General features: G+C 43.3%; 1 protein-coding gene across 1 annotated transcript; it reads left to right on the top strand.

Moving 5' to 3' along the window:
* The first annotated feature begins 16,399 nt into the window (after window positions 1-16,399).
* L (zinc finger protein Lobe) lies at window positions 16,400-66,452 on the top strand. Its single transcript, XM_071588822.1, has 6 exons — window positions 16,400-16,498; window positions 57,017-57,159; window positions 58,622-58,940; window positions 60,776-61,007; window positions 61,249-62,603; window positions 62,935-66,452. Exons 1-6 carry the CDS (start codon window positions 16,400-16,402, stop codon window positions 65,266-65,268), a joined length of 4,482 nt encoding a protein of 1,493 aa, XP_071444923.1. The 3' UTR covers window positions 65,269-66,452.
* Window positions 66,453-72,089: the final 5,637 nt, after the last annotated feature.

Raw genomic sequence — 72,089 nt, 5'->3', positions numbered from 1 at the left:
TTAGTTTCTACTCCTTGAAAGTATAATTTTTCTGATAATAAACTACCTTTCGGCTGCCCAATCGTTAATACGTTTGAAACCAAAGCTCTTTCCGTCAGCTGTCCACCCATTTACGCCACCAAACATTCGTACTCTCTCAATGTCTCTTTATGTAGAACCACTTCATTTCCTTCGCCCCTGGATTTCCAAATCAACCCTCAGCGACAATCGACCCCATTTCAGCCCGACACCCAGCCGCCGCCCCTGGCATCTCGGCGACGCACTCGTCAAGCAATTGCAGCAGCCGGGTGGTGGTAGTGATCCCGCAAACGAGGCGTGGGCGAATGCCGCTGCGTCGCCATTACCACCGCAGGCGCGATCCTCTTCCTCAACCGTCCCCTTCACCCTCTCCTCCGAACTGCTAATCATTCGGCTCCCCTTCTCCCTCGCTCTCCCTACCCCCAACGCTTTAGAGTGTATCCCCGCTCCTGCTCGAACACGGTGACAACATTTAGCAGTTTCTCTCTCCTCCTCCCCTCTGCCTACATCTCCCGTTTCCCTCTCTCCCAGCGGGCGAAGTAATGATGCTTCATTTTTATCGCCGACATTACTTATCACCTCATTACACGGATGCCGCGTCTAGCGTCGTCCTATTAACTCGATTTGCGCTTCCTGCGCCGAGGTTGTCTTGTTATAGCCATGGAATCTTAATGCCCTAACATGTGCTGCACCCTGCAGAGAATAATGAGTACCTCCGACATTAGTGCTCTCCGGCGGTTGTTCGAGTGAAGTACGTAGTCATAACATTAGCCTTAAATCTCTGTCTCTATTAATTTTCATCTTCCTCCCGGAAGGTACTCAAGAGTAGGAGACTGAAGTTACTGCTTATAACAGCTTGTGGATGAATGCATCGGTTCAGAGCTGCTGCTTTTCGAGTAATGAACCGGTGATCTTCAAAAGAAATGTTCAAACTTGATAATCCTCAATTTAAACCTGATGAGTAAAGTTTGCTATTTAATTTGAAATGAAGAAATATTTCCTAGGTGGGTAAAATATTAGTAGTTGAGTTTGGGTAAATTTAGTACTATGAACATAGTAGTTAGCAAGTAAGTTCCTATAAATCCGAATAGCAAGAGGGTAAGCTCTCAACCGCTCGTTTATTGCGTCATCCGTAAGAGAATTTTTGTTATAAGGTCATGAAGATGTGCCTTTATTAACGAGCATTAAAGTTAGTGCGGATGAAAAATTCTGGAAAACAACGTCGCTCGCGTAAGTTACAAATTCAACCCGAAGAAAGCCATTAAAAAAATAGCAAAATTTTGGCATACGAATTCGGTAATAACCGGTAAGAAGATGAGATGTGGATCATCGAATATTGTTATTGAATAGAATATTTCGTTGGTGAAGTTAGCCTGATGAAATGAATAAATGAAAGGGTATAAAAATGAGGACAAATGATGCTGCCAAAACACTTCTCAAGACTTTATGCTCTAGACGAGTGAATGTATATCGCTGAGGTGACACTCGATTAAGTGAGTGGGGAAGGGAGACATATTAGGGGATAAGTTTGTTGCTGTCCGCAGTGAAAACCTTATTTCGACACGAATAGCACTAGCACGTTTGCATCATTATTTTTAACGTTGGGGAAAGGATGACTCTTGTACCTAAATCTGTATTAAGACAGAGAGCGTGAGGAGAGAGAGCCATGAGAGGATAATAGATTACTCGGGTTATCAAATTATCTTGCAACGTGTATTGACTGAAATGTCTTCCTTGTAGTCGAATATCACCATAAGTACTCATCCTATTTGCGAAACAAAGGGTGCCCCTGAGGTGCGAAATTTGACAACATTGTACGTCTTTTCACTTTAAGCTCATAGGTCGAAAAGTTCCTTAATATTCGCACAGGTGGTTTATGGAATGGGGAGGTGAGGAATTTCGCCTTCCGATAACGGAGAGCGGGGTGGGGCAGAGGAGTTGTGTGTGAGTGTGTGTGTGCGCGCGCGTGTGTGGGTGTAAGGGGAGCTCGCCTGGCGCTTCCGGACAAAATACCTCCCCGTTGGGGCAGTCAAAAGGATTGTCGAGGTTTTTTATTTTTTAAAACTGAAGTGCGATAGAGTAGTATGAAGAAACGGCATTGTAAAATGCTCCCTGAAAAGAAAAGACGGACGTTGATCGGATTGGGGGATTCGCCGTTGGTCGTGAGGGGAATGAAAGTGTGCGAGATGGGCGGATTTCGGGGAGAGGAGGGTGTTGGAGGACGGGACATCGGCGTGAATGGAGTCGCGGGGGCGTCGGAACACGCGCAGGTGGCGGCGGCGGCCACCGCAGGGTGGGCGTGCGAGCGTCGTGGGCGTGTGAACCCCACTACGGATTCCGTAGGCGTAGGCCCGAATCGGCGGTCGTTTCCCCGAAACAGACTCTCCCCACTCACTCCACCTTGCTTGCTTTACTCCTCACCATTCCATTTATTTCCTTCCTCCCCTCCGCCCCGGCTATTACCGTAGCTACTACTTCGACGGCCCGTCCACGGCGGGCCGTCACGAACTGGCCCGTCGTATTTACGGCGACGACCGCTCTGCCGGCCACACCCCGGTGTCATCTCCCCCCTTCCTCCTCCCCTTCTTCCAACCGCCCTTAGTTCCACGGAGCCAACTTGTAGTCCCGCGAAATGTGACCCAGTCCAACTTGTCCACGCCTCGGCTTTTCACCCTGGACCGGGTCCATGTGGTGAGCTGTGCGGCGTGAAAGATATTTTCAGTCGATTCTTGACGCACTCGCGAGTTTTACTTGGTAGATGACGCTCATTATTACCGAAATTAATCAAATAGGTTAATGGTATACTAAAGTAAAGCAGTATAAATTAAATAAATTAATTAACTCTCGAAATGTTCATATTTATTGATATCAGTCTTGTAGGTTAATTTTTGTAAATAGCCTACATTTATAAGATTGACAGATATAACCGATTAATGACGTGCCGATTATGTTCATACATTGGCACATCGGCCAGTTACCTTCATGTTGGACACGCTGGACACCATTCCCGCTGTGAAAAACGACGTTAAATTTCCACTGAAGCATCTCTTAGAGTACAAGATGTGAGTAATGTTACTGATTTTAATTTATCGTCCCATATTCTAGGATATTTCGACAAATGGTAATTGATTTCGGGTAAGACGACCGGGTCACCCCTGTAGTGTTTTCCCTTCAGCCACTGCGGGACTCTTCTTTCGTCGTCTGGCTGGTAATTGCTCGGTAAGATTTTGAATATTGCCAATTTCCACTGGAAGAAACCTTGTGAGAAAATTTTTATGTTTATGGGTAATTTTGCCGCAACGATGAAAGTTAAACGTATACGGTGGTGATGATCCTTCAGCTAGTTGCTGGCTTCATGAGTGAAACTCGGGGGCGCGAGTCCAGTGGAGTGGCCATTTGGTTGCTGACAGGATTGTCTGAATTCCACATCGAGTGAAGTCACTTGGCACTCCGGAGCAAAAAAGTAAAGATGTTTTGATCTACTGGGTTCGCACGCCACTAGTTTCAAGGGAAGCCTCAGGCGGTTGACAAGAGAAAGAATGGACTGGCCTCAGGCCGACCCTGACTGAATGTATGTATGACTTTCGCAGGCCGTAAATTGAGGTGTAACGTGAGATAGAACACCAGTCTCTCAAAGGGTTTGCAATTGTGGTGGTATAAATAAAATTGTATTTTAAATCCTGATCGAAAATTGAGATAAATATACATTAAAGTTCATTCCGGAAGCTACTTAAATTCTTATAACTTATACATTTTATATTAATTATAACCTAAACGTTTTCTCGTCATATTGTATTTCCTGCTTGTGACTAAGTATTTAGGAACCCTGAAAATAAAAGTAACCCTCCCCCTTTGGCGGAGTGTTTCCTCCTCGCTTGTTCTTTCTCTCAGTATTCGGCTTCCAGCGTCGTTTGCTCCACCTCATTGAGTAAGAGAATTGGCTTTTGAGGCCAAATGAGAAATGTTGGCTTCGGTTCAACTCTGCAGAGATAACAGAATGATCGTTTCAGTGGATTCGAATTCGTCCAGGAGGAGGCTTTGAAGTTTTCATGCAATTTCTACAACTAAGGACCCTTTCGCGTGCCAAATAACCTCCGTATGAAATTAATTGCAAAATAACAGTTGAGCAGCCGACAGGAAAAATCCTAATTCTTGGTCTTCATTTTCCTTTTATTAATGATGAGTATGAGCTCTCGAATAGGTAATATCTTGCGACCGCCAGAGGAGTGCAAGCTGGCGAGGTTCTCACAAGTCATGGGTTGAATTAAATACTTGCTGAAATATGCTCAATTAGACGAACGAAAACGAATTGCCACAGTGGGAGTTGACTTTCAACTGACCAGAGGCTGACATTTCCAGAAGCATTGTACTGCGGCACAATAATAGAGAATTTAGTTAATATCATAATTGCAAAATTTGATATTAATAAATTTCCAAAAAATAGTATTGCTTTTGTGGCATTTTTTGTGAGTAATTTATTAAACAACTCCTTTACTTTGCAGTACATTTTGCGATTTTGAATTTGCTTTATATTTAAAATTCTGTCCTCAATACCAAGTCAGGTTAGACATTCAAATGGCAGTACTTTACGAAAACCTCCTTGCATGGGATGCTATTGAAAAAATGATATTTTAGATAAAAATATCTACTGAAGAAAAAAGAATATGGTGAAATTCCTTAAAATAATAATTATATTTAAGGTATGATAAAAGCGAATTGACCTTGCTTAAGTACTACTTGGTCAAGTTGCAATCTTTGATTCAGACCAATGAGGAGTGTTAAGGGACTGGGGACATCATTTGACATTGCGTTGTACGCGCTTCAACGATATTCGGAGGGCCAGCCTTCTCCACTCTCCCCCTGGCCGCTCGTATCCTCCCCCTCGCTTCCTCCTCCTCGAATTAACAATCCGAGTCGCTTGAATTCCTCATGCTCTCATAAGAGACTCAAATCCAGTTCCCAGAATCCTGCGGGTAGGGTCTTCCCTCTCATCATCCCGCAAATCTTTCTTGAGCTCGGAGTTATTCCCGGCCCCCGTCCTCCTTGTAGGAAATATCCATCCATCCGGTTTAGCCATCGATGGATCCGTCGCATAATTTAAACATCACCATCGCTCGCACCTCCCTACCCTTTAGCGCGAGCATCGACGGCGGGCGGGATCCCTGCCGCGTGCCCGTCCCCCCGCCTATCTTTTCTCTCTCCCTCGCCCATATCCGCCGGAGGCCCTTTGAATCCTTCCCTCGAACAACCCCTCCCCCAACGCCTCGGTGTCCACCCTCTCTCAAATACCTCCCCTTACCTGAATCCACAATTCCTCTCTCACGGCACGACATTTTGCTCCGAAATCATGATCCGTTTTCAATACCATTCTATCCGTTTAAAATATTTAATACTAAGTATTGCATATTCTTCCCATTGATTCAAAACCTGCAATAGTGTCCCCAAGGTTCCCAAAATCAACTGCAAATACAAAACCTTTGTAGCCTCTCGGTACAATCTCAAACGATGCCGCCCCCAGGTGGTGTTGAAGTTAATGTACACGGCCAACGTGACGCCGAACCCTGCTGATCGAGTCTATCATCTATTAGTGCACGATTTATGATTAATTGCAGTGCAGAACAATCGAGATTCACCAATTTTCTGCTTCGCACAATTTTATATCAAAGCAAAATTGTGAAATAAGTTTTTTTGGGTCAAAATTAGTCTGGTGTGTATTCATCCCCTGCTATATATCCTAGCGGTGGCTTACAGGGTGCTAAAATATCAAATAGTTGGACGACACTAAATAGTTTTTATGAAACTCTTGTTATATATTGCAAAGTGCTGACCGAGTCATTGTATTTACGATATCATCTTTCAAATAACATCCATTAGATTTGTAATGGTTGTAGTAAGGCGACATTATTTCCTCCCTTGTAATTATCCGAAGAAATTTTCCGTGAAATTATTTTATTCTGTGGAATCTTCATATATAAGGACAACGTCTTGAATAAAGTTGAATAGCTCGAGTGTTACAAAGATAGGAATGGAGCGGAGAGGCCGCTAAAAAGCTCCGATTGACGCATCCGTAGATGAATTACCACAGAATACGGAGCCACCGAATCATTCTCCGAATTCCATCTAATACCCTTAACACGGCGACGAGGCGCGGCGACCGCCTTGTGGTCCAGATGAGGCAACGGCGCGTGACGTCCGGACTCTCCACTCCACTCCCCCGTCCCCGGATCCTCGCTTGCCTCATCCGGGGAGAGAGGGCGATTTAAATCCGCCCGAACGACATTAGTGTGGGCAGGACATCCCTCTCCACTTTCCCGTTGCATCTGAACCTCGGTCCGCGCCTTCTTATTTTCGATGTAAGTGCACATGCATGTGTGTGAGCATGCTTACTTACTTAAATGGGACGATGTTTTTCCCTCTTCGACCGTCCCATAACGCCGTTCGTCTAGTAGGGACGTCGACAGACCCTCGGGCCGACTCGTCGTCGTGGCTTCGTCCCCCTTCCCCATTCGGCAGAAGACTTCATGGGGAGGGTGGTAGGGGTTGGGCGTGTGGGTCAAACTCGCGGTCGGGACCCCCTCTCCGCCCGCGGACCTTTCGGTTGCGTCGTGGTGGCAATCGACTCGTGAGAGGAGGGGAGCGAACGGGTGGGGCGGCTTATCCTTGGTTCTGCGAGGGGTTCACCCTTGTCCCTCCCCCGTGGGATGCCTTCCACCAGCTCCCGACCCACCCACATCCCCCTCTCTCCCCTCTCCTCTAGCCCTGGAGCCCTCGCCGATGTGCGCCGAGTGTCAAACCATTGTTTCTCTCCGACCTGGCGACCCCTTCCGTCGGACGTCACCCGTCCAATTTCTCGTCGTGAGGAGGGGGGGGGTGGTTTCGGGTGGAGAGGGGCAGCCCCTCCGAAGAAGAGCCTCGCCTCTCCCGTCTCCCACTCCTCCCCGATACCTCGACCCACCCACTCAAACACCGCCCCTCCACTCCCATCCCTCTCCCTATCCATCTTACACCCTTAACGCGGGGGAGGAGGAGTTGGTAAAGAAGCGGCGACTGGATGACCCTAATTGCTCGTGACGTAGCTACCGACGCGAGCGACCCCGGAGAGGATCCTTTTTAATGCGCGGTGGCAAATACCGCATTCGTCCCTCTCCACGCCCCCGGGAGAACCTTCCTCTCCTCCGCCTCTCTCCATCCACGGATTATTTCACGTACTCTGCTCCTTGGGGTCTGTTTTTACTGATTGAGGGGTGTAATCGTGTTGCGGAAACCCCGTAGAAGTCTACCGCCTCTCTATTGCGGAGATGGCCTAATACGTGGTGGATATGCGCAACAGGTTACGTTTCATCGAGCTACTCAGTCAATCCAGCACTCGTGTACCCGCCAAGGCACGTAAAAAATAACGTAGTCTCGCCTGAAGCGGATAGTTTATTAATAATCCTAAAATAGCACGTCTTGTTGTGATCTTATAATAGTTACATAATTTATCTTGGTACTCATTTTACATCATTTTGTGTAAATCGTTAATTAGATCTTCACCTATCCATAAATTATTGTGTGCAATAAAATGATAGTCAAAATATTTTTGCGAGAAACTGAGAAAGACACTTGGGAGTGGTAATAAATGCGAAATCAGCGTTAGACAGTAAATATCCTGGTAGCCTCTCTTACAATATGTACAATCACTCAATAAAATGAAATAAAACTGTTCGCCACAAGTTTTTTTAAATTTCATGTTCTTTGACTGTGTCTAAATTTTTCCAAATTATTTCCTATGCCACTCAATTTGATTACTTTATTCGGGAAAAAATTATGTATCACAAAGCTTCGAAAAGAGTATTCGTGTTCAAACGTTTTTAATTTTCCAACAAATCGCCCCAAAGGACATGGCTAATTGGGCTCTTGCTTAATCAGAACGCAGCGAGAACCACGGATCGGTAAGAGTGCCCATTCCCGCATTGTGTTAAGGATTGCTTTTGATTGTCTCTAATGCATTCCAATACGAGGGCATTGAGACACGGCTCCCTTAATCAATTCCAATGCATCCGCAAACATCGCTTCACACTAGATATTCCAATTGACAGTCCAATTGCATTCCATTTGGGTCCCCATTCCCGTCTCCCCTCCTTGCACCCTCTCCTCTCCCCGACCCCCGCGCCTCATCCCCGTCCCCTCTCACCCTTTTAACCCCGAATCGTTCCTTCCCGAACCCGCCCCTTTAAACAATGTCATCGTGGCACCGCGCGTGTGACGTCACAATTCCCCAGAGGTCCCAACCGACTGCGACCCGCTACTCATTCGTTTCAATAATATTTGTTTCTCCGCCTCGACCCCAGTCTTGAACTCCGCATTCTGAGTTAACTCGGTCCGTGCCTCTCGCTCCCCCGCCCGGGAACTCCTCCTCCTCGTCCTCTCGGCCCCCCTCCGCCAAGCCTCTACCACGTCTCCCCCTGCCCCCTCGACGCCGCCTCCATGACTCCTCCGCTGCCCACCCCTCCCCCGCTCCCTCTGCCACACTCTGCGCCCCCATCCCCAACTAATCCTTCCAACATCAGCCTTAACGACCTACCCCCCTCTCTTCCACCCCGCCTCAGCCCCGCCCCTCCGAAACTACTCTTTCCTTGCGGCATCGCGGGAAGATTCCGGCTGGTTGTTTTAGTGGTGTTTTAAAAGTGTGCGTGCGTGTGTCGCCGTGGAATTCTTAAGAGGCCACCCCGCGGCCGTGTAACACGGGCTCTTCTAATAAATGCCTGCTCCTTATTCCCGACCCCTCTGTTACTTCTTCCCCTCACCCGCGTCTCATCCCCCCCCATCCCTCCCTCTCCCCCACCGGCACTCGCACACGAAGTTTTAGTCGCTGTAAATCTGTTGGAAATGACGTCGAGGGAACGGAGCTGGCGGGCGCAGAAGGGAGGGGAGGGTCTTCACAGGAGAGAGAGAGAGCGGGAGCGCTCACATCCTTGTAATCGCTTGCCTCCCTACACACAGCGTCTTACTGTAATTTCTATCCAGCATGTGAGTGGAGAACTTGATCTCCTGAGTTGAGCCAAAACGAGTGTTGCCTTCGCCTGTTTTTGTACGACTCGCTTTACTTTTTGGGAATTTTTTTGTAATACTTTGTTCTAGGGCCTTAAAACGTGTTGTAACGAATTTGTTTTCTTGAATTTGTTTCATTTGTTGGTGATAATTATGTCGAATGGCATAGGCGTGCTTAGACAAATCATGTTTGGATTTGCGTTTAATAATATCCTCCCGGCCATGTTCCATAAGTAAGTATCGTGCAAGTTCTAGTAGATGCACTCATCGTGAGTTGAAGAATTCTCTCTTCTCAAGGGTTTAAATTATTCATTCGACTTTTAAGAGGCGAGTAACCTTGATATTTCACATCCATGATGATTGCATCAGTGTCTGACAGACATTAGTCAGTAAAACCTACCGATATTCGCTGAAAATTTCCAAATGCTTTCTTTCATTATATTCCACGTATTCTCTTGAATCAATAACCCTGTCCCCATGTGCTTATTTGTAGTTACGCCAACATCGATATCCCTACTATAACTTACAAAAGTATCAATTCTTGATCTTGGAATCCTAAGACTATAATTTTTATTAGATAAAAAGTGTCAATTCCAAAAAAAATATTCATTTTTGTCTTCGGAAAATGCAGTTCATTTTTATGCGAGTATTTTCATCGAATCTAGAAGTAGATGGGTACTTGGCAAGTTAAATAAAAGGAATAAATACATATTATTTCAATTTTTTCGTAAATTATTTCCATTTTCAGGAACAAAAATGAGGAATTTTGACTTAATTAATTTTACTGACTAAACTTTGAAGGTTACTTATTAGCATAATGAAGTCAACATGTTCAAATGGAAGGTGGAATATTTAATTGGGTCAAAATCAGAGACTAATGGTTGTAATTTTTCCCGTGAGGAGATTTTTGTGCTATTGATAAGTGTTTTCTTGAGATGAAAAGCTACAGTTTGATGTGACTATGCCCTGTAACAATCATTTGAAGCACCACTTAGGTATCTCTTGAGCTTTTTTTCTGAAGTCCTCAATTTTCTCCTTGCATTCCCATTGCGTTTTCTCTTATATCAATCGTTGGCCCAGGCCACGCCCAGCTAGTAATCTTTATTTACTCAGATAGAAAACATATACACGAGACAGAGGGAGATTAACAGGATTTTCTTTTCCACTTCCTATTCTGCCTTTTCGTGCGGGTGTGCTCGTGGGAAGGGAGTGGCGTGCTGCCGCCAGCCCAACCGCGCGTGTCGGATTCGAACCCGGCTCCTCTTACGGGAGGTGTCACCGCGCCCAACGTTCGCGTGCGGCCATCGGTAACCCATACACTTAATATCTCCCGTCGTTCGAGCCATTCCGCGTCTGATACTTCCAACATGACCGCCAGACGTCAACCCCGCGGCCCGCCGCCGTCGCGTTGGCGGGCGGCGGTGTCACTCCGCGCTCTCAGATACTCTTCCCTCCCCCCCCCCCCGCACCCGACACCGCAAACGCACTCCCACGCCCACTTCCATGAATGTGCTACCAAGGGCGGAGACCCCCCAGTGAGACACGTACCTATCTCGTATCTGAGGATGTATGCTCTCTTTGACTGAGGCCCTTTCGTGTACTCTTGGTGTTCGCATTCAATGATTATCATTCAATCCGAGGTTTCATGGAAATGTAGACCGGTATTCCTCCTCAAACTCTCGCTATGCCCTATGGGTACGCATTATGAAGAATGCTGCTAGCATATCCATGTCATGGTAGTATTCTTCATTTTTCCACAATTTTTTTCTCTCCTCCTCCCTTGGCCATCCACCCTCTTCTCCTCGTCTTTCCTCGTTTTCTTTCCCACTCATCCTCAGGAATTCATATTCCGTCATCATGCGACAGATATATCAAGTCATTCTTTTTACTTTTGACGTTTCTTTTCAACTGCTAGGACTTCAAGTTTGTTGGCTAGATTTATGCGTAAATTCCCCAGGGCGTGCAAAGTTATTAAATCAGATCACCCTTGTTGCTCAATACGGAAACAAACCATATCCTTAATGTAAAATTGTGGCGGATGTGCCCGAGTTAAATCTTCCTAGGAACATGTTAAAACACGGTTGATACTGTTCGGAGTAAACCCTTCACTGTCTTTATATGGTATCATCGACACCCCATGTATATGTATATCCTGAAGATGCCAGGTTAGTGGAAACCGGTTTCGAATGAGTGATTCAAGGTCCAGTTTTTCATCATCTAGTACCTATATTCATACAGTTTCTGGCTTCTCTTCCATAAAAAGAGAGCTTCCTGCGCCCATCAACGCACTAAGGAGTTCCAACCGTCGGAAGTCAATGTTTTGTATTATTATTATCATTTTGATCCAGGTTTTAAGAAACATAATTTTCTACTTCTGTTGAACATGAACTGAATTATTGCGGTGCGTGATATTTGTTTGCTGCTGTAGAATCAACGTTTACTCGTATATTAAGATTTATCCGAAGGATTTGTTGGTAACACAATTAAAATGTAAAAATGTCCACCTAGGTCGGAGTTGAAAGGATTAAGATGAACTGTTCGATTGAATTATGAAAGAGGTAGGTGGTGGACTTGAACGGAAATTAGCGTAAATTAGGTACATTCAAATGACTCAATTTTCGCGGTTGGTATTTCACCAGAGGCCAATGGAGGAAGAGTAGGGTTGAGAGAGAAAGAGAGGAGGAAGGAATGATGGGAGGGAGAGATGGACGGTATAGAGCGATTGATTACTGGAAGAACAATGTTTTGAGGATAAGGGGAGGATTAAGCATTTCGTCCATATCTCTGCACTTTGATCAAAATGGAGGTCCGGTTTATCTAAACATCCGTTAATGCTTACTCGATAATGAGCTATTTATTAAAGTGAAGCCTGGTTGTTCCGGTTGATCACGTGCCTCCATCCTTGTATTAGTAACTCGAAGATCAGTTCGGAATGACTTTGGTGACTTAGTGCTCACCAAATTTTCACGCTGCCTCCAGGCTCGTCGTCGCGGAACTTATTTCTCCCTTCCCGCCTTCAACCCCGTTTCTTGTTTACGCTCTGCTTTTCTTTCTTCGATTGGAAGCCCTTTTGGACACGGAGAATTAAGTTTCCCGTCCGTGAAAGCCTTCGAATCACTTCATCATCGAAAAGGAGACGACGACAGTCGGCGTTCGTGTGTGCGGCCACGTGACCTCCTGACCTCCTCCTTTCCCCCTCCTCGCCACCCCCTCCTCTCCCAACTTCAGTCGCCCCCCCTTCTCACAGAAGACACTTCGTGGTCCCATTCACGCCTGTTTTCAGCGCCAAACACGTTTCCCATCTTACTAGTGTACGAGATCGATGATGTTTGGACTCATTACGGAAAGAGAACTCGCGACTCTCGGCATTGTGTATTGCAATTTAAGACTCGATCCTGAGTTGGTGTTTGCACTTTCACATCCACAAATTATAGGGATCAGGATTTTCAGGAGCCACTCGATTGAATGTCTTCTTCGTAGGAAATTATTTTTCATGAGCGCAGGAAAATTAAACTGTTTGATTTGACCTGGGTCGCGCGCCGGGACAACGCTGAAATTTAAATGACACGCAACTTACAGCTGAAATGCATCTCAATTGATATTTCAGGCGCGTTCAAGTTTTTCTGATAGAGTTGCTAGAATTTTCATCAATTTTGATCTATCAGCAACAAGGTTAGTAGTGCGAGTGCTTTCTTGCTTTGATGCAACAACAGTTTTCGTCCTTGTTAGTTCATGATCAAGAGGAGAAGAGAGTTTAATCGATAGACTTAAAGGCTAAAGCGTACGTTAAGGCTAATAAATACGTTAAATTAAAACAATTTTAATAACTTTACGTCTTTATTCAAAATTTACCTTCATTGGTATGGCTTATTGGGATTCGTATAAAGCACTAATCCCTGATTTTTTGTTTTTTTAGAAGAGATGGTCAAATGCCCAATTATTAAAGCCTGCCTAATATATTACTTATTTTTATTGGTGATTTGTAAGAATAGCTGCTGAATTTGCTTGTTTAAGAACTGAATCCACGTACAATTTTTCATTTAATTTTTATTTAGTAAATTGTTCACATGCAGTATGCATAATTTTCTTGTACGTTTTATTTCTACGTACTTCACTTCGTTCTTGTGTAAAACGCATATCCGTCCCCTGGTGGTTTAGGCGCACTCAATCCGGCTAGAAGAAGCCATAATGGACCCCCTCCCCCTCACGCCCTTCTGTCAACTCACTCGGCTCATCCACCACGATATGGCTCATGCATGCGCGTGGAATACGCCTCCAACCCCCGTCAGAATGCTCGTGTGTCCCCGGCAACAGGCCAGAGTGGGCGTTAACAGTCCCCAACCCTCCATCTCCCCCCTTCCCCTCCGCCCTCTCACGCGAAATACTCATTCCACGGCTTTAATTGGGGACTAAAATAGCCCCAAGGGTCAAGAAGTGGAAGGGCGGCACTGCAGCGAAAGTTGACCTTTCTTACCAAGAGCGAGCTTTTTTTGCGAAACTGAAAAAAAGCTGCCGTTTTCCGAGTTTAAGTTTAGATCTCGTTTGATTAAATCCACGGTCCACCCTCATCCCTCAACTCCCCCCCCTATCTCTCTCGTCTCCTTGGAAAAGTTTTCCCTCTCTCCCTGCTTAATTGCCAAGGGCGACTTGCTTCAACCGCGTCAAGAATACCTTCAGTTGTTATGGGCCTTTTCTGGAATGTGTTCCACCAGCCGAGAGAGGCAGATATTAAATGCGTTCCACACGAGACGTAGAATGCAGCGGGCCCGGACGATTTCAACGACGCCTTGAACTTCGGCATGGTTAATGGGGGTAGAGAAAAAAAGTGATCGTCTTACTTGGGAAAAATTTACGCTTCTTAGTATATAGGGACGGATTTCCCGTGACTGTGCCTGTTAGTATCCGCGCCGAAAACGGAATTTGGGAGTCAGATGGCTAAAGGTTAGTGGGGAGCAGGTCGGTATGAAACAAAACGGACGGGGGATGCCCTCGTGTTCTAGCCGTGAGTCGAGTAGTGCAGCCCCGAAGCCGTCAGCCGCGGCGCACCCTCGGGCTGAAGGGAAAGGACCTTCGTGGATGAATTATTGTGGTTTTGCTCCTATGCGTAATCGCCCTACTCTCTAGACATATTCTTGAATTCAGATAGACGTGATTCTAAGGTGTAAAAGTGATGACCGATATATCTTCAGATTATGAAATGAGGTCTTTCGGTTGATCGTCGTACATTAACAAAAGACATCCTTCATCTTTATTTTTAATTTAACAATTTATTTATAGTTTGTTCTACGTATTAGTGCAGGTCTAATAATAGTTATGATTAAATAGATAGCTCTATTCATTAATCGTGTGAAGGATCTTAATATCATGCATGTTAAAAATTCCCTAGCTGAAGAAAACGAGAAGTCAGAAGGTAAAAATGATCTTGTTCGTGTTATTTCTTGCGAAAGCATGCAAAATATATCGTAATTTGATCAATTATTTTGATATATTATCTTTTCCAAGTACCATTTTGAGTGTTGACTACGTTTCTGTTTGAAATAACAACTTTAAGTAGTACACGGATGAATTTTTACTGCAGAAATCGAATCGAGGCGCCCAGTGATCCATATTGCGTTTGATCGCCACACCGATAATCCGGCGACCGGCTCCAACTACCTCCCCAGATTTCCGAAATCAGGTTGTCCACATCGTTGCCAAGCAGCCCCCCAAAGTCGCACGTATTCCGTGCAGTCGAGTCAAGAAGAATCGTGGGCCCACGTCCCGCCGACACAATCCGGCGATGGCATTATCCGGTCCATCAGATGCGGCTTCCATTATTGATTCGTAATCAGAGTATTAGCTCTGGTCAGAGGGGGTGTGCCAAGTCCAGAGAAACCAAGCGTGATTGGGAATGCAGCGACTCCGAAGAGAAAGGTCCTAGCCCCTTTCCCCCCCTCCTGAACGGAAGCCCCAAAATTGCCGTCGAGGCCCTCTTCCTCCTCTGCCTCTCGGATGCTCAGCACTCCCGCCACCCCCGCAAAGGCCGAAGCGCTCGGCCCCTTCGGCACTCTTCTTAAGGCGTATGCGAGGTTGCCGGGGGTGATGGGAACGAGGGTTATGCGGAAATTTGCGATTTCGCGATGCGAAGGTCGGTGAGTTTCCCCCTTCAATAGTTAATTGCAAGCGCCTTTCCCCTTCCGAAAGCATCGCGTTACGCCTCTTGGGGATTTGGAAAATTCGGTCGCTCGCGGACCCCCTTCCACTTCCCTCCCCCAGCCACTCGCCCCGCTGAATTCCCTCCTACTAGCGAAACTAATGCTAGCTTCCGTGTCGAGTGCCCAGAGGTTGCATCACAATCGCGGAGAATTACTCTTAGACAGACGGCAATGCAGATTACAAAATGCTCTAACCACGATGTTCGACCGTAACTTTTAATAAAAGATAAACTACAAACTGTAATGTGGAAATATTTTGGGCAAAATAATGCAGTAGTTACAATCAAGTGCATGTATCACAGTAGATGAATATTTGTTGTACTTAATGCTCTCAAGCATTTGTAAACTTTCCAATTCAGTCAGTTGTTCCATCAAGTTAATCTAACTATTCTGGGTAGGTTTTGAACAGTGCTGAACAACGATTTTGTAATACGTGCCTTAGATAATTGTGCGATAATTTGTAATAATTTGTTCGTGAAACAGTCTATTGCTGGAGTTGTATAAGATGGTCATCGTATCTCGATGAAACCTGTTGAGAGACCTAAAGTATCGAATTGATCCAATGTGTATGTACCTCCTTGTGCAATTTGGGTTGGTTTATCTACTCTCCTTGCGCGATTGCATTTCAACGGCTGAATGTTTCTTCTTTCCTCCGTCTCTGCACAGACGCCCTCGGCACGGAACCTCCGTCCTCTTGGCGGTCGGAGACGCCCGAGGAAGAGGAGGAGGAGGAACTGGAGGAGGAGGAATTGGAGGAGCTAGAGGAGGACGACTTGGAGGAGGACTTGGAGGAGGACGAGGAGGAGGAGGAGGGGGGGAGGAGCAGTAGCCACAGGAAGGGACGGTCGGGGGGCGGCGGGGAGGAGGGAGGCAACGGGGCGGGAGGGGAGGGGGTCGGAACCCGGAGGGGCGAAGTGGAGGGCGCGGTGGTGGGCAGGAGGGGGCGGAGGCGGGGCAGGAGGCCCCGCGGGGGGAGGGGTTCGGGGCCCGTCGGGGGCGGCGGCGGCGGGGATGAAGGGACCCTGGGGGAGGATGGCGGCGCCGCCTCCCCCTCCGCCCTCAGCTCCTCGTCCTGCCCCACGCCCAACTCGAGCAGCGCGACGGACGCGGAGGGGGCCGGCGGCGGCGGGGGCCGAGGGGTGCGCTCCGCTCCCGGGATGCTCTTCACCCTCGGGCCCACGGACGCGACGCCCTACGCCTGCTCCTTCTGCGAAAAGGCCTTCCCGCGCCTCTCCTACCTCAAGAAGCACGAGCAGGTGAGTGCACCACCGTTTCTATCCCTAGCGCCCCTCTCTTCGTGCCATTTCCTTCGCTCTCCTGTGCCGTGCCATGGGATAAGCCCCTCTGCCTCTCTCCCCAGGCGTGATCCCTGGTGTGGTCCATGACATTCGATGCTCGACTCTCTCCCTGGAGGATTGAGTTTGCTTCTTCCAGCGATAAGAGGAGTTTTGTTTATGCTTGCAATCTCAGAGAATTCGCACACCCCCTTCGTGCCTGATAAACGCGCTAGCATTAAGTAAAGGGAATTTTTACTTTAATTCGTAAAGGGATAGTGAAAGTCGAAGAAAAGACGAAACTTCTCAATGAGTTAGTCAACGGAGAATATTTGGTTATGGTAAAACATTATTCAGCATGAAATGAAAATCTGTTACTCGTCGATTGCCTAAAACAAAATGTTCAGCAGGCAGTCCACTCGATGTTTCATTGATGTTCTGTTACATCAACTTAGACGAAATATGGCAATATCTTTGCTGCACAGAGGTTTGTATGTGTAGGAGATTAAGGGTGGTTGCTAAGATTAATTATTTTGTATCACGAATTGCACTGAATTCCAATTTTTCAATAAGTTTTTTTGAAATATGTTAATATGTGTTTTAAGGAAAAATATAAATATATTTTACGTGTTTTGGTGCAAAAATAGGTGAATCTATTGCTATGAGTACCATACCAATGTTTTATCTGTAGCAGCTCTCCCAGCATCTTGCTGTCCGCCAATATCTTCAAAAATTGAATTGAACAAAAGATAAAAATTTAAGAATGAATATAACTGTTCACCCAATTACTTAGGAAAACGATTGCCTATTTTTGTGACTTCAAATGAATCGAGATTAGAGGAATTCAGGCGAAAAAATGTATCAAATCAACTTATTTTAATCGTTTAAATTTTACGGATGTTTTTCTGAACGATTTACTTTTTAATTATCATTTCAGGCACTGGAATTTCATTATTATTCTTCAAGGTATCGTTGGCTTCACCCATCATAATCGTAAGATTCCTGTTGTGCTGTTTTAAGTCAACATTGTCGGACGTTAGGTACTTCACCTTATTTAGGATGTCAACCCCTCTCGCGATCGAGGACTCGGGCACAGGAATAACGAAGTGAACTCCTTAAGCGCTGTCTTGCAATCTTTCCCGAGTAACAGCATCGGAATCACAATCGGCAGTGTCCTTAGCGGCAGGCGCGGGACGTGCTAGGAATTAATTCCACGTATATGCACATGGACCTTTGGCGCGCACGCACCCTCACGCACTGATGAGGAGGTCTCTTCTGTCGACCCCTTTTTTTTTCCTCCTCCCTCGTGAACTGTAGACCATCCCATCCCACTTTCCCTGTTGCAACCCTTCCTCCTAGAAACCACCACACCCACCCTACATCACCATTTCGGCCGCCCACCACCAACTCCTGCCCCCCTTTCCATTCCCCACTCCCACTTGCCCCCCCTCCACAACAGCCGACGCATCTGCCCATTGCTCCAGGGTCGATGTCTCTCTTCCTCTTCTCTCTCTCTCTCTCTGGGAGACCACCTTCAATTCTGGCGCCAACTCCAAATCTCTCATCAACCTCCTTGAATCCAAGAAGCCATCATGTCCTCTAGTCTTTGCTTCTTACTTATTGTTTTTCTCACGAACATCTCCTCGTTCCAGGTATTCCATACCAAATCGAAAATATTCCGTTGATCCACGTGAGCGCTAACCAATGTTTTCACGATGTCACAACACGTTTTGGTGCTCATGGAGGAGAACCTGAGGGGGATATAGGCAAACTTTTAGAAGGTGTTAAAACATATTCCAACCTGAGAAAAAGCTGGGGAAAGATTATTTTGCGGAATTAGAGTGGAATGTAGCGTATATAGTATATATATGATCGGGCTATCAAAAATCGCGAAGGGAAGGCATGGGTTTATTCATAAAGAACCTGTAAATACATTATGAATAGAAATACCTTGAGGCTACTACGTTTCAATTAACATGAAATTAAGAAAAACATTTTTGATTGTATACTCTTCTCTAATGTTTTAATTCACCTTATTCAGTTGGGGTTTTCATTCACCAGAGTCATAGGAAGCTGAAACTATGAACGTGACGCAAGAGGGTTGGAATATAATTTCCATTGACTCGTATCGTCATGTCTTAAACAGTCACGCCAGTTTTATTAAAAAATATCATATCCAATTTGTGTAAATACAACTGAACCCAGATCTCCAGGTCGTAAAATAAAAACCTGTAAATAACAGTACTTCATGTTTTGATGAGCATTAAGGTAAAATTAAATTTTTGGTAGGTTTTTTGACAATGCATATTTTTGTAATTCGTTATCAATAACTACTAGCTAATGACTTCATAGTTATTGGTAGCCATATAGAAATGGAATGTTTTAAAAATAGCTAGAGATTACGATTTCAAGGAGAGGTGTGAGGCCGTTACCTCGAGGGGTGGTAACCCTGATCCCATCTCACCTTCAACTCCCCCCATTTTTTCCCCACGTCTCATTCCCACCCCGTTCCCACCGTCTGCCCCACCCAAACCTACCAACGTACGCGCACTCACTCCCAGCCACAAACTCTTGGAATCCGTGGAACGGTTCGGGCCCCCGACACACACCCACACACCGAACACTCACCCTCCTTCCCGCCGCGATCACCGGCTCGCAATCAGTCTGGGTTTTTTAGCGGTTCCCCCCACCTCCCTTAGTGCGGGGGATGGTGGCCAGGCGAGAGTCGAATGAAAGGGACGAATTATTATTTTTTTTATCGGCCCCCGAACGACGTCGGTCACCACGATGCGACTGACCACGCGAAGGATTCTATCGAGATAGGCCACCGGAAAGGAGGGAAGAGGGAGAGAATTCGATTCCCCTTTCTTTCGCCCTCCCCACTCCTCAGAACTTCTGCGTATTCCGGCCCCCCTCGACTCCCTCCCTCCCCTGCGCTTCCTCCTCCTCCACCGCCACCACCCGAGAGCCGCTCACCCAAACTCGAAGGCCTTTAACGTTACACTCGCACACGGGCGCACCTTTTGAATACGTGCGCTCGTCGCACTCTTTTGTTTTCCGCGCGCATCTCTTCCCGATGCGCCGTTTGATCGTCGCCGCCCGACGACGCATGGAGGCCAGGTCGTTATTCCTCCTTCTCCTCGAGGTCCTGGTTTCGATGGTGTTTCTTTTCACCCTTTTCTCCTTCCCTCAGTCTTTCTTTCTTTTTGTTTTTGTCTTTTTCTTTCTCGTCGTCCTCCGCATTTGCTTTTCGGCAACCACCCGGACGCATTGGGGGAGTTGGGGAAATCGAATAAACATTAATTTTATTTTATTTTTTGGAAGCTTGCATTTAACGCCGGTGATCGCTCGTCGGGTGCGCGGTTCCAAGGATTCTCCGCTGCATGGATTGTTCCCGTTTCTTTTTTATTTCTTTGCTTCTCCTTCTATCCCCCTCACCCGCTTGTCCGGCGCATTTTTGAGATTCATTTCGTCTTTTTGGCGACCTTCGTGCTCCGTGGTCCACCATGTTGTAGCGGGATAAACACGATTCCGCGTTGAAAGACTGGTTTTCTTTCGGTTGTATCAATGGGTTGAACATTTTGGGAATCAACAGTTGGTGCAGTTAAGGATGGATGAAGTATTTCTGGAGGGATTCGAGTTTCGCCAATGCGCAGTTTTTTTCAATATAATGTTTCCATTAACCATTACGTAGATAATTTACCTGTCTCTTTGTTTTCCATTCAAATTTCTGTTACTTCTGCTGGTATAGCCAACGGAACTGCATTATTTATTATGTAATTCGTGTTTTTGGTCGGCAATTACAATTTCACTTTTCCAGGGTGAATGAGCAGTTTAATTTATTGGGCATATTGTTTGTTTTTTGCACTTGAGAGCGGTTAATATCGCTCTAGGTGTTTCGTCCGTGGGGGATAATCACATCTTAATACTATTGGGGCGAATTCCCTTTTCTGTCCGCCGGCTCTTTCCTAAGTGATAAATAAGCATCTGTTATGCTAATTTTTCCCAATAGTATTAATTAGTTGTGTCGAACGGTTTATGCATTTGATGTACACGTATTAGTGTTCATCTCGAGATTTTTCAAGGTATACCAGACTCTAATTCACAGTATTTCTTGTAAGAAATATCTACAGTTTAGAGTTCTGATATCGTTGGGAGCCGATTTCCATGTCCCATTTAGACGCGATTGAAGTCCTCTACTCTTAACGTAAGAATCACCTTGGTTTCCAAACTTATATACAAGTATCCTCGTATTAAGTGTTTCAGAGTACTAGTGGGTCTGAGCTCTCTGCGAGAGTACGCAAGAATGGACGACAGTGATGTGAAATAATTCGCGGTATTAATATATCCACAGTCCTCTCGCATAATCTGTGTCTTAATGTTTAGAGCGATTGAATTTTGGAATTGATCACAAGTTGACGCGAAGGAAAATCACGCGCTGTTTCCCGGAATGGATGAACTCGAATTTTTCGCTAATTCAAACAAACCCGAGTCGAAAAAATAATCATATTCATCAAATAACACGCCCTCGATGAAACGGTGGAATGAATTCCTGTCGTTCATCTCTTCACTCACTCGGTCACATTTCATCTGATGTCATCGGCTTGTCCCCCCCCCAGTGTCTCTCTGAATCGCCCCTACACCACCCTCCCCTGTCCCCTTCCTAGATTCTCATCCTTTCTGCCGCAAGGTATCGTTCGTCGCGGCGGTGGCCGCACGCTCTCCGAGCAGCCACAGGACACACATATCCGAGTCGGTGTCATTTATGCACGCGTCGGCGGGGAGGGGAGTGAGTGGGGGAGGGGGGATGATCAGGGGGCGGGTAGCAAGAGGGATGGGAGAGGGCGCGGGGGGTTGGCGGCGCGGCGTCGCCGGTGTGTGCAGCACGGACGGCTTACCGATTCGCCTTTATCATTTATCGCTCATCAGAATCAAGTTCATCTTCCTGTCTAAAGATGCCATAACGTGGATGTTAAAAGATTCACTAAATCAATCAAATCTATCAACCTCCCCCTCTGAGTTCCCCCCCCCCCCCCCGACTTCCTGCTCTCCGTCAGGTCCCACTTCCCTCTCCTTCCAAATCCCCTGCAACCCACCCTTTCCCACCCTTTACACCCACCTCCTCCGTCCCCTTCCCTGCATTCCTCCCGTCTCTCTCTCCTCCGACCTCCCCAAATGTTTCCTGAAATCTCCTCTGCCTCCTCTCCCTAACACGGAGTTGCATCCGCAGCATACATATGCCTCGCCCTTTCCCCCGCTTCACCATTCATTCCCACGCGGTCCCTCCCCAAAACCCCTCGGTACCCCTCCCTGCGCCTGACCGCCGAACCTTCTCCTCTTCCCTCTCGGCCCCTCCCTGCGCTCGTTCCCCACCCTCTCGCCTTCCGCTAATGTGCATCTCTTCCTGCGCAAGCCGTTTTCGTCGTTTGTTTGAAAACTCTCAAATAGCCGACTCTCAGGGAGGGATCATTCTCAGTTACCCCTTCTTTACTTTTCCACCAAGTTGCAATCTCCGAGATCACCAAACGTTCCTATTCTTGTGCGTCGTCGCTTTTACAAAGGTTCCAGACGCGTCATCACATTGCAAGCCATGTTGCAACCGCTGTAGACCTTGGAGTGATTCACTTGCTTGGGCCAGGCGACGAAGCAGTCTATTTTGTTGCGTAAATAAAACGATCAAATGGTTTTCTAAGAAGTTTTGTCGTGGGCCACTGATGAGAACGAGAAAGAATGACATAAAAATGTGGTATCGCGTCGATTTTAATCGGCCTCTATTTTCAGAGAGGACGACTGAAAAAAAACCCGCATTCAACCATGCCCTTGATATCATACCATTTTCGGAGTAGGCACGGTCAAAACATCATGAAATGAGGCAATGAAAGGGAAATTATAATCTTCTTCTAAAATATTCAACGTTGTGCCCTATTCTTGAATACTTCTTTCATCTTTGTCTGATTCATTCATTGTTTCATACATGTATTTCTGTGTTTGAGATGAATATTCTTTTCCTTGGGTTTCAATTTCGAAGGCAATATATTTGCAATGCCATGGCACACTAAATGTGAATCCCACATATACAACACTTTCCAGAGTGAGACAAAGACAGTTGCGAAATTGGAAGTATGTACTTCGTATGAAAAAGTAATGTGTTAAATATATTTGCCTTCAATCCAACCAGTTGAGTTATTATGAGTTAACGTCAAGTAAACAAGCAATTTCTTTGCCAAATCTGGGAAGGGGAAGAATTTTCACATAATAATGAGGTAAATGCCATAGCTATGTCGATAAATGTATTTTCTACGAAAATGTATCTGACTCTTGTTCCTTTGTGCTATTTAATATGAATTGTTGTGGAAGCCAGCCTCTGTGAATCACACGACGGATTCGTAGAAGTCTAACTGATGCTGTGGCAAAAGAAAATCTGGATGTTTAATTGACTATCTTCAGGAAACTCATATATAGTAAAACATAAGTACTGATCACTTGCTAGTTAAATGGTGATATTCTGGTATTTTATTTACGGTTCTAATAGTGAATTTTTGAGGCTTTGTAAGTAAGATGATAACATTTACACCAAATTTTATCGCCATTGAAGAAAATAAAGTTCATAAGGGTCATTTAAAAAGAGGCGACGAATCAGCATGCAATGAGTAAATGTTTTTTCAATGGTCTCTTCTTATACACTCTCATATGAATTTGGCCAAATCTTATGTTTTCACTTAAATCTATCTTAAAACTCGACTTAAAGTTCCTCTTTTACCTTTATGCTTAGTTATTTACCTCATCGTTTAAGTTTATGGCGTCAAAAACCATATTTCATTCATCAATACGTGTATATTGCTATATTATATTCCATAAAGGCCTCCTTTTATTTATTATTAGTTATCCATATCTGAACAATGATTTTTGTTCAAACACTTTTATATTCCATATAATCTTAAATTCTTAGTATTATCATTGGCCATATTCATTTATTTAACACTTTAAAAAATTTGAAGCCTTATTTTATTTTAGGCTAATTAAATATAATTAAGTCTCTAATAACTTACTCCGCTGTCATTGGTTTCGCTTTTGGGAATACAAAAAGTGGCCAGGTGGCCTCAATTCCACCCTGATTAGGCATCGAATTCGTTGAGTGGCCGGACATATTTACCCTTATCCACTTTGGCCGCACCCAACCCTCTCGGGCCCGTCCCGTGGGCTTCCCGCCACCCGCGCCTCTCTCTTTAGCCCCTCCAGCCCTCCCCTCCCCCCTCAGACTTCTGCGCCGCACAATGCTCACCGATACACACGCGCGTTCAAGGTGGATAATGTTGCGTTGACATCGTGACCAGAATCGTGTTGATGCAAACCCCCTCACCTCCGCGCTTCCCTCATATTCCCCCATCCCACCACTTCTCCCCCTCCTTCCACCTCTTTTATTTCACCTCGCCTGCAGCCCCCGCCCCATCAGAACGTCGAATCTTCCCTTCGGCAGAATCTTCATTTGGCCGAAGACAACTTTTCATTCGCGGGCTGATATGTCCTCCCCCCCGTCGACTTTCACGCCTGTGTCTGATTTCCCCTCTTCCTCTTGGCCAATCTTTCTTACCAATACCCGTTTCCAGTTAAGTGTTGTGCAAATTGCTATCAAAGTATCGCTAGGATTGAAAAGAGCAACTAAATGTAAAAATGAATACACGAGCAGTTCAAATATGATATAAATTGCCATTTGTAAAATGGCTAGCTCATTTTATCAATTTCTTTGGTCAACAGAAAAATATTATTAGTCAGCTTTGAATTTATTTTGAAATACGCATTACCACATGAAGTCATTGTTATTGGTTCCTTCGCATTACATCTATTTAAGTTCGTGTGACGTAATCAAGCACTGGATAGAATTGATTGAGTTAAAAGATGGATTTAAGATGGAAAGTGCAGGCTGTATTTTTAGAAGCTACCTGATGTAAAGCAGCTGCATGCGAACTTTCCAACCTGATTTCTTTCCCACAGGCTGAAGTACTACGTACAATTTTGCCTGAATTCACCCATACTGATGTTCTATATACAGTTTGATTGCCCGCAAAATGTTTCTAAAAACTTTTATGGAATGATTCTGATTATAACTAATTTGTTGTAACAATGGGTTTTCTTAGATTTTGTGACCCCAAGCACATAACTTAGCATTATGTCCCGCATGCATTGCTAAGCGTTAATCTGCTAACCTGAGTAACGATAACTTGGAAATGTATTGAATTGCAAATAGTAGGATATCTTATTAACATTCATCTACAAATAGTAGGAAGTTGAACAGAGTTGCGGCACGGCACTATTTTAGTAACGGTGGAAACGTTTATAATTCATTTAAACAACTTACCTTAGAAATTGATCAAATATTACACTTTCACACAAGAAAAAGACGGGTTTATTGACCGATTACACGAGTTAGTTTCGAATTACATCAAGCGAAGCGTTCATTTTGAGTTATAGCACAAATAATTATTAAATTTGGAGGAAAGGTGCCTATTAGAGGATTATGTAACGAAAGTGGTAAAAAATCGAAACCGGCGATCGATAACTTATTATCATCTCTTTTTGTTTTGGTTTCGTCCTTAATTCTCGTAAAGGGGAGCACTTCCCTGCCTTATTCTCTCCCTTACGATATACCTCTTTGGTGCACTTTATTCCATTCCCTGCCCGCACCCTCATCCCTCCCCAACTCTCACCCTTCGGCTTCCCTGTCCCCCTTCTCAACCCCGGGCTCTTTCCTCCTGAACCCCCGTCTACCCTCCCTTCCTCCCACCCGCCATTTTATCGTCTTCGTTCAGCTAAAGCTCCTTCATTTGTTTTATCTCTCCTTTTTTGGTTCGCCTCTCGCCATATTCGACCTCGTTCCCGTTACTTTTCCCTTTTCATATTCTTCCTTCTTTTTGAAATCTTTCTCCCCCTCCTGCCCCTCGTGTTACCGCTTTTCCCCTTCCTCATTTAACCCCCTCTTCTCATGTTCCTCCGTTTCGAACTGTGTGTCGTACTCTTGTCCTTCTTCTCCCTCATCCCTCCTCCGTCCGTCCCCCACTCTTCAGCGCTTGTTTCTCCAATCCTTTTCCTTCGTCGCCGTCAAAAATCCCGATCGATTTCGCTTTGATTCCAACCGAGACTTGCGCTGCTGGACGGAACGGCCGCAAACAGGTGTACGTCAAAAACACTTTTGCTTTTTGTATAGTTTATCGGAGTGTTTTAAATGATACCGAAATAGGTGCCGAAAACTCCATTTGGAACGAAATTTTAATTTGTAACGGAGGATATTAATTTTGCTTATATTTCCTGTTATCGGTGCGTAATTACCACCGAAATAAATGTAAATTTTTATCTAGATTATTACTTCACAAACGCTCCTCCTACCAGCTTATTTTCATTTTCCTCTGATTGATTGTCTCCATTAACGAAAGGAAAGCATCAGATTTATTTTGGTTTTCCTTACGGTTTTCGTCCAATTCCAGCATTTCAAAAAGATACTTTTGTAAGTCTTCTTATTTAAACTTTTGTTTTCAGAAATTAGATACGTTTCGTTCAAAAATATTATTTATTGAGGAATGTATTCACTCATACTCCGTTCCATTGTTTTTTGTTCAATTAATGTGCCAATGTCCATTAAGTGTTGTACAGGTATGACTGAAAATACAAGAGTTTCAATAGTTTTGCCGTCCAAGTGACACTTAATTTGACATTTGCCCTGACTGCGACTGAATCATGATCTCAATTAATTTCCTCCTTACAGTCTAATTTGTCACTTAAAGATTTTACAACTGATCGTGATGCTTGTGATTCCAAAGGTTGAGTCAATTAAATAGGAATTGTTTGATTCTGTTAATGATGCATTGAATTTATTAGCAATATATTTTCATTGATAATTCTCTATGAAACAATTGTCAGGAGAGCATGATGATATTCGTGATGACAACATAGTGACAACGTGATTAATTGTACATGTGAATAATAATTGAAAACTTTTTGATGCCTTCAGCTGCTTATACAGCTTAAGCAGTGAGCCTAAGTGAGATCAGTTTAAATTGAGAAGCAATGCCTAAAAAGGACAAAGCATTTTCACTCTTTGGTACTCAAAGTAGTTGGTACTAACCTTAAAGTAGAAATCAATCGGATAATTCTGATGATGGTTGAATATTTACGTAAATGTTTTTCTCGATACTTTTTGCATACTTACACTCTACTTAATTGATTGTATCCTCATCTTTGGTGTATTATCTGGGGTATACAGATCCACCTAGAAGCTCTCCGATGTCAGTTCCACGACCTTACGACTAAAGCATGTGAGCCACCTACTTAACAGATCATTCAATAATCTCGCTCACGGTGTTGATACTGTAGACACTAAGTTCCCAACGAATGGACTCTTCCCATTGGGAGCACGGCATTGCTAGGGAATGGGCGTCCGGGGGATGAGGACGATGTTGAAAAAACGAGGGGGGAGGCCTCCTCCTTAGCCACCGCTGCCAGCGCGCAGCGGCCACCAACATTGACACCATCACCACGGACTCCGGCCGACACCCGCGCTCTCAACTGTCCTCGCATGCATGTTACACGTGGCGTGCGTCCGAAGCGGGTGTTCGATTGGTGATTGCGGTGCGTATCGGTTGAACCGGCGCCGTCCCCCGCTCGCGCGCCTCCGCTCCCCGGCCGTCCTTCGAGACCGTTAAAACGTTTCTCGTGTTCCTCCGTGGCCGGACTGCCCCCCCCCCCTCGCCGCACTCACACCCCCCCAGAACAGAACACCCGACCACACCCACCCTCTCCCTATGTCTCCATTGGCCTTCTCCACGCCACCGTCGTTTACTTGCATATACATATGCGTATATATATATATATATATATATATATATATATATATATATATATACTTTACACGAATAGTAATTGCAATGCAACCATTGCCAAACTGTTCAGAGCTTGTCCATAGGAGACAGTTATTTGTGACTGAATAAAAGAAAAAGAGAAAATAATTTCACGTCGAATTTTGTTTACGGCGGTTGAGGCCAGATTTACTAGATGTAGTATTATCAACTATCATAATATACACCTCTGGAATGAAGAGAATCCTCGAGTAATGTGTAGCATCTGACATCAGCAAAATGTACATAAATATGTCTCTGAAATATTAGTGATAATTAAATAGAGCTATATGAACTCCCAGTGTTAAATGGAAGTGCCTATAACATCCATTTTGACTCGAAATTACACCATCACTATTGGAGGATTGCCTTTTACCCTTGTAGGCATTGACTGTGGTTCATGAGAGGCCATTTTACGTGTTCAATATTTTACCAAATGGACCTCCCTAAAGCTTGCAATCTACCCTTATTATCTTGCCTCAGCGGCAAAGGTTTAAAGTCATTTAACTTAACACCCCATTTTTAAAGTTTTCAATAATATTTTCTTTAAATCTTTAGTGAAATCCCTTGTCATCTAATGCCTCCTTTTTTGTCTAGATCTACCAGTCCGTAAACCTAAAAAAAAGTAATCTTCCATCGACTGTTATTCGAAAAAGATTCTTGGAAATTCAAATGAAGAATTAAGTCACTTCCACCCGAAAGAGGGGGCGAAACAAAATGCTTTGCTTAGGTGGCGAAAGCATATCTCTTTGGGGCCATCTGCGTTCCTTGAGCTCACCGCGGATGGACTTTATTTCGAAGAAGAGGAAAAAATACGTCACCCCTGAAGTATTCAGCCACAACGTGTTGCGCCTTATGGGTGCACAAAAATGAGCGAAACAAAACGCGCTTTTTCGGTAGGCTCACGCGGGTGCTCGGAACACCATCAACCTACCTCTGGAGCACAACCCTTAAATTAGACCCTCACCTTTAGAAAAAGGACCCGGCCACTGCAAATTCACCAGCACAGGTTCGCATCCCCAGTCGGCCACACCCACCCACCCTCTCCCCTTCTCCGCGTCCGCCCCCATTGCGGACTCCACCGGCCCACTTCTCCCTGGCACCACGAACATAAGTTGCGACGTCACCCCTTCCCCGAGATGAAGCCAGAGCCCCCCCCTCCTCCGCACCACCCTCTTCCCTCCCTTTGTCTTGGGACGCCGGCCGCCCACCCTCACCCTCCTGCCACACGCGTGCGTGGTTGCGCGCAGAGGCGTGCATCCCGATCCCCATCCCCTCACGCGTTTTGCATGCATACGCGAGCGTGTTTGTGTGTGTATGAGAGAGAGAGAGGGAGAATAAAAGTGAGGGAGGGAGGAAAGAGGGTCGAGGGATCGAAAAATGAATGGGAAACGTCGTCGAGGCAGCCCGAAGGAGGAATGGAGGGAGAGCTGGAGGTTATATTGGGGGAGTAAGTGGGCGTGGCACGAGACGTGCCGTAATGTTAACACTTCTCCTTCCTTCCGTCAAAAAGAAAGTATTCCTTCAATATCCGATTCCAAGATTATTTTTGGCTCGAGAGATTTTTGGCTTGGGGCATCTCTGTCGTTCGGAATAAGCTAAGATGGTAACCCAGCCATCCCATTACTCATCCTAATGCGGTAGATGACCACACAATTCTTTTCTCGTAGTTCTTGCTACAACTGCCTGGCCCTCGTGTCTCAGTGAGCATCACACCCTTCTTCCGACTAGTAGTGCTCAATGTTGATTCGCTTGTTATGCTTGTGAACTTACCATGTTAACTTATCGTAGAAGTCGTTCGTATTACACAAACGCCAAAAGTTATATAATTGAAGATTACTTATTGTTTATAATGATAGTATGATAATATTAATAGGTATTTTTCATAAGCTGTTCAGTTAATTTAGTATTGAAGAATAATTATGATACCCTGCAATTTTAGCAACCAGATTACTTTCAGAGTCAAAGACCCTTTTATCTTATAAATATCGAAGTTTTCGTTCATGACTAGGTAATGCCAAATAGGTCAATTAAGGGAGGAATAATTTATGAATAATGACCGTGTATTCAGGTTTTAGGAATCTTAAAAGTCCCACCATCGCGGCTTGCACCAAAACAGTCGGCTTATATGATATTCTGTATGGGTATCGTCGGGTGGACGTGACCGGAAACTAATCACTGCTTGGGGTGAAGAGGAAGTTCTCTCGCCGAGGGAACCATCGCGACGGGAGGTTTCCCCAGAATCGACGCATTTCTGCAGGTCTCCGACCACGTTAGTTAGTGCCTCGTTTGTGCGATGCGGGCAACGGCGGTTGCGTTTGATCGATGGGCTGAAGATTGAATGCCTCCTCCAGGGCTGTCTACAAATAAAGATTAACGTACTATCACATAAACCCACTCCCTACTTCCTTGTTAGATGTTGGTAGAGATTTCCAAAACGGTCGACGCCGCGCTGATTTTTCCCCATTGCTCCTTCAATATTAGATATGGTGACTTAATCCGTTTGTACCGTTTAACATGCACCAACAAACTCGATCAACCCTCGCGCCATCTCATTGTCTGCCGGCTCAAATCCAGCAAAGACCGAGGAAACAACTCCCTTGTCTTTTCAGTGTAAACGACTGAACTCTCGTTAAAAATTTCCGTGTTAACTTACACTCATACTGCGAATTTTGTCGCGGGTTTTACGTTAAACTCGATGTCATTAGTCATCATAAATTACTAAAAATTATTTATTTCCTTTCGGCAAAAGTATCTCAACAGACAAAAGAATTTTAATTAGTCGATCTAAAATAATTATTATCGTCTCTATTCACACATCTTCGTCAGTGAGAAAACTTTTGGATATGTTCTCATTCTTCTTGAAAGATATAGTCCTGTTTCCTTTGAGAAGACCTATTACAAAAGTAAAGTGAAAAAATTTTCCTTTTGGCCTAAAGAATTTGGACATGTTTCGAGTTCAGGGCCAGTGACAATCTGGAAGCTAAGCTGATTCGTTCCTTGGCACCGCACGTAACTCATTCACAATGCAGAAGAGATCATGAGATCCCCGCCACGAGTTTTGCTCCTTGAGGGTGCGAAGCAGGTATTTTAGGCAAAAAATCGAAGCCTGGCGGTATTATATATGTGTACATCTAGGGAGTGGGACGGCGCTGGCATTTATCTTTGGGGATTCCTTTCTCCCCGGCCGTGCCAAGGGGTTTGGGGCGGGGGGAGGCGGCGTATCTTCTCTCCCCCGTCGTGAGGAGGCCACAACACAGAGGCACCGCCGATAATCTGCCTTGCTTATCTCCCCCTAGCCCCCCCTCCTTCCATTATTTCCCCGCATAGCCCACCAATCGGATACCCGCCGAGAGATCCGCATTGGGGCTCAGGTGACCGGCTGCGGGATAGAGATAAGAAAAAATTGAGAATCGGATGGAATTCTTCTCCTTCGTTTGCTTCCCTCTGTTTCCGAGGCGGGAGATTTCAACGAGTGGGAAGAGATGTGGACCGCATTCCGAGGAGAGGTGAGAGGGAGGGTGTGTGAGCGGTGGGTGGGGTGGGAGGGGTATTTCTTGCTTTCCGAGCCGAAGGTTAAGAGGAGGGTGCTGAATTGGAGCGGCGAGGAGCCTATGGGACGATATGCTGAGGAGTGGTCGAGTTTAAAAGGGCCTAGAGTTTGCGGGGAAGCAATTTTATTTTAATCCGTGATTAGTCGACATTAGATCCAAACTTCGGTGTTCGACAGAAAGTTCGAATGCTCTACCTTCGACTTTGTCATAGCACGCGTGGGGAAATTAGATATTCATTCGATGGTGAGTAATTATTGCTAACTGATAGACTTTTTGAAATTAATTAATGGATTGTGACAATTTAATATGAAAATATTTTAAATGATAAAATTTAATAAGCAATTTAAAATAAAGGCAATGAAAGGAAGAAAAAAATGAAAGAAATAAAAATAATAAAGAAAGCTGCGTATTTTTAGTAGTATTATTTAGGGGAGGCGACCGACTGTTGAGGTCATTTGCGCCATAAGGGATGGACAGGAAAGGATGAAGGGTGGAGAGAAACCCGGCGTCGGCATTAGCCTACTCTTTACAAAAGGCGCCAAGGGGTCCGCAATTTAACGTCCCTCCCGACGGACGGTGTACTCACTCGAAGTGATCGAGATACCTCTGAAAAATATTCAACACCACTGAACCCGGATTTGAACCCGGGCCCTCTGCGTGGGAAGCCAGTACGTTAGCCCTCGCACCATCTCTAATATTATTTTGACGAAGTCCATTTCTTGAAAAATTCTCGGTCCCATGGGCATTAAGGTATCGAGAGACTTTCGGATAAATAGTAGCGCTACTTCAGTTAAATTATAATTATTCATATATAGGTACAAAATAATTACTTTTTTGTGGGGTGAGACTTTATTCGTCAATTCCAACTTGCCATTACGCCGCTTAGGAATACCTTACTCTCATGTTTCCTCTCTCCCCATTCTGTGAGAGCTCTACAATTATTCAAGGAATGCATGTTTAATGTCAACGAAAATTCCGCTAAACCTAAAGGCAAACACTTTAGGCGGAATTATCTTGTGGCCAAACCAAACATATGCTTGGCCTCAGCCCATTATCCGCAATTATGCCCTTCCTAAGGGTAAGTGACATTCTCGAGGGAAGTAGTCGACACGGTCGATGGCGTTTCGACTTCTCAAACGCCCTCGTTTGCCCACATCCCCCACGAGCCACTAGCGGTCGTGATCGAGAGCGCACATCACAGTCGCGCTGGATTTTCTTCCCCCCCGCCACCCCCGGCTCGCAAATCCACGGCTTTCTCCTTCCCTCTCTCTCCTCTGATTTCCCCTCCAGTGATCCCCCCCTATATAATCCCTCTCCCCACCCTAAGCCTCCTCATCCAAGATGGCAGTTGCCCTTCGCGCTTCGAGGACGCGTCGTCGTCTTAGATCCGCCGGCATTGCCCCACCGGCGGCCACTCCGCGAGATGCCGCTCATATCTTCCCGGAGACGTGCCTACACCAAGCCCCAACCCCCACCCCACTCTTACTCCTGCCACCTCAAACCCCCGACCGCCGCCCCCCTTTGGACTTCCCTCTCCGCGGGAAGGAAACCGCAGGGGGTAGAGGGAGGAGGTTGGTGAGATGGCTTGGCGATATCGAGAAGGAAAACGCAGGAATGCGAGTCATTCGCGAAATTTCTCGCGCAGCCATTTCTCTGACATTACGTCGATCGACTGTCAAGCGCTTGCGACGACATTGTATTTAATGGAAGGATGAAGTTTTTTCGTCATGCTTGTCTTTATAAAACATTTGCAATTTACTCAATTTTCTTTTTGCGGATCGAATCAATTGATAATTGAGAAACTGTGCATAGCTGTACCCACACACTTACACTTTTGCTCTACGTAATTACGCCTAGCTTTGGAGGCATTATAAAATTATTAATTAACGAAAGCAAAGGTCAATTTGTGGAAATATCCACATCCTTTGAGTTTTCGAAAACCTTTTCTTTCTATGACGTACAGAGATTTTCATCACTCATTACTTGAATAACACACATTTGACATTGGTAAATTGGCGATTGAAAATCATCAAGCATTTCCACGAAATATATCGAAAAAAATATTTTATGTATGTACTTCTAGAGAGACGGTCTAATAGCTTATGTATTGATATTTGCGAAAAATGACGAGCCTATCTCCATCTTTATCAATTACAATTGTGTTTGCTCTGAAAAAATTAAAGGACATTTTTTCTCTACCTAGTTATACAGTGTGGGCTTGTGAGTTAGTTTTCTTTAAACCTTTTCTATGCCCCTCAAACCTTATCAAGTTTACATAATCAAGCAATTAAACTATGAAAAAACTGTTAAACTATAAAAAGTTCCTAAAACCCTTTTGTCTGAATTCTAGGAATTGATTACCTATACTGCACCAATGCAATACAGTTCCCTTGGAGAGGATAAACTTGGGATCTATATGTAAACACATTAATAAGCTTCTTGTCGCTGATTTCTGTGGGAAAAATACATGGTAAAATATAATAAATTTGATAAATAATAGGAGAGAATACCTATTCTAGGTGAAATTAAATGAATACAACCGACGTATTACCAATTTGTTAAATAATGTTTTATCACTTTAAAATACAGAATATAAGTACATTTTGTAGGTGTGATGCCCACATTTTTTTAGGCTGACGCAGTTTAATCCATGAAACATGAAAATGCGTTACGACTTTCGCTAAACGCAACTCCATAGTCTTAATGTAGTGGGTTCTCAGGATAATAAGTCCATAAATGCAATCACTTTAGCTAGAGAAGAGGAGTATGCTTGAGTCAGCGTTTTGTTGAACTCCCAACCTCTATAGGGGCGGTAGCTTTCTCTCCATTCGTTGCAATCACGCCTTCATGCGCCTTGAGAATGCAAAGTTAAGCATGCATGCTTAAGAAAATCGAATAGAAAATCTAAGCCTAATCCGAAGGTTTATTTTTTTCCCTAGATCTCTCTCCCTTGGTTTATTTTTATCTTCCGATGCAAATCTCAACCCCCGTCCATATTCATCCCCCCCTCTCCCTTCTTGCTCGCATATATTATCTATTCTCCAGTGTGAGCGAACGCACTACTGTCGTGCATGAGCCGCCCACACCCTCCCTTTCCCTCCACTCCCGCCCTTTTCACCCCTCTCCTCTTCCTCACCGCCCTTCCCTTCGCAATATATCAAGGACAGAAATGAGCCCCGACATGGAGCGACACTTCGGCATTCACTTCTCCCCATATTAGCTTGTTGAGCTTCTCCATCGACAGTATCGCACCGATAATACCTTACCTCTTCCTCGTGTTTCCTTACTCTCCTCTATCTCTCTCTCTACTCCGCTCTTGCTCATTCCTCTCTTCCTTCGAATCCCCCACTCCGACCTGCCTCCTTTGGCTTCTCATATTCCTTCCCCGAACATGCTTTACTACCTCCCTTTCCCTCATCCCCTCCGATCCTACCCACTTCCATTATCATCTCTTTTCTCCCTCCCTCGCCTACTTTGGCACTGTCCAACCTAAACGATGATTTGTGCATGCAAGGATGGTCTCTTATGTCGCGAGCGAGTCCAAATCACAGCAAAAATATTTTGCAATCACTCATTAGTCCCTAGTATCTCTTCCTCATATGTGGGTAAATGTTTGAATAAAAAATGTTTCTGTTACCACCATCAAAATCCTTTTAAAATGCTGATTGGTGATTTTTATGGCAATTTTTTTAAGGCAATATTCATCAAGGTCAATAACCATAGCACTATTGTTTAAATCACTCCCTTTAGTACTGAGGAAGACATTTCGGTCGTAGGTCCCGATTGAGATTAACTTTTTCCTCATTAATCCCTTAACTTGGTGCAGTTAAGCTAGCTAAAGTGGCTTTTATGTGTATTACACACTATATATTTTCTTTTTTCGAATTGAAAAAGCAAAATGGACCACAATGGACACCGTAAAACTGTTTAATTACCTATGGATGAGCCGTGACGCCTTCTCTGCTGTTAGTGTAGATTCATTGATGTAATATGTGCAGTTATAATAAACGTTATCCCTGATTAACATAGTTGTGGTGGAGAATTAAAGTGGGTTGGCCTTGATAGTTTGAATATACGACTGAAACGAAAACTTGATATTCGGACGCAAACTTTGAATAGAGTTCGTGGTAATTACTGAATGGAGTCGGTTCATTTTCCCTTGACTTGCATGTTCTGTTAATGAGCAAAGGCCTCAAAATCAATCCAATTTAAGACATAATCGAATGTATGTGGTAATAATTCATTACATAAATGGTCGTTATTCCAATTTGTCGACTTGCTGCTCGAATGATCATCCGATTTTATACTTAACACGGAACAAATAATTCATTTTCCCCCGACACGATGGCTAACATATTCACACCACTTAGTGCATTACCTTCAAACGCGACTAATTTGTTACCTACGGTCCGGTATTGTAAGTTGGTCTCCATTTTACCCATTCTCCTCAGAATAAACGATGTAGGCAACCATCGCGATTGTTTGGTTGTGCGGATAGCCTATACCTCAGCCATTTGCCCCATTCACCGGAGGGCTTAGAAGCTAGATCTAGGGCATTTCTCGCACAAGAGAAAAACCCTTTGTAGCGCTAACTCGTAAGAATTTCTCATATATGGCTGACATAATCCGTTAGTGAATACTGTTAAAGATTGCTTTGTCCTTTTTTTATTTATTGCAAAGAAGTTAGAAGTGTTTGGATTACATTTTTCTTTATTTTCTTTTCTTTTTATCATCACTCTATTCTAACCTACTACCTGTTTTCGAAGACTGGCGAATTTTTTTCCCTGTGCGTAGCATAGTGCTTTTTTAAATGCTAAGGAAACGAGAGTTTTTTTTAAGAATTGAAAGGTTTTTCTTTGTTTTCATTTGTTCCCTTCTAGTGGTGCTGGTCTCTTCTCCACGAATTTGACAGCTTAAAGTTTCAAAGAATTTTATACTAGAATATTTTAGTAACTGCCGATATTTCTTTAACTGTTCGTGACCAGTATTCTTCGCGTACTGTTCATGTATTTTGCAGTGCTTGACGGAATCCCTGCCACACACCTTTCCAGTAGCTTGCAGGGTATCATTCAGATATAAATTCGACTCAAAGCATAACTGTTAAATCATAAGCTTATCTTTTTCTATTATATTTTTTGTAAGTTTTTATTATTCCCAGAAAAATCTGCGTGCTCGTCTTCTTGAAAGTTTGTGCTCTACATGTATTTTAACGTGTTAAAATTTATGAAACGCGCCCTAGTATCGGACTGTAATCGATGAGCTCAGGTCAGCTCACCTCACTTGGGAATACCATTGAGCTTGAATTATTCCTGAAATTATTTATACATTTTTGAAACACACCAAACCTGCTGGTAGAATTAGTGACAAATAATTGCCATTTGAGTAATAATTAACTGATTATACATCATATAAATAATTATCTAACTAACTATCTAATACTTTCCCATTATATTTTCGCGGGAATGTGGTTATCAACAACTTTCGGATCGAATACCATGGTTGGAATACATCGTGAAAAAATATTTTTCGCTGTGAATGATATATATAACTCAAGTTTGAATTTAGAGATAACAACGAAATTTGAGTGCTCTCAATTAAATCGTGAGATCAAACGGAAACATCTCAATCCTTCTGTTTGTGGTGTACTCTGGGAAAAAGGGGAAATGATACGATTGGTGCGCTTGGTTGTTTCAGGCAATGGCTTAGCGCGCTCGGGGGTAAATTTTACTCGCGGTAGGGTAAAATTTCATTCGAAGAAATTTGGCTGTCATGTCTACTGGACTGCTATATGGGAGAGCACTTACTGCATATTAATTACTCTCGTCCTCGACGAGACGTCCTGCAACGCTAAAACTATGAGTAACTTGGCTCCTTGTCATCTATATAGTTGGTAATAGCTTTATTCCTACCTCCTCAAAATGTATACTACCTCAAATTATCAAACTATTGCAAAATAGTGTTGTAAATGATATCGGTAGTCAATCCGCTTTGGCAGCTGACGACGAAAGTATCCCCGGAGGAAGGCAAAGACGGCCAAGAGAGAAGGAGTGAAGGGAAAAGAAGGTTGGAGAGTAGCGTCCACAAGAAAGGACAAGGAGGCAAGAAGATAGGGAAGGGAAGGAGGAGGATGTGGTAGCAGCGACGCGGAGAGAGAGAGAGGGACGACCCCCGGAGGGGAGGGATGGAGGAGTACTAGAAGTTAAGGAGGAGGCGACAATTTAAATCGAACCGGTCGTTTTGCTCCGCTTCAACTGTTTCTCTAAACGTCGAGTCAATTCTCGTTCTATCTTCCTCTTCCCTCCCTCTTCTACCCCCACCATGAGTGACCCCCCCCCCATAACCATGCTGCCCACTCTTGTCCACTGTCCCCGGCCCCTTCCTGTGAATAGCCACCCTCATCGGTGAACGCCTTTCCCCCTTTCCTCCATCCTCCCCCACTCTCTCTTTTTCTCTCTCGCACGCTCATCCTTTCTCCTTCCTATTCCTCGACCCCTCCCCCCTTCTTTACTCGAGAGGACATACACACGTTTCCTTCCACCCCTCCCTCCCTCCATCCATCCCACATCGGCCTTCCCTCACCCCCCTCCACCTACGTTACCCTATTGCTCTCTCCGCCCCTTCTCCATCCCCCACTCCTGTCCTCCTTTCATCTTGGCACGGGGGAGAGCAGTGCCCTCGGGGTTAAGGGGAGAGGGAGGGAGAGGACATGCGTCCATCTGCACGTGACGCGACGAAAAGGGGCGACTCCGTTTCCCGGGTAACGGAACCCTAACCTCTCTCTTCTCTCCGTTTTTAACGTCGAAGTTAGTGGGGAGAGGGAGGGAGGAAGGAAGGTATGGTGGGAGAATTATTAGCGGTGTGGATGGGTGGCCTAGGGTGAAAGAAGGAAGACATCGCTCCTCCAGACGACGTCTTTCACATCGCCCCTCGTGGTGCACCCAAATCGAAGTGCCATCTGCGAAATTGGCTTGTGGTGGATGAGCACGAGCCAATCTGTGGCCATGGTACGGTCCCATATTGCATGCCATTTTTCATGGTTTCTTTTTCTTCAATTAAATAGATTCCCTTATGATAGGTGATATGCGTTATGATAGGTTGTGCAGTTCGATTAGTCGTGCGGTCCTCTCCTGGCAACGATTGTGCTAGACTCACTGAGTTGATGGAGTCGTCTATTAACATCTTAAGGAGAGCGCTACTCCAAGTTCAACCGAAACCAGAGTACATAATGGTTCTCTGTCTGATACTCTTCTTTCTTTGTATCAGTCATATTTCCTTAGACGTATTATGGAGATTCCATTAGTTAAGAATAATTATTTGTTATTTCTTCTCCAAGATTATGCGGAGTAAGATGAAATTATGACCGGAAATGTGAATGGCTATTCTTCCCCTTTTCATGAGATCTCAGTGAACTACAAGGACTAACACGTAGGCATTTGAATGTTAGTAGGCAACATTTTTTTACACAAAATCTTTGTGCATATGGATTTTTTCCATATTATTTAATCAGCAAGTTCCTGAAATGATGTTGGCTCAGTTATTTTAAACATTTTTTTCACATATGCATGAATTTTAATGTAGGTAGGATGTTACAAAGAAATTTTTCGTTTCCCGGAGCTCTTGCTGTCAGTTCTCTTTTGATTAAAATTTTTAACCACTTCCAAGATTCAACATTTATCAATCTCCTCGTTAAATCATTTGAGCAGTTTATTTTTTTGATTAAGAAAATTAAATAAAATGATACCTTGGAATGAAATGCTATTGACGTGTCATGTCATGCAGCATTAGGACGCCCTATAAGATCACAATTTTCATTGTCCCTTTTCAATCAATATATCATTACACAAATTAGTAAAGGATAGTTGTAACTAATGGCTTGAAGAAAATCATTTCTTCTCTCAATACACTCTTTTATGTGCGAGTTTCCAATGTGCTTTTGCAGTTCATTAAGTTCCGAACATTTCCAAGCAAATAAAAATGCACTATACAATAGGACTCGTTAATTTTCGAGCCGCGACCGAGGAAGGGATTCCACGGGGGTGAGAAGCGAGGGATCGGGTCGCCCGTTAAGGAAACGGAGGAGACCTTGAATCAAGTCGACCTGAGTCAACCGGTCCAAGGAATAATCTTTCACAAAAGGAAGCGATGTATTCAACTCAATTATGCGTGGTTTATTCGAGGGAAGAAAAATGGTGGATTTAAACGGACAGGAAAAACTTAGCATTTAATTGTTTTTCCCGGAAACTCCAAACCTTCTTGGTAAATGTCAATCTCCGTCCTTTATATTTCATCAATCGCATCGTCGCATTCACGCACTTCAAAATAGCAAAGCCTAGTCACACATCTAGTATATTATCACGCATTTATCTAAAACTAAGATGTGTTCATTCTAAAATCATTCTATTAATTAAAAAAATAATGTTGTGGCTGCCGAGCTCCAATTTAAATCGCCATATCTACCATCGTCTATGCGTCATATCTATATCCGTGGACATGAGTGAAAGCATCTTTTGAGAAAGTGGAAATATATATCTAATCGTGAAAAACAGCTTATGATGTCACATTTTATATCGACGAGTATGCCTGTATCCTTTAGACTGTCTTGAGGTGCCAGGAAAGCATTAAGTTACTGAAAATAATGGCACTATATATTTTGAATTACGATATTTATCTCATCTTTAAAATGGCTCATCTATGGGAATAAGTGTTCGTGATTGGATAATTACGACATAGTTGCTGATTAGAAAAAAATGATGCAGGGGCTTCTTTTACCAAATTGACCGCATTATTTGCGGTCCTTTCTTTTAACAGCTAATGATATTCCTGCAAATCTTTTCATTTGAGTTGTTTAGTCACCGCCTAACTTAAGATGATTTTTGCTGTTCTAAATGAATAAAGTGTTAACATTTTTATCGATACCCTTCTAACAAATACCATCTTTATTATAATGAAATATACTATTTCTCCTTATATGCAGAAAATTTATTTATATTTTCGTTAACCATGTAAGTTAATAAAATTATGAAACGAAAAGAAACTAGTCCAAAAAATTCTTCGATTCCTACATACTTTTTCCCTTTGCTAATGATATTGGGGAGCACTGTCATAATATGGACGGATACGTGTGAAAGGTTAAGATAGATTTATGGTTAATTTGGTACTGATATTTAATAAGTAGAATTGCTAAGTTTCTTGTTCGGCTTAGTGTGTTTTCTTTGTTATATGCTCCATGTCTATCTTCTTTCTCCATCAGTTCCGGCCGCTTTAGCATTGTTTTCACTTTCCGAGAAAGTCATTACCCCAAGAGTGATAAATCACCGACCCGAGCCCAATTTTCCACATCTAATTCACCCCTGATTTCCCAGCCCTAGTCATCTTATGGTTTTCCGTACAAATTATTTCAACTGAACCATAGATTAGTGAGCTCAAACCTAAAGAACCATAAGCGTGTGCATAAGTGGTTGTAGTCTTTCATCAAACACAAGAGTTTGGTCGCACTTATTTATATACATATCATTTTAAGAGTGGAATTGAAATACTTAAAAATCGCAGTCAATATCATTCATTCGATGAATAATATTTTTCCATGACTTGACACAAGAGTGTCTCTTGAATAAATAATTGGAGGTTCCCTATCATTAATATCGAGGCGTCTCCTCTAAATGTCATTTTTTTCGCAAAAACGCTCCTTTCCTATAAGTCTCTCTTATTTCGGTCTGCAGTCATAATATCCTGGTATTCTCTCCCCCTCGTCCTTTATCCATCATTTTCCTCATACGTTTCCTTCCAATCCCATGACTCCTCCCCGGGTCTCTCTACCGGTTGATACTCACCCGTCAGCCGCTCCTTCTCACGATGATCACTTCCCCCGCTCTTATCGGACCAGCACTACACCCCTAGCTGATACGAATTTTCCTGGAGATAAATATGCGGATAGATCTAAAATACATAGATTTTTTAGTTGGTAAAGCATTGACCCGAAACAAAAAGTAATTTTTGTAATATTTTTTTCTATTATCAATACTATGTATATTATTATCGTTACTCATATTTTATTACTTCAACTACTTTGATAGATGGGATAAATCATTAAAGTCAATAATGAATTTTACATGAGAATATTCACTGAACACAAAAATTATTTCATACACGGAGCCCAAACCTTAAATCGACTACTCTAGGGAAATGAAGCATGGGTGTTGATCGAGGTCTTCCGGATGCGTGAATCCTGATTACCTTTGGATTTCCTCGAAAGTCTCGACATGCCCTTTTGCTACAGTTACGAAACTTCGGCGCTGCACACTAGCAATTCAACCCTCCAACTTTATACTTGTCTCTCGAATGTTTTTTTTTCCAATACACTGCCCCTCATCCCTGGTCCATGAATTCTCAATTATTTATTTCCTCACTCCCTCCATCACCCCACCCCGCATCTCTCACTTGTAGTCTCGATGCCTGTTTCTAATTTAATCCTGAGTTGTCGTTTTAGAAATGCACACAAGTTAAGTTGCTCGTTCACGTTTTCCTTCACCATTAGGGAGTCGGGAAGCATCGTTTCTTTTATCGTATTCTTAAGAATTGGCGAAGACCGGGAATGGAAATGAGTTCACGTTATGGAGCGCGAGTACCGACGATTAATTGATGCTGGTCAATCTCTTCTGTATTTAAAATCGATCTTATTTTCTCACAATATAAAATACCTTTATTGGTAGTTTTTGAACTCCATGATGAGTTTATCTCATGGCGGTGATTACTCCCGTGATTAATAAGCCGCAAATTTCATGAATTCAAATTAATAAATGAACATCACAATGTTCTTCGAGCAAATCATACATAAATATATACTGTAATTGTTTTCAGAGGTTCTCATTAATATTGATTATACTTACACCTCTATTTTGACATGAAGTACATTCACAGGACAAGTAATATGTATTGTGCGTGATTTTCATTCAAAGGAATATTATCAGGAGACTTCGCTAATTCGCAGAGTGAAATTGTATTAGCCGAAGAAGCTCCCTTTAATAACGACTATTCAACTTAATACTCTAGACTAGTGTCGAATTTTTTGTTCTTTTCAATGAGTCTTGATCAGAACCTTTCCATGCTTACTTGTCCTTCAGAGATAGTTTCGTTATAAAATCGCCGAGCTTTTGAACAATGCAATCACATGTGAGAAACAAATACTGCTGTAATATTCGATATAATACCTTAATTCCCTCCTCAAAGGCCTTACTCTTAATTCTCTGTTTACTAGTATAGTAGAAGTGAATATTGCACTTGCGGAAAAGTTCAATGTTGACCGTCGACAATTATTTGTCGATGTAGAGCGCGTTGAAATACGTATATGACCTTTAGGTAGTAAAATTTAAATAGACAAAAATGAAGAATAATTTTTTCCATCCCACCCCATTTTTTTACTTCTCCATTTCTTTTAACCCTCCCACTTCCTTATTACTCTCCTTCACGTACACCTTCTGAGTGCCGTCCCATCCCACTTCCAACCCCCCAGATCCTCACCCTCCCCTCGCCTATCTTCTCACCCAACCACCTGCATCTTACCCAACCTCCTGGTACCACAGTTCAGTTTTTATTTGTTCATTTCCTCCTTAGTCACTCATGAAAATTTCCCAGTCTTCCAGTCACTGTAATTAAAATTAACATATCATGTTAAATGAAATGACGTTGGACTCGGCTTGAAGGCTTTCAATCATTAAGTAATCCACCACGTCTCCATTGCATTAGTCATTTGTTGCACCTCTGAAGCCTGATCCGTCTCCCGAGCAATGCATGGTCCGGTGATTACCTTTAAGATCTCTCGAAAATCTAGCATTCTCTTCTCCAAATCTCCTTATATGTTAATCATCCTTCCTCTAATTCCCTTCTTCACGTTTATCAAATTGATTTTTGCCGATTTAATCTTCGTCAAAAAGTCTGGATTCCAGTAGCTCACATTCTCCTGCACATTGTTCAGCACAGTCAAATCGTTTGAAATTTCCAAAGAATTACATAATTCCCTTTTCTGCTATCACTTTTTCGAACAGTCATCCTATTCATCTTACTTTCGCACTTAATCCAATTTAGTCTTGTCATATGCAGCGTTATTTGGAAAGCAGCGGAAGAGCTCACATAGAAAGGGTGGAAGCCGGTAGGATTTAGGATATTGTGATCTGCCTGTTGTATTTACTTGGAGTGTGGTACATATCTTTGTATGAGGTGCGTCTAAACGATATTTTCCGCCAGTATCTGCCTAAAAGGTAACTTCATCAAGTGGGTCTAAACATACGGATACTTAGGTATTCTGCTTAAAGTGAATTAGCAATCAACCAGTGGGCCGACGGAGTAAGCACTCATGCACTACAAATAGCACCCTTAGGAAATATAATTCTGATACTGTCAATATTTATCTAAACCTATATATTTTTCCCAAGTTTTAGCTACATTCAGTAATTTACTTGACGCATTGGCATAATATATTCTAACCTTAGCGTTTGCTCGGGCGATACCATCCCTAGAAGAGGTAATGCCGGTTTACTGGAACGATTCTAGTTAATAATTTCTTATGGCTGGACTCACCGCATCTATTACCACTAAAAAATACGTACCCTTAGAGCAATTAAGATCCTTATGTCATTCCAATTCTTTGTTTAGTTGATAGAATACGTTATTAGTCATTCGCCGAACTCCGACTGTCCGCTCTGTATTTTATGAGTACGTGTGTCATGAAGGAAAGAGCACTTTGATCTCATTTTAGCCCGGATAACGCTGTTTATCTCCCCTCGGAGGCACCGGACTCATTCTGCTCGCCCTCTTCCCCTCCCTCCCGTCTCTTATTTGGAAATCCAGCGTCAGGGCGTCCCCTTCTCCCACCCCGCCACCCCGTTGAAACAAAAGGAATGGGAACGCGCCTTCTCTCCCACTCTTTGGCCAGCCAGAGGATTTATTTCCACGGGCGCTCCTCCCGGGCGTCGCGTTCCTCTCCCATCCCATTCTCTCCCTCCCATCCTTCAGTCTCTACCCCCCTTTCCTCTCGAATTCTCCCCCACCTCACTCTTTCTCCTTTCCAAAGTCTGTCTTCGAGAGCGACCTCCGTCTTCGCATCAGGTTCGAAACGAGTTTTGATGTCGCCCCCAGAGTGGTGGTGGTGGTGTGGTGGTGGTGGCGGCGGCGGCCGCTGCGGCGGTTCCGCAGGCCGAGGGGGGCCGGAGGGTGGGCGATTGGGAGTGTGGGCCGGAGGTGGGTGGTTGGTGGGTGGATGGGGAAGAAGAGTGGGGGGGGGGGTTGGCAAGTGAGTCGCAGAGGGGCGAGCGGGGGGGAAGGGTGCGGGGTGAGGTGGGAGGTGGGGCGTGGAGAGGGTGGCTGGGGGGTTGGTTGACGGGGAGACACCGCCAGCGGCGTCCGCCAGCGGGCGCGTCGTCGCCGCCGGGGCCTCTCGGCACGCCCCTCCCCCATGCACATACACACACACATATCCTCATCCCTTCCCGTTCCCCCGCTCCGCAGTGTCGGCGATCCTTGCGGAGGGAGGCTGATATGATCTGGTGTCGTGATCCTTTCCGTCCGCGCATCCGCAGCCATCATCATCGAGAGCTCCCTCATGTGACAAATTTCTCCCCCGCTCACGATAAAGGGGTGAGCGAGGCCCCCGTGAGGATAAGGTCTCCCCCCTCGCCCAATGACTTCCCTTCTCACTGGAAGCCCATCTCCTTGATATTGGGATTCAAGGTATTACATCCAAATAAAAATTTCCCTGTTCTATGCGTCGCTCATGGCGAATGAGATTCTACGTCGACGGAACTGTGTTTGAGATCACTTTCATTGCATTCAAATACTTTAACTGATTATCATAGGACGTAGCGAATAACGTTTAAAAACTGATATCGCAGTCAAAAAGAATATGTACATGAAACGAATAAAATATGGAAAGTAAATTAACTCATGTAATCCAAAATAAGTAACGAGGTTTTGTTTAGTGTTTTGAGTGGAGTGCGGTTGTGCATGAGTGAAAAGCATGTACGATGTAGATGAAAGTAGAGAAATACTGATAAAGTTTTGACGTATGGCCTAGAGGAAGATGTAGAGAGAGACTGAAATGGGTTGATAATGCTAGGATATCTTGAGGAGGAAAGAAAAGGAAACTTTTGAAGATAATACTGACCTCTTTGGGAGGTCACGAAGAAGGGAAAAAATTCCCAGTTTGTATGTTTCGATGAAACGAATTTTTTAAATAAAATGAAATGAAAGAACGGAAGCATTTGGCAGTTTGTGTTCAGCGAATTTAATTGAAGGAAGGTTTTAAGAAAACAGAAATATTGGAAGGAGGTGATTTTAAATGCGCACAGTTATAAGGAAGGGAAAAGTTATGCTCGGATAGAAAGATGTTGAGAAGGTCAAGTAAAAAAAACCTATCGAAAGACATTATCAGAGAATAAAGAAGTCCATAATGTAATCAAGTCATCAAATATTATATCTGTTTAATCTCACCCTTTTAACGCCACATAGGCTATTGAATTTGGAATGTTGACTACAGTGTAGTGTTTGTGACAAATTTATTAAATTTGAATTTATATACTCAATGCTGTAACCTGCTAAAATTTCGTGCCAAAACTTTTAAGTAATGAATAAACGGTTATTTGATAATTTTATGAATTTAATATCGGCTTTATAATCCTCATCAACCTAATTAATTTCCTTTCGTTTACTGTTTAGCTACGATTTCATTCATAATTTCACAGCGTTATATTAGGGTTGTAATTGATGGCTAAACTACTGTAAACTATTCATAATATTATGTTCGTAACCCAAAAGAAATTTTTTCTTTTTATGTTCATCGAATAATGTATATTTCCACAAGTAAATAGTCATGCCATAGAAACAATAGCGTTGCGATAAAAATAAAAGTTTTGCTGGCATACATTTCTTGCCATGATAAATAATTGCTATTGTCAGTCTACCATTTTAAGAATAACCACCAATAATCTTCAAAGTGAGTTATTAGTATGATTGAAAAATATTTTAAATGAAGATAGTCATAATTTGACAAATAATTTTAATTTTTAAATTCTAATGCGGATAAGTGTTTCAAGTTCTAAGCAAATTTTATATCTATTGGTGCATTTACAGTATTTGTGCTCCCTGAGGTAAAATAAAATTATTTTCCCTTCATAAAGTTGAGCCCTTCGGAAACTTGGGGAAATAATAACTCAAAATAAAATAATGAGAAACGCCATAGTCTGAGCTGTGTGTGCGTATAAATATGTATATATAGTGATTAAAATGAAAAAATGAGTAAGACAATAAATTGACCTTTCCTTCTGCAGGAATACATCTTTGAGAAATATTAAATTAATGAGTAATTTTATTGATTAATTTCATTTATCGATGGGGAAAAGAAAAAAGTTTTTTCCAATAAATGCATTTTTAGGATTTTTTCAAATACTGAGATAATGTACTAATTTTGATCTCTTCACGATTTATTTCAAAGCAAATATTTTTAATATTTCAGTTTTTTTTAAATATGTTATCAAGTGTAAAATAAGTTCATTTCTGAAGAAAAAGTTGTATTAATTTAATTATAAAGAAATTATATTCTATAACTGGAAAAAGTTAAATAAAACATAACATTTTGAATAATGGTTTGATTGCAAATGAAGGACTACAAAACTTTTGATATTAAATTTTTTGCTTCGTTTTTTATCATGTTAAATTTGGGAAAGTTCCACTGCTTCTCTTTTTCAAATTCATTCTCCTATTTTAGGATTAATATTTTACTTGTAGATTTGATAAACACCTGTCTTTTTACTTGATCTCATGTAAAAAATAAGGGGCGTTAAAAAATCAAACCAAAACTAACAATATTTTCGAAAAATACATATTATAAGGATACTGTTTGTAATGAAAGCTTGAAAGTTCATTTATTTTTTACGATTGCGTATTTTAATTATTCTCTCATAGCTTCTTATTACATGTACATTTTCTGAAAAATTTATACATTTGATGTGAAATTGTAGTGATGCATCCGTAGCTCTTAATTGAGGAGGTTCACTTAGGTCTACATGCCACGGTCGTGCATCAGGACGTTGACAAGGAAGTGTGTAAAGTCAGAATCGTAAGCCGTCATTCCCCATCCCCTTTCATTATCCCTCCCTCCACTCTATCCAACCCTCCCCCCCAGATCCTCCTTTTATTCTTCAATCCTCTGTCCTTTTCTTAGGAAATAAGACGAGGTCAACGATCCTTCTCGCCCCCTCTCTACCCCCGAAGAATGTATCGCGATGCACGTCGTAAGCCTCCCAGCCCTCTCTTCCCACCCCATGTCCCTCTCGTACATTTTTGCCTGCTCTTCCGACTGACGTACGCGTCATCTTCCAGGGCTAAACTCGTTTCTGCGCCTTTATATCGGGATAAACCACTAAATCTAAATTCATCAATTCGTTTATATCCAGCTTCCAAGTTTTTTATTCGTTAAAAACAACGCCGTAGTTATTAAAGTAGGCAATGTTGAATGTTGGAGACATTCGATGGAATTACCTGTTTTTTTCAATTTTGCCAAGAAATTTGAACGCTCTTCTGGAGTAGGTTTCAGCAATTTGGTTTCCTTTGCGCGTAATACTTAAATTTTGATTTTTACTTAAATTTCATTTCTTTTCCTAACCGTTTGAAAATAACTCTCTTTCGAGTAAAAGCAAATTTTGGTTTAATGACTGTTACGACTTCGCACGCTTTCTCTCTCTCTCTCTCTCTCTCTCTCTCTCTCTCTCTCTCTCTCTCTCTCTCTCTCTCTCTCTCTCTCTCTCTCTCTCTCTCGGTTGTCATAAATATATTTTCATCTTGGGAAAATGGAATCATTTGGACTGTATTATTTTAGTGCTATGTTTAGTGCATGAGGGCAACATACTGCCAATAAGTCTCATTTCAGCAGTGGATGTTACATCGTGGCGCGATGCTCTTAGCTGGACAATTTTTGAGATGTAAAATGAATTCACTCCTAATAGCCATACATTCCAAATGAAGGTATCGGTTAAATTAATTTATTATTTTCCCACGATACTAGTCCAACGAGAAATGGCCGTAAGAATTATTTTCTTTTTGTAAACTAATGGAAACCAAATGCTCCACCCAGATGCAAGCAAATGAAAACTACCCCTGCCTTCACTGTAAAGCTAATACATAATTCGAACAGTCCCTTTAGATTATCACCTTTACTATTGCACCGCTTCGTCATTTAAATTTTGTAGTATACCTAGTTAGATGGTATTATTATCTTTAAATGAACACTGAAAACTGTTCAGTAGCAATGTAAACCTTTTTACAATCTCGTGATAAAAATCAATCGAGGATATATAAATGGACTCTTGTGTATTTACTTACGAAGGAAATTTAGCAACCTAGGAGCTATTGACAAATTTTCACGTGATAACGTATTAGCCAATCATAAGATATGTCTACACCAGAATATTAAATCGAATTAATTTACGGTGTGTTATGTAATTGGCAAGAAGCCCACCATCTGGATTTACAAGCGTTCAATTCTAGTTAACTTTTCGCGTAAATCCTTATTGAACAACCCCAATGCAGTTTTCAAATGATAATATAACATAATTCCCCCGCATCTCTTGAGTAGTTATCAGAAAATTTAATATGCTGCCCTTCCCACAGAAATTTTTCTGTTTTTGAAGTCGGGCGTGCGTCCCTGGGTCTGCTTTGATTGCCTTACTCCTGACAACCTCTCTCGCTTCCAAGTCGGTGTCATTTTCATTTTATCGCTCGATTTACTTTCGTAACTTGCCTTTTTCTATATTATTTTCTCTTGGATCGTAACACCTTTGTGCGGTTTCCCCCTGGTTTCCTTGTTCCCATTTTACGAAGCCACTAGGTAGATACTCCGGTTTACTCCGTTTCGTAACTTCTCTAACGGGACGAAGGATTTGCATTTCCTCCCTTAACACTCCCTTTCCCCTTGAGAGAGAAATTAATTCGCATATTACCTTTGTGTTTTCTCCTTGACTAGTTTGCACTTGCACCTTTGTCAATTTAATTCCACGATAGAAATACAATTGCTATGATATTTACATGAAACTACACCTCAGTTGAGTTTCTGGCTTGAGAACATGCCGCAGAAATATTTCCGCCTCTTGTTCATAGAATTTCCAGAATGTAGTCTTACTCATAATGTCATTGTCTGTTTGAAAAAGAAAAAGACCGAGAATCAGAGAATGCTCCGAGGTCACGTATTTTTAAGAACCACCGTTTATCTGTCGTCCGGGAGATTGCGGTACCCCCGTGTATTGAATTCTGCCAGCGCCTCATGCCAACTTAAATTAGTATCAGCATGACTGATTGCATTTACATCAATCAAAATGCTTGCTCTTCCTCTTCTCTCTCTCTCTCTCTTAAAAGTAGCATCTCTCCTTGTCCATTCCTTGGGAATCCCCATCTGCGACTTCCTTCTAGGAGTACAAATAAACTTACGGTAAATGGATCATGATGATTTTATGCGTTACTCGTATTATGCCCCCAAGAGAATCTGTTCTCTCCTTATACATCACAGAAGCAACTCCCATTACACCCACATCTCCCTCTTCCTACCCTCCCGCCACCCCTAGGCTCCCCATGAGCGGCCCACCCGACTCGGCGACTTCTGTCTACGCGTCCCCGTAACCAGACATCACTTTTTCCTCTCCCCTTTGTCTCCTCTCGGCCAAACATCCCCCCAACCTCTCTTTCCCCCCCACCCTTACGGTCGCTCTCCAGCAGGAGCATCTCACCGTCCCACCAACCCCTTCGCCGGTCTCCCCCGACCCAACTCCCCGCCCTCTTGCTCCTCCCCAACCCACTCCTCTCCTTAACTACCCGTCCGCGACCGCTCCTCGCATCGCCTTGCTTCAAAATCAACTTAATCCGTCATTCAGGGGAGGACATCCTGGGGACAGGTTGCGTTACAAGTTTTTGATCGGCCATCACTCCCCGTCTGTCTCTTCCTTTTCTCCCCTTCCCTCCTCGCCGTCTCTTGCTCCCTCTCTCCCTCTATCTCTTTCTCTCTCTCTCCCTCCTTCGCTCTTCGCTCCCCTCGCATTGTCCCTCTTCTCATTCCGTCCACCCCTCTCCGTCCTCTGGGGATGAGCGGAATCTGCGCTCGTCTTCGAGGCGAAGAGTGAGCGTCCCTCTTTCCGCGCGCGTGCGTACGTATGTGTGCGTGTGTGTGCGCGCGTTTGTGTGTGCTCGGCCGGAGAGCAAGAAAAGCAGGCGGAAGAGTGTTGATACGGGTGAGGGCGTTGTCAGCACTGGATTCTTGCGTAATTACGCGTGTAGAATCTTTCATCTGCTCGTTTCAGTTGGGACATTTATGTCGGCGATTATGGTTCTTTTTTTAAATTGATAGGAGTTTATGTTTTTCCTGTACTCTGTTGTCGTATTTTTTTCTTCTTAAAGGATGTCCGCTTCGAGTAGCTTCGTCCTCTCGCAATGGTTCATTTTGTCAGAGAAAAGATCGTGCATTTGCTACTGTGGATGTCCAATGTTTGACATCAAAATAAAGAGCTTGTCAGGGCTTGAGCGGATGCTACGAACACAATTGCTGGTTATCCTTTTTAGTCAGTGTGTTTTCGTTGTCCGGTTTCGGTCCGATTTATCCTAAACATCGACACCGCTTTCGTCCGGTTATTACTTGGATTCGTCACTTTTCATTTGCTAGGTTATAACTTATTTACCTTCTAAAAGCTTATGTATGAGAAATGGTGGGAGATTTAATATATCTGAGTGTAATAAATGGCGTCTTGATTTACGTAACGCTTGACAACTGTGAAGAAAATATCTCGATCATTGATCAAACTATGCAAAAGAGGAAAAAGAAGTTCTCTCCGCGTTCTTGATTTCAAAGGTCTCCTTTCCTCACTCACTTTCCATTGCCCCCTATCCCAGTGGCACCCAGATAGATTTTCTCTTTTATTCAGCTCTTGTCCAGCAGAAAACTCCATCCAGCGCGAGGAACCCACAAACCTTCGTTCGGGATATGTAATAAGGATACCAAGGACTCCCGCGACCTCTCCAACCTCATCCACCCTCCCACTCTCTCAATCCGCATTGCTTTCCCTCCCCTTCCATCCATCTTACCTCCACGTCTCCCCTCAACATCCCTTCTCCCTATCCCCAACCCCTCGCCTACCCCCTCTCTCCCTCTGCAGATATCATGCCCAAGTGGTGACGGATGTGGAAGCCGCCGACCATCCTTCCTCGGTGAGCGGGTTAGAGTTGGGTGGGTTGGGCTGGCTGGCTCTGGGTGGGGGAGGAATGGGAGGAGGAAAAAACGGAACTGGGCGAGTGGGGGTATGGGGAGAGGGGGACCTTGTCCTCGCCGGTGAGCCGCCGCTGCCGACCCACCCACCCCCTCCCTGGCCCCGGCCCCACTTCCCCGTTTCTCCCCTTTACACCCCATCGACGAAGACAACGTCTTTCCGCCCGATACTGCATCCTCGTCTTCCGCCGCCGGCTACCCGCACCGTACTCCCGCATCTCGCCATTGCTCTTCCGAGGATCGAATCGGAGATGGTTTGCAGTAAAAATGCAATTGAGGCAAGAAGTGAGAAAGGAATAATCTCGGGGTCGATCCTAGTGCGTGCCGATGCTCCCTCCCGTCCCTCTATCGCTTTGAAATCGTGCGTTCAAATCTCCGGTATCTCTGAATATCTTTAGCCTTCAGCTTTATTAATAACCCACGGAGACTTGAGGCACAAAGAAGAGACGAATGCGTTGAGTGTATAATTTCTAAGTTCACACTCGTGAGTAAATCCTTTCAAATTGCTTTTCGGAATAGAAAGCCCAGATAATTAATCTCATAACTTCACATAGAGGGAGCGAAAGTCTCCTTATTTATGCGGTACCGTTCTAGTTTTAAATTAAACCCCGAGCCAATTTAAACATCACATCGCGTCAGTGTTTATGTATCGAAATAGCAATGCACATCTGGAGGAAATTGCATTCAATATTGCCTTTACTTCAACTTTCACATTTGCATATGGCATGTATCGCCCTCCATACGAAGCGATACGATGTGATTTTGTGTAGCCTGTCCGTCTGTATCTTCAATTCGCAGCTCCAATTGCCTGTAATGTGATTATCTATAGTGTCGATATTCCTCGAATATACAATTTAAAAAAATAAAATTAAAAATTAAATTCCTTACCATATGTTCTTTATGAATATCACGTACTTACGCTAGTTTAAGCCATTAAACTGTTATATTTAATTTCTAATTACCTTACAATATATGTTTATCGTTGGAGTGCAATGAACGGTTCTCATGGTTATTTGTCCACAGTATTATTTGTTAAAGGTGTATTTGGATCGCCGTATCCGTCATGTTTCACGACTAGCGTTTTTATGACTACCATTTGGATTTTGTTCAAAATCGTCTTTCAGTTGCATTGGAAAAAATACTAGGATTGGTCTTTCATTAAAATCCATCCACCCTTCAACATGTTTCCTGGTATTCCATATTCTGGAAATTCTTTTATTTAATATCAACAGCTGAGCCCTATGGTGACGATGCGTTTTCTAGTCGCTTCCTTTAAGACTCAGCCCACATGTTTATTTTCCCGATGTCCTCACGGGCCCTTAAATCGCTCTACCTTCACTCTGTACGCCAGCCGCGCTCATCCCCAGCCATCCCCTATTTATCCTACCATCCCCCTCTTCTCTGGACGTTCTCCGCACGCAACGTTTTTCCACTTTTTACGTGTTGCTTCCTATCGCTATATCCTTTTTCCTTTGACTCATTTATAATTCCCGCTTGTAAATCCTTCCCTCCTTACCCACAAGTCCTCCCTCCATAGTATTGAGTTGATTTCATAGTTTTTTATTCCGTCTGTGCGATTGCATCGGAAATTTATCGATTTCCCCGTGTTTTTAGCAAGCGACGTATTTTTTACGCCTCGACTGGAGTCAGACGTATCTTACCCTCATTCTTTCCTACCATTCATTCTATTTTTAAATTTTTTTTAGTCTCCATCCTTTCTTTTAACCCTTTTGTCTGGTTCACGTGTACTTTCCTCTTCTAAAATAACTTCATTTTCGTGTAACATTCATCTTAGGTTTGGTTCTAATAGATTATCAGCTATATTGCAGTTCTAAAACCTACTGTGCTCATTTATGTGACCATATTGTTTTACAAAGGAAATCATAGACAGCACCAGTGAATATTTATGGATTATCATGAGTTTCCTTTAGCTCACTTACAGTTATATTTATTTGTACTCTTGGATCACGTCTAAATTTTATAATGAAATCAAAGCTTTACTAAAGAATCGAATTTTCATGTAGTATGCGGCACAATTTGCTTAGTTCGTTGCCAAAGTTTTTTTAGAATATCATGCAAACCTACTAATGAGAATATTATGAAAAGTTTATACTAAATGACCAATAAACCGCATTATTCATTCGATGAAAATTTATTATTTTTAAACTTTCTTTAACACCTAGTGATGAAGTGTCAAAAATTTGTCGGCCTTGAGCCTGCTTATTTTCAGAATCCCGATGGTATGTTTTGAATCCTTTTATTATTTTTGAGCTCTGAGTTTATCTTTCTGTATTCTGGTTCCTTGCCAATATGTTTACTGTTCATATTTTAGCCTAAGTCTTATGTCAAGTAAGTACCCAAAGAGAATATTTTTGCTGGCCATAATTAATTAATATTACCTTTTAAATATCGGATATTTTTAATTAACGACATGTATTCATCTTCGTTTTAAACGTAAAACTTTTATTTGCCGAGTCTATTTTCTATTCTGCAATCAATCAGTTCCACGATGCGAAAAAAATTGAACAGTGGCAGCTGAGAATTGTGGGCGATAAAACTCAATTTTCTGTCCTCCAGCCCATTTAAGTGAAAAAAGATAATCAAATTCTAATGGTTTTTCGAGTTTCTACCCTCATCACGACCTTCAATCGAAATACTGGGTCGTTTTGTCCTAGTTAAGACTGGATATTTCCCTCCTCTTTTCTCGTACTATCGGCTACTGATCACCCACTCCGTTGGCTCCGCTCTTCAACCCTCTTTAAAAAATTCCGTCATTTTCTTCCCTTTACCCCTCCTGCAGTCCTTTTCACTCCTCCCCTCCTCGCCCTATCCCGATCTTCTCTTTGATTTACATTCTTGTCACATCTCGTGGAAACTCTCTCCGCAGTCTTTCTTGCCCATCCTTCCACCCTCTCCCTGCGAGGTGCCTTCCCCCGGCCCATCCGCTGCACCGGCATACCTCTGCGGGTCAGCATGCTTCGCTGCAACCCAAGAAATGGCCAGCTCGCGTTTTTTTCTTAACCAAGCCACCATACAATCTGGATAACTTATTATTTCAATACTTTCAACAAAGGCTTTTAATTGTTTTCGTATTCAAATTACTCGTATTTATTTTACCCCGTTTCGATCCCCGTTTCGTTTTTGTCGAGTGCTAATTATCGCCTTCTTCTCTTAGTAATTTCGTGAGTTAGTGTTAGGTGAATGAGATTCTGTCATGCATTTCTAGCGTCGCCCTCCAGGTGGCGATGTTAGGAAGCAACTGCTTATTTCCTTTGCATTTGCGTATCCTACGTAAGTCAGCACTTGGCTCGTTATTATTTAGTGACTCACAGATTTTCTGCGCTCATCATTCGTTCTTTCCCTGCTCGAGTGGAGGCGTTTCCTGTTGAAGATTCATCGTCGAAACATTTGCGAAGTCTCGCTGCAAATAATTGTGGGATCTTTTGAGATTTTGCAAACGAACTTTGAGAATTCATTTTCGATTCCTTTCTTGAACTATCTTTTGTTTCTCTACTAGTAGCGTCAAATGGGAAAGCTCTCACTTTTTGCGTTCTCTTCATTTTTTTTGAACTAGCACATGGCTTCAAAAGATGTTTGCGTATTGTTGAGCTTAAATCATGCGGTTTAAAAGTGGTCAAATTTCGAAGCAAATTTTCTCGTACTCTTTCAGTTAGTTTTAAGTCAAGTTTTAAGACAGGTTATTTGCAAACAACTCCTGGCCAATCGTTGCACTCATTCCACTAGATTGAAACTTTTCAAACATTATTTTCTAGGTTCTCAACTGTCACTAGTGACCATTTTCCGACCATGCAGTGTTTAATTTCTCTTGTCTGTTTTTTTTCTACCGAATTTGGAATAATAAGGGGGCGGAGTAATGAATTTTGATTGACCGTAATCCAGGAATGAAGGAACGTTAGGAAACTTTATTTGGGTGACATTGAGTAAATCGTTATACTCGAAGTCTCCATGACGTCGTACGCCGGCGCATTCCGTCGTTAGGATAGGATGAGGAGAACTGCAATAAATGCAGTATGAAAACAGGGATGAAAAGTATCGAGTTCCCCGCGGTGGGTGGTGGAGGAGATGGGAATCACGACGTCCCACCCTTCGACTTCTCTCCGTCGAAATCCGTCCAACCCGTGGCTCTGCGCGCGGCTCGTTACACGCCCGGGACCCGGCTCCAGCGCGCGTCAGACAGAGGAGTCGCGACCCCCCGTCCGCTACCACCCTCCCCCCTCCCAGCCTACGTCCAACCTCTTACGTACATACTCGAACACGATTGCATGCACATACGTAAGCAAACGCACGCACCCACCCACAGGCATTGGCACACACACACACGCACGTAACCTCTCCTCTCCCTCCACCCTCTCCCCGTAACACCCTCCTCTCCCCTTCTCCCTCATCGCCCACCTGCACCTCCACGACTAAAAGATCAAAAGTCTTCGCCGACTCCTTTCGCTCCCGCCAGCCACCCACCCCCGCCCCCTCTTGCCTTCCTCTCTCTGCGTTCTTCCTCCCAGACCTCCGCTTTCGGCTCATGCCTGCAATTGTGTGCGTGTGAGTGTTCGTGTGTGCCTCTCTTGCAATTCCTCTCCCGCTTCCCCCCCCTATCATGCCCGCCCGCCACACATTCCCATTCCTTCAGTCGTCACTTTGCGATCCCCCTCCCCTTAGTGCCTGCGTAATTTTCATCGTCGCATTCCCCATTCTTTATTTGCAATCCTCAGCTTGCCGGAACTCTTTTTGGATCCCTTTTTGACCGCCAATATTTAATTGGCATGGTGTCATTCGTGTTATAAAAATATAGGGTTGAGGTGTGATTCGAAATCTTAGTAATGTCACCCGAAATTAAAACTTGAGTGTCGCCCTAAGACGAACTTTTCTCTGTGTGTAGAGGGAAGGCGATCACTAAGGCCAGAAATAAAAATTAAGATTGCAGTGAGGGAACAACTTCTTAACTCAAGTATCCCTGCGTCCAATTCCTTAATCCATGACCAGCGATAAGTATTTTGCATTTGAGCGGATTACTAAAATATTAGTTGAATGAATACCTTATCCAAGTTCTCATTTCGTTGCTCAGAATATTTTTTCTACTGCTCCTATCCCTTCTTGGCACCTTCATCATTTGCCATTCATTTCGAGTTTCGTAAGCGGGCGCCCGTAGCCACATGCCTGCGTCTGGCTATGTTATAGTCGGGGGAGGACCAAGAATTTTTTTTGCTGAAATCCGAACCCTCTCTCTCTCTCGGTGGCCTTGCCAGCGCTATCTTGCAAACATGATTGTTATTGGTGCCTGATTTCATATAGATGCGGAATATCAGAGTTGACGAAATAGATTTTTTTTACAAGTAGCCCAATCAAAGACCTATTCGATGTTGTATGTTTCACAAATAATAGTAAGGTTGTTATATAATTATTTATATGAGGTTATTTTATGATTTTACCGTTTTTTTGGATGAATGTTATAAAATACATCAAACGAACTCACACTCGTTTGATATGTCTTTAGAATACGGCATGATTTGTTTTCCTTTATGACAATTATCATCAAGTCACTGTTCTTATACTTCCACTTAGGAGAAGTTTGTACTAGTCATCTATCTCCATGGAGGAACGTTTATCTCCTAGTTGTAAAAATGTTGTCATGCAATGCCCTTTCCTCTCTAAACGGCTTATTTAAAGGGACTCTAATATGTTTACATTAGTCATCGATCAAGGATTTTGTTTGTGGTGACATTCTCATCGAATTTTCTCTTCACTTTCTCAGACACACAGCGACCAGATGCCATTCCGATGCGAGTTCTGCAGCCGACTCTTCAAACACAAGCGCAGTCGAGACCGGCACATAAAGCTGCATACGGGAGACCGGAAGTATAGGTGTACGCAGTGCGAGTCTGCGTTCTCACGGAGGTAAGCTGTCACTTATTTTTCGAATACACCATCTATTACTCATCTTCTTCGCCTTTCTTTGTTTGATCTATCACCATATGTATGATGTGACATAATGGGCTACGTAATATTGTGGCATAATGTAGTTACTGACGGAAATTAACAAACTCTGTCAAATAAAAATGGCTAAATTTCGTGTATATTATTTTAAATATAATGGCTATAGTCTTTATAATAAGGACCGAGGCATTACACTTTGAGTCCTGTATTTTAGGTATAGTATGTTTAAAAGTAAACTTAATTTGAGAGGTGTGAAAATACTAACAAATATAATGTACTGTAAAAAGATAACAATCGACGTATATTCTCATAACTGAGCATTTTAATAAATTTGTTGGGAGATCTAGAAACAATTTTTTTTGACCCCCTCGGCAATTGAAAGAAAAATATAGTTTTGTCATTGTTGTCAGCAGCATATTGTTTTGAAGCACCCTATTAGTAACCATTTATCGTTCACCACAAATGCAGAATCGTCTTGCCATAGTTTTCTCGCCACGGTCTAAAACTCCCGAGATCTGTGTCAATTCTCATAAAGACAAGTTCTTGCATTATTCTGTAATCTCTAATGCCTCACAGAGTACCATAACCACCCCAAGTTACCGTCGCTATTTAGTCCATAGGTGCGCAATGTACCTTTGAAACATACCAGCAGGCAATTTTCATAGATAAAAAACACCTGCTCTTAGAATGTCTACCCTTGAAGAGAAATATGTCATGAAGTAATTTTAATACATTCCGGTAAGGTATTTGATTTTGTAAAACACAAAATTTCAATTTTACTGAATAAAGACGATGCAATATATTGATATGAAGATACTGTGGACTTGTGAAATTTCTGGTGGTAAAATTATGCATTTGGTCGATGACAGGGGAATGTTCAGAGTTGGCATTTTAGCGCATAAATGTATGACGTCGATAGTTACCGCAATCTGATATTATATAGTCAAATCAAAAGCGCTGAATACATTAGATTATTATATTATCAAATATATGCATAGAATATTTTCGTTTTCGATCTCGAAGCAGTCTCCTGTCAAAGGCATCAGCTTGAATTTTCATGGAAATTCCATAACAGAGGCAAAATGATAGCCAGTCCCACAGTACATATCGTTAATGCCACGAGTCCCACAATGAAAGAACAATTGGGGACAAAACCTTACCTCAATTAGGCACATTCCTATATCTAATTCCACGAAGGATGTCTGAATCGGGCTATTCGGACTCGGAGGAAGCTTTCACTTTCGTATTCACAAAATTGAAGTATACACGGAAGTGTGTGTGTGTGTGTGTGTGTGTGTATATATATATATATATATATATATATATATATATATATATATATATATATATATATATTTCTTGGTTGGTTTTGATCATAAGGAGTCCGATTTCTAAGGATGAACTCTTACTTTTGTTACTCCAGTGACCACCTCAAGATCCACATGAAGACTCATGACAACCAAAAGCCATTCCAGTGCACGGTGTGCAACCGCGGGTACAACACGGCGGCTGCGCTCACCTCGCACATGCAGTCGCACAAGAGGGGCGGCGGGAGGAATGGCGGGGGTGGGAGCACGCCCAGCCCGGGCCCCACTGTCCTGCCGACGTCCCCCGCCCCCAAGGCCGCCTCCACACCCACCTCGGAGGCGGCCACCGGGCGGAGCAGCTCCGGGAGCCGCGGGTCCAGCCCCCACCGCTGCACTCATTGCACGGCGGGCTTCCGGAAAGCGGAAGACCTGCAGGTGAGGGGTCACATTTTTTACTATCTTCGAGGCATTCTCTAATGCCGGGTGAGGGAAAGGGAGAGAAGAAAGCCCCCGGAGCTCAATTTTCTCTTAACCAGCGCTAAAACCAAGTTGTGCGTGCCTTCAACCGGAGGGAAATGTTAAGGAAATGAATCGGACCGGGAATAACTATCTCGTCTTATGACCAAGATTACCTGCATTAAAACATTTCAATTTTGTCCGTACAAATATTTATGATACGATAGAAGTAGTCACGAATGGAACCGCTGAAAATTAATCTGATTTAATAATAATATTACCAATAAATTTTGATTAAACTGTATCGCGCCGGTGAAAAAAAAAACAAATCTTCTGAATAAGGCATTACCTTGGGAATAATTCTTTGATTTCTGTTTCCGTCAGCAAAATATATCTGGGATCACTTAAAAGGTTAAAATAATTAACGACGAATGTATGCTCAAATTCCTCGTATTTGATTGTCTCTGGATATGTATTTTTAAAAAACCTAATAATTATGCTAACGCGGCTTAATTGAATTTTAACTCGGAGAGGGGGGTTGTCCAACGATAGGGAACGCGTTCATCAGACAGTTAAAGTTAAGGATAATAAGAATGTTTTCACTGTCCACTGTCCATTAATATCTAGTGATACGGAGTAAATGGAAATAATTTAACAAAACTGCAAATTCCACCATTTAAAATCTTTCATTTCAATATCCTATTTTTATTAGAGTACGTCATCAACTAGATGAAGTGAGGAGAAGGGATAGCACTCCTGAAGATATGATTTATTGAAAATATGTTTCTTTAATTTCTGTTTTCGATAGTTTAATGTGCAAAGTTCTTAAAAAAAGGCTTCTCATTTTACACTCTATGGAGAAATTTCACGCTTTAATACTCGGAACAGTGAGTCTGATTTAGAACATCGTGATTTATATTAACTTTTTCAATTGTCTCGACCCAAAGGTATAACCTAATACGTTTAAATCTCAATAGAATGGCTTATAATTGCATTGAGAACCATTTTACTTGACGGATTTTTGTCTTGGAGACCTGAGATACTTAAATTTTTAGTGGAAATAGAAATTAAAGGTAAATAACGATGTAATTACAGCCATACAAATATTGAGGTGGCCTAGCGTCGGATATCTCTTCTATAATCTCTTTTTTCGAGTTAAGCCGTCTGGGCATTTCACTATCTTATCGCTCCTTAACTGATTGCTGCTGAAATCATGACAGGAGGAAAGGTAGTGCATCGTATCTTTTTAGGCATTGCGATCTAAATTTGTTGGCTTTGCGGAACTTACTTGCTTCGGGTGCCTAAATATCCCTTTCATCGATCGATTATGTGCGAAACTAACTTCGACGTCAAAGTATGCACAACATTGTGTGTAATCTTTGTCATTGAAATACATTGGAAATATTTTTTTAACCCCCATACATTTCCTATAGTGAAAGGCCTAGCTAATCAGGTGTTCGAATAAAACTTTGTTCAGTTTGTGCTTGTGTTTGAGCATTGAACTCAATGTGAAATTTGTAATTAAACTATATTGCTTAGATTATCACTAATAAATCATTATTATTAATCTCCCACATTAATTAGGTGATATCAGCATGAAATATAGATAATTAAAACTGTAAATATACAGTGTGGATTGTTTTGGCTAAGGAAAAAAATAAACGGGAATTTTACTCATGTATGCATGCATGTCTATTGTGTGTGTGTGTGCATATGTATGTATATATATATATATATATGTATATATACATATATATATATATATATATGTATATATATATAATGTATGCTCTACTAAACTCCTCGTTTCTTAGGCCCATATGGCTCTGCACCACTCCGCCGGAATCCAGGCGCCTTCTCCAGTGCACGCAGAGACACCAAGGCCCCGGGGTCGCCCTCCATCGTCCTCTCTCCTGCCCCCACGCAGCTGCTCAGCCTCTATTCCGTCGCCGGTGGCAGTGGCGCCCAAACTGGCCTGTATCTACTGCACCAAGGACAGCTTTACCACTATGGAAGGACTACAGCTCCATGTCCAAGCAATGCACGGTAAGTGGGGAATAAAATTTCTTCTCGATTCTCATCACCTACTACAAGATGTGAATTTTATTAAAGAGCGGCTAAAATATTTTAATGTTTCAGCCTGCCTTGAAAATGTCTGTCATAATCATAATCCAAGTAACCGAGACATGGATTTCTGAAATAGAATGAATTATTTATGCGATAAACCGAATAGGTTATCGGAAAGACTATGACCACTATGCTTTACCAATATTTCCTGGCCCCACAGGATCGATCCTCAATGGAGACCTGAGAGAGTTGGCGGCCGCCGTGGGAGTCGTGGGGGCGCTGCCTCACCTCGGCCCCACTCCAGTTCCACCCCCATCCAATCTCAGCCCTCGCCTACCCTCACCTACCACATCATCCTCCTCAACTATGCCCTCCTCCTCTTCCTCTGCCTCCCTCCATCTCTTGCCCTTCTCCTGTGAATTCTGCACCATGCGCTTCGACGCTCCGACGGCTCTCCACAAGCACGCTCTGGCCGTCCACGCCGTTCCCGCAGTACTAGGGTCTCAGGCAGCCGCCCTGTCAGGCCCTCCCTTGCATCCTCTCCACTCAGCCCATCACCTCCGACACCCCTTTCCCTTCGTGGCCGCCTCCGCCCCGCCTCCCTCCCTGCCACCGCCTCCGCCACCCGCCCCCCTACCGCCTCCTCCCTCTCTGCCCCCTGAGCAGGTCCGACCCACGGATCTTAGCAAGAAATCCTCCGAGTCCAGATCGGAATGTCCAGAGCCTCCCCGCGCACACGAGAAGGCCCAGGACTACATGTCCCGCTCGAAGCAGGATTACCATAGCATCAAGAACCACGTTGAGAGCAAGATGAAGATCCAAGACTACAGCCTCCCGAATTACCCTAGCCATCGGTTACTTCAGCAGCAAGCTCACCAATTTCTCCACGCAGCTGCCAAGTCCCCACCTGACTTCCTCTCCTTCGCCAAGAGCCTGAGAGATTTGCAGGCCTCAGTTTCAAAAGCAGACTTCTCAACCCCTAGGAAGGCACCTGCGGTTGAACCCAAGAGGCAAAGGACTCCGCCGGAAGGCGAACCTTCCTCTTTAGCCGGGACACTGCTTTGTAACCAATGCGACGCGGCTCTGCCGGATTTCGAGTCCTTCCGATCCCACCTGAAGACCCATCTGGAGGACGAGGAGGCGGCGGCCAGGGCAGCCGCCTCTGGAGGCGCGCCCACGTCGGCCCCTGGAGCCGGCGGCTTCACTCGGCGCCGTTCCCGCAAGAGTAACCCACACCCCCGGAGCGGTGGGATGGGCGGGAGCGGGTCCCCCGGGATGACGGCGTCCGCCGCCGGGCCGTCCCCTCCTGCCGCGTCTCCACCTCCCAACCGCCGGACGAGGTGCCCCGAGTGCGATGCGGAATTCTCGACGGAGGCAGAGGCTGAGCGGCACGCCGTGTCAGCACACTTCCAGCTCTCTCCCAACGGCGGGGCGTCCGAGTTCGGATGCCAGTCTTGCGGCCGGAGGTTCCCGAAACCGGACGAGTTGCAGAAACACCTGATGGATCTGCACGCCCACCACCTCTACAGATGTGCCCTGTGCAAAGAAATGTTCGACTCAAAAGTGTCCATTCAGGTGAGAAAACGATGAAAAAACAACATATGCATACTATGAAATCAAATCTCATCATGTTATTCGCTATTGATGTTTAGAATGTATTTTTCAATGAAGAGAGAAATGATATTAGTAGTGATATATTCATGAAATTATTTCTAAAAAGAAAGAATCACATAAATCTGTTTAATATACATTGGGAGATGTGAAACCCCCTTCAACACTGTTACATAAATATGATGAAATAATAACCGAAATGAACATTCCTGCAATTTTATGGTTTTAGTGGTATGATTGGCTATTTTTCTCGTTTTTCCATTCTTCAAACACGCTTTTGTGTTGGTTCTTTCAGGTTCACTTCGCCGTGAAGCATAGCAACGAGTGCAAGCTGTATCGCTGCGCCGTCTGCGCTGAATTGACACCCTTCCGTTCGGAGCCCGAATTTGTCGCGCACGTCCGCAGCGTGCACCTCCTTCCAGCTTGGTCCGGGCAAAGGCGACACCATTCCCTCCAACGACAGCCTCCTATTGCATCTGAAGCTCAGCAAGCCTGCCCGCCGACAAATGGAGTCGCCCAGTTCCGGTGTCTCTTCTGCCACCTTAGTTTTCCATCCGAATTGGAGCTCCAGTTCCACCTGACCACGCACCGTAAGGAGTTCAAGTGCGTCCTCTGCGAGGAAGCCTTCCACGTGGAGTTCCTCCTGGACCGGCACGTTATGGAAGCTCACCGTGGCCATATGACCAACGGGATGACCACCACCGCCGCACCCACTCCCCCAAGACAGGAGAAGCCCCTAGCCAGGACAACCCCCAAGAAGGCCTCTGCCCCTTCGACACCCACCTCCCCTCAGCCGGCCGCTTCCGCCCTGCCGAACGGCAGGCCGGCGGGCAAGGACGATGAGGCGGCCACTCGGGCTGCTCAGGCCATCGGGAACACCCACCCCGCTCACCAAGTGGCAGTGGTGAGCCTCCAGTGCGCCTACTGCAATGAGCGCTGCAAGTCACGCTCCGAGCTGGAAAGCCACACACGCGCGATGCACTCGGCGGCTGTCGGTGCGACTACGGGCGGGGCTGTGGGCGGCGGCGGTGGGGTCGCGGGGACGGCGTCCGCCACGGGGGGGAAGCATAAGTGCGTCATTTGCGACGAGGTGTGCGCCACTGCTGTGTCTCTGGCGGAGCACAAGCTAGCCCGTCACTGCAAAGTTCCGGAGGGTAGCGGATGTTGCGTCTGCAAGGCGCCAATCGGCGGCGAGGACGAGTTCCATGCCCACGTCAGGAGACACGCCACTTCTGGGAGTAATCGCGGTGGCAACGGCGCGACGGCGACTGCGGCCTCCTCGTCCTCCTCAACGTCCTCGTCTTCATCCTCATCTCCACCGCCCCCTCTGCCCACGCCGTGCGTGGTCTGCCGGCAGACGCTCGTCTCGGAGGTGGAGGTGAGGATGCACGCTAGGTTCCACCTGAGACGGAGAGGTTCGTCGTCGGCGGCGGGACTGGACCAGCAGGCCCAGGCACCGCAGCCGCCCGCCGCGGAGGCCCCGTCCCAGGCGGACCCGCAGCAGGTGGCGGGGCGCGAGAGGAGGAGCTGCTGTGTCTGTCTCCGCCCTCTCTCCGACGAGGAGGTGGTGGAAAGCGGGGTCGAGGAGGGCTTCCCTGCAGTCTGCACCGAGTGCAGGGTCCTCTGCGGGGCTGCCGCGGGAGGTGGGGCGTCGAGGGGTGTTCCCGGCGACGATGACTCTGGCCCATATCAGTGCATAAAGTGTCAGCGTGGATTCCCCACCGAAAGGGAAATCCGTGCCCACGTCCTCTCTGCACATCTCCTGGACGTCGGATCTCACGCCGGCAGCTGCAATAGTGGTGCTGTAGGAGGAGCCGGAATGGGCAAGGGTGCTGTTGGCGGTGGCTTGGGTGTACCCCCCGCCTCCTCCGACCTGGCCTGTCACCTTTGCTCCCCACCTTCCGAGTGGGACTCTCCCCTGCGACTACAAGCTCATCTCATTGAGCACTCCTTCGGTGCCGCAACAGTGGCCAGCGGAGGCCGGGACTCTTCAGGCGGCGGGGCGTCCGGCTCCGTCGTCTCCGGGGGCTCGAACTTCTCCTGCTACCTCTGCGGCGCCGTCTTCACTGCTGCGGCCGGCCTGCAGAGGCACATGCCTGGTCACGGATTGGCGCAGAGGCCTTACGACTGCTCCCGGTGTAGTCTCCGCTTCTTCTTCCGGTCGGAGTTGGAGAATCACATGTTTTCCCACCGAGACGACGAGGACGAGAGGCAGAAGGGAGAGTCTGAAGGAGGGGTAGTGGATGAGCAATCGGCCATGGACCTGGGTGCCAAGTCTAGGACAGTGCCGAAAGTTGAGGTCAAGGAAGAGCTGGAACCGGAAGAAGGCGTTACGGAACCATGTCCTTCGGAGTCGATGGAGACGGAGATGCAGCTGAAGCGAGAGGGCGATGAAGTGGAACAGGAAAGCTCTGAAACCGACATTTACGCTCGCGAAGGTGAATCTGGTGCGACTCAGGCGAGGGACGCCGAAGACGCCACTGCAGATGGGAGCGAGGCCATTGGAGCCAGGAAACGGGCAAGAAGTGATGCAGGCGAAGAAGCGCCGCCTGCGACCAAAAGGCGCCCGGAGTCTCCGCTGGACGTTGACTGTGAATCATTCGCCGACAAGTGTGCGAATTACTCTTAGTAACAACTCGTTTTGTTATTATTTGATAGCCTAGACAAGAGTTCGGGTATTACTTCTTCAGTTAATTAAATAATGTAAGCATGTAACGTAATGTGTCGATTAAAAAGGAGATGATAGGCTGTTGATTATGACTCTCAAGTGTGTAAAGTACTGATTGTCAGAAAATACGTCTGAACTGTTATTGTGTTTTGTGTCGTTTCGGTACGTCATACGCTTCTTTAAAAGAGTCGATGGACGCCCAGTTTGTGAGAATTCTTAGGTTTCTCTTTGGTTGGCTATATTTGCGGCCTTTAGAATGTACCGAATGGATAAATCAATCCTGAAAATAATGAAGATTGTTGAGTGCCAATCTTTTCCCCTGAGAAAGGATGTTGGAGCGGGACGAAATCTTGGATGTCCTTTGTTCCATTGATAAAATTATGTGTAAAAGAAATACTAACATTTCCAATTATATAGCTGAAAAGTGTTGATTGATGAAGTTGTGATATTATAACCTTATTGTTTAATCCAGTGTTTCTGACATAGTGATATATAGTTATTATTGTTTTATAGTTTACATTCTTACAATGTGTATTGTATATATATATATATATATATGCCTATGTTTGTATAACATAATTCATGATAGCTCATAAGCGTTTAAGACGTTGTACAAATCGTTTGACTGAAGGCATCGCCCTGGTTTTTCTCTCTGTTCTGGTGAATGGAAATTGTTCAGTTAGGTGGAAGAATTTATTATAGGGACCAAGAAAGTTAAAGAGTGCTCCCGTTTGTTTAAATGTTCCAAATCCGCATTATGGCACATTATACTTATTCATTGCTGCACATAGTCCATTAATGACTTAATATTTTCCCTGTCATTATTTCCATTTTGGAAGCAGTTAAATGTTAAATGGGTATTTCTAGCTCATTGCATATTATGGCAAGTGTAAATTGAATGTCAATGCAAAGAAGCGCCCTCTCATGTAAATTTACAACTTGGTAGTGTACGTAACCTAACAGACTATGCATTTTTCAAGTTATTGATACAGGGGTACATTTTTACTGTCTTTATTCAAGAGATAATGTGGTAAGCCCGTAGAAGCACGATTTAACGTAGTTCAATGAATAAAACTGAATGCTGCCAAATTATTTCTGGACAAACTAATGCAGTGGGATGATTAAATCCGTATTTTGTTTGAAACCAAAGTACCACTAATAAAGTTTTACTTAAAATTACATTAATTATTTATTTCAAAAGTCTCAGAAATCACAAAATGAATCTTCCATTGGCTATTTTTGTGGCGCTTAGTGTTTTACTGTCCAATGTTTTGGGGGATTTCCTGCTGCACGATGATCATAGTTACCGGCCTCCTTAGGAACATGGATGCATATGTAAGAACGATAAATAAAATGAACTCTTTAGACGACTAAAATGAAAGAAGAGGAAAACGTTGACACTCCGGAAATATGTTATATGCGCAACAGGAAATCCCGAAAACATTTTACCATGAAATAACATTTATTCAAAGCAAGGAAACGCCGAGTGCCACACGATCCTTCAATGCTACCTTCATTATGTCTAAGAGTTATTGTTCATAGAAATAAAATGCATGCTTCTAAAATTTATTCCTGCATGAGTGACATATCAGGCAATGTTTTATTTTCTTATTTATCTCGATTTGGAGTGGCTAAACTCCGGGAAAATTCATCTACATGCCTTTCCTTCAACTTGAATGTTCGATATTATCGAACGCAGTTAATCTTTTGATGCGCAAATAAATGTAATGCGATGAGTAAACACACACACACACACACACACACATATATATATATATATATATATATATATATATATATACATATACACATACATACACACACACACACACACACATATATATATATATATATATATATATATATATATATATATATATATATATATATATATATATATATATATATATATATATATATGATTCGATAGAAAATTGGGAGGGGATTGAGTACGTGCATGCACACTTCAAAGATGCATGCGTGGTATACACGAAACATTCGCTGCTTGAATGTTGAAACTTGCGATTTAAATTTATTCAACGGAAAGAAAAACAATCACCCGCTCCTGAGCAGCACAAGAAAAAGACAAGACAGGAATGTTCCGGCGAAACGGTCTCGGCGAAAATATCAGCTCGGAAATATCAGTCTCACTCCGACCATTGGTATGAGTGCATCAGTGAATGTTTGTCATTTTTTGGTGAATGTGTGCTGTCGCTCATCAACGACGAACAAAAATGACAACAAAGATACGAAATGGAAGGTAATATTTCGGAATCTTTGGAAATTGGAGAATCCCATCATCTCCTGGCGGAGCTGTTTCCAAGACGACTCAAGAAGCTGGATTTTCGGGTCCAGAGTAAGATTGTAATGGAGTCCAATGTAATGATTTGCCATTGATGAGAAGATATGCGTTAAAAATTGCTGAAATGAAGGCAAACTCGTTCATCTAAATAAATCGATTCTTAAATCAGGCATAGTTTTTTTTAATATGTGGCCGAACAAGATTCACTGTAACCACGAGTAACACCAAGCCAACTTTTCAAGTTTTCTATATATTTTAATGCCAGTTTGTACCATTTTCACGAGTGATTTGATGAAACTTTTTTCATGAATACATTTATTTTTTACACGTATAAATTTATATTTTACGTGTATACATCCATTTTTATTTATTTATGTATAATTACATTTATTTCATTCGAACGTGACGAAACAACTGGCAAATGTCGCCTATAATAATGAAAGAGCCTTGCTAATAATACACAGATTTTTTAGCAAGTTAAGTTGTTCCAGCGAAACCATAGTTTAAGTCGGTCCAAAACCATAAAATGGGAATGTATGGTATATTCTGTTCTGACGTATAATTGCTTGGCAAACTGAAAGGGGGTAAGATTCTCGAAAGGTCTGTTTTTCTCTCCACACGGCGGTTCAACTCAAACCATCCGGCGAATTTCAATGGCTTAAGATTTGGGAAGTTTTTTTTAAATTAGAGATTGCGGTTTTTGTTGCCCTAACGTGAAAAACTAAAATGGGTCAACGTGTGGTATACTTAGGTGAATCGCTTTTGCAGCTCACTCTTAACCCTATAACTTCTCAAGTGATCTCTCAACCCCTCTAGACCTTGTATGAAAACGGTGGAAAGAGAATAAATATCTGGATTCAGAGCTCGCCGTTCAAATAAGAGAGGCTAATATGATGGTTTCTGGAAACATCTGCAGTCAGAGACAAAGCTGTAGAATTGCTAAGTTCAGTGAAAAGATGATAAGGATGTAAAGGAGTTTCCAAGGCACCTCAAGTCAATTTGATGTTATTAATGAGTTAATTGTTAGTGCTAAGAAAAAAACATAGCTCAGACTTTGTCCATATCCCTCCTTATGGACCAAGTAGCACATGATAGTGCAACTTATTAACTCAATTGACAAAGAATAGTTCTTCTCCAACATTTTTTTATTGTGATATGTTGAAAAATCAAGAACACTTTCTCTGTATAAGAACATTGCAAAGGAATTGTTGTATCAATCAGGAGAATCCACCGTGGCGATACCAAGACTAATAATGGTCTGATGATGAATGCCAGTGGTCGACCAAAGATCTATCGCAGGCTAGCATTTCTTCTTTTTTATTTTAAGCCTTTTATCTTGAGATTACGAGTGGATTATTATGAGTGGGATATCGAAAAATGTGATCTATTGATTCAAGAATGTGATTTCAAAAGGTGTGAAATTAACCTATGACAATGGAATTACTGAGCTTGCCCACTCGTCTAGCTCAGTACAGCAGATTATCGTTAGCCATGTCGATATCTCTACAAACAGTATTCGGCATTATAATAAAAACAAGGTTAACCGTGCTCAAGATAAAATAAGCATTTATAGCTTTATTTGACAGTGACTCATTATTCACCCGTCGTATTGCTTTACGAGCATTTCATCAAATCTTTCAATGTCCTACATAATGTTTTGAGTTGAGATTACACAGGTTTCGTAACCCCACCTGTTCTTTTAGCTGCTCACAGAATATGGTGTACTAATTGATAAATTAATAAATTTTGCTTCAACTTATCTTTCAAGTTTTACCAGAATTTAAAGGCAAAAATTCTGTGTTTGCCCATTAGCTTAAAACTGCGAGAAATCATTCATACTTGACCCATAGAAAAAACATATCTTCGCTGTAGTTTCTAGCGTCGATTCATCGTCGATGTAGTTTTCAAGAGGAGTAAAACATTAGTATTTACATTTCAAGAGTATATATAAAAGTCCTAATTTAGGTGGTGATAATAAGAAAATATTTTGTCATTTCGCCAATGATCAAGAAGAGTGCAATTATTCAGTTGCTACAGAAATGGGCACTGCCCCTCTCTGTTCCCGAACAGTTTATTAGTCCTTAGCTAAATTAACGTGTCTCCCATAGACATTTGCTTTAAGCACCTTGCTCCAATAAAATTTCCCTGTATCGTTTCGTTTTTCAAATCCGTCTGCTCTGACTTCTTTCACTTATCCAGTCTCCTGCGATTATTAGAATTTCCCCTTCTTTTATATTTTCAGCTCTTCGGCGACATTCTCATTCGCTGTTTCACCATGCAAACGTACTCTACTTTAGGTTATTACCACTAAGACACAAAATGAATCTACTAATCTCCGAAAATTAATCTGCTAGTTTCCCGTTATTCTTAACTTTTTGTCCATAGAGCCGTTAACTTAATTTTGCATACTAAGCATGTAGCACTATATTTCTCGCCATCACTGCTAGGTAATGGTGGGAAACAATTTCATTTATCAATGGATAGACACCATTTGTTGGTGAATGTATGTATTCATAAATGAAGGAGAGCTGATGCTCGTGACAGAGATTCGAGTGGGTAATTGGTTGTGCATTTGTAGGCGGTGGCTAATCGCAACTATACGCACAGCACCTTCAGATATGTAGTACTGTGTAATGATATCGTATTTCCTAGTCCTCGGAGCGCCACTCGTTGACCATAGTTGCTTATTTATTGATCAAACTTTTATTTTGCCGTTAATCTCCGCAAATAGAGGTCAAAAGAATCTGCTAAATAAGAGGAAATAATCATGTTTAACCTAAGCATATCAGAGAATACTTATTTCGTACACATTAATCGATATGAATTCCATCTCCAAAAAATAGATATAACATATAATGGTCAATCATTAACCAGCTCTAATTAACAGATTAATGACGCGAATGCGTTTGATATATTGATTTCTGGCAAGCTATTTGCCGGGAAATTAGTCACAGTTAAAAATAGAGGTGTGGAAACAAGTCATTTTGATCTGAACGCCGAGATCACTCTTCGCTATATAAGGTTAACATTTTATCACTTAGTTAATATCTGCTCGTTACTTATATATGGGTTAGTCTTTTACAGAATTTGAATATTTCTAGATGCATTTCTAAATATTTTATACCATCATCATGGGTTATCAAATTCGAGGATTGGATTCCGGCAGCTTTCTAGATTATTCTCTTTCCTACCAATGTCTTCATTCTCTCGTACCTTCTTGAACCGAAATTTTCTATTAACTGATTCTCGTAGCTGATCCTAGGCCTTCCTCTGATTCTTCCCCTCCATGTTTCATTCAATCATGTTCTTCCGTGAACTGTCCTGCCTTAGGATATGTCCAATGTGTCTTATTTTGCTTTCATCCTGTGTGTGTTGAGTTTTCATGGAGCCTTCTTCTTGTCTCCCATCGGCTCCTCCATTGGGTCCTCTTTACACACTCATCAAAGTACTTATTTATTTGTAGTTCTGTGTATCTTTTTATTTTCAGAATTCTTATTTATACTCATATTTCCATCACTTCCAATTTCCTTTTCTTGTGTTGCTTCTAACGTCCAAGTTTCATATCCGTAGAAAAGAAGATTCAATTTATATTGTGTATCTCTTAACAAATCATTTCTTTGTTAATATGTGAGTACTTGTTCCCATGAGTAGTTGCTTCTTCTGATAGAGAGCCTTCTTCGCTATTCCTATTCGGCTTACTCTGTATTTTTTGCTTTTTCCATTACTAGTGATCCTGCTCCTCCACATGTTCCAGTGTGCCTTTTTCTAGTTCTAATAGGAGAGATTCTTCCCTACTTCGACTGTAGATATTACCTCATTTTTAATTTGTTTTATTTTGTGGTTGTATATTTTATTCCCGTAGCCATTTCATATGTACCTTTTAAATATTTCAAATCTCTGAAATGTCGTAAACGGCTCTGAAGACAGTTGACTTGTAGCTGATGCATCCGTATCTACCTATCTTTTTCCCAGAGTCTTATTTGTATTAATTGTTTTGGTTTCCAAGTTAAAATTGTTTTAAAAACCCCTCAAACCAAATCGTTAATAGCATCATTTAACAACGTTGGCGAGTACAATAAATAAAATTACTTTACTCCGATATGAAGAATTCTGAGCCATTATGTGAAGTTTGGACTTATGGACCCAATATTACCGTAAGCAAAAATAAAGGAGGGAACCCACCCCGAGTGGCACATCAGGTCTTCTGCAGTCTTCAAGTGCCTGAGAAAATTATCCCAAATAGGGAGAATATATCGGCAGGAAATGGTGGGAATGAGAAGCTATCTCGGGGACCTCATGTAGCAAAAACGTATCCACCACAATAATAAGAAATATCCAGTACGAGAAGATCATTAGCCATTAAATATGAAGTACTAATTGTATTTTGACTGCGGAATAGTTAATTCAACGGAGTTATATACCCTTCCATCACATTTCTACTTAGAATCACTCATTTTTCCCGCTCAAAGATCCAAGTTGA

The sequence above is a fragment of the Hetaerina americana genome, unplaced genomic scaffold (assembly GCF_022747635.1).
Source record: "Hetaerina americana unplaced genomic scaffold, ioHetAmer1.1.p SCAF_3, whole genome shotgun sequence".
In the NCBI taxonomy this organism is placed as follows: domain Eukaryota; kingdom Metazoa; phylum Arthropoda; class Insecta; order Odonata; family Calopterygidae; genus Hetaerina; species Hetaerina americana.
The sequence above is the reverse complement of the archived record's forward strand: the minus strand, read 5'-3'. Positions and strand labels throughout refer to the sequence as shown.

What these genes read in the sequence shown, in the direction of transcription:
- L (XM_071588822.1), top strand. Translation starts at nt 16,400, where the DNA reads ATGCTCTTCACCCTCGGGCCCACGGACGCGACGCCCTACGCCTGCTCC. An exon ending in GAGTCTGCGTTCTCACGGAG is followed by an intron (nt 57,160 to 58,621) that starts GTAAGCTGTCAC and finishes TTGTTACTCCAG; the next exon opens with TGACCACCTCAAGATCCACA. An exon ending in CCATGTCCAAGCAATGCACG is followed by an intron (nt 61,008 to 61,248) that starts GTAAGTGGGGAA and finishes CTGGCCCCACAG; the next exon opens with GATCGATCCTCAATGGAGAC.